The following is a 72,089-nucleotide window of genomic DNA, read 5'->3' as shown; positions in this document are numbered from 1 at the left end:
GCAGTACACAGTGGTCCCTCGCTATAACACGGTTCACCTTTCGCAGTCTCGCTGTTTCGCGGATTTTTTTGTGTGCAATTTTGCATGTTTTTTTTCTACAGCGCATTGTGTTCTGCGTCCTCATTGGCTGGAGACCATTGTCAGTCAATCTCGTGCCGTGTCTGCTGTACAGTATAGAATGTGTGCAGCTTGTCATATTTACTTAAATCTTCGATTGCTAGCAGTGTGACTCTGAAGTGCTGTACTGTATGTTTGCAAGTTTTCTCCACAATAAACAACAATGTTGATGAAACGAGAGACCACTGTAAAATGTTTTGAGTGCTCAACTTGCATAGAAAGGCATAATTTAAGTACCAGATGATTAACATTTACCTGCCATTCATTCAGAGTGACAGAGGGCCCACAGAATTTGGCTGAACTAATCTTTCAGATGCAATCCCACCCTTTCATATTAGACAGAAACATATTAAAAGTGTAAAAGCATTACAGTACATAACCAGAATTACAGCTTTTGTTTTGTAGGGTTTTTTTTTACCAGTGCATTCAGGGTTTTTAACCTGAAGCCATTAAATCCTAGAACAATTTTATCCTTATAAAGCACATGTGCAAACTGTTAAACACCAAGCATACTCATTACGATTATGATTATGATAGGATGGTGACTATAGACGCATCTACTCATGTGCCATACAGCCAGTTAATTTCCTTTGTTCCACATCTCTCGGAAAATCTCTACATGCATTCCTGTCATGTTCGCTGCCAACAAGAGTAATTTTTTCCTAGTCAACCAGCAATTTTGTACAAGCTCGAAATGTTGATTACAAGCTCAAAGATAAGATCAGACGAAAGGACAACCTTGTATCTCGATTCAGCGCCACCATACATCATTTGGCTTAGTGCTTTAGCTATATCGCATTTTGATGGAAAATAAATCGTTACAGCAAGATTAAAGGTGTCATTTTTTTCACAGGACACGACTGACTCATAAGTAGAACTACGCAAGCAAAACCAATAAGAAGTAACACGGGGGGTGTTTCACTGATAACAATGTCTCCTGTCTGTGAAGGTTGCTCCCACTGTGAGCTTAAATTGCCGTAGTTATCACTAAAGAAACAGTGGCTGATCTGAACTCTACATGGTGGCTCTGTGTGTGTGTGTGTGTCTGTTTGTGTGCATTAGTGTGTATGTGTGCCTGTGTGTATAAGCTAAGCCAAACAATGCTGTAACATAGCTGATTGAAATCAGTCTCACACCTGAAACCCAGAGCTCTTGGAAACATGGGAGCCCTTGGACCACACACACACACACACACACACACACACACACACACACACACACACACAGAACAAGAGCGAGGAACCACAATCAGAAAAACACACTTTAGGGGCCTTAAAAACACACAAACCCCTCTGCACACGTGATTCCATCACATGAAAATGACAGCACACATTAATGACACATACTCTTACTCTCACACACACAGGCACACACACACACACACACACACACACACAGTGCCACATCCCATCAAGTCATTTCAGAGAGCGTGTTTAACCTAATCACACTCAACCATGCGTGATCCTCAGAGGGAGAGTCAGGTCTGTTATGACAGCCGATGTGCTGTGTGACAGCCACAGGGTTTAGAGAGCACCGACCAGCAGCCTGTCTTCAATACACACACTGGCACAGTGGCTTTACATACACATGGCAAAGGCCTGTGCGGGATGGCAGCAGAGGCGGACATGTGGACGGACAAAGAAGAAAGCCGAACAGACAGGACTGCAAGGCAACACTGAGTGACTAATTGTACGCTTCATTTCAATATCACTAACCTGCGAGCAGACAGACATCAGGGCAGCAGCTCTTACGTCTGATCAGATTTGTCCCGTGGAACCTCACAGGGTTTCAGTGGATTCTGTGTGTTTACCTGTGGGGGAGATAATGGGAATGAGACAGGAGCGTGCATGAGCAGAAGTCACATTTATAGTCACATCAGACTCTGACTGAGTATAACAATGCACCAAAAAATAGCAGTTTTATTTATATAGCACCAAATCACAGCAACAGTCGCCTGAAGGCGCTTGATATTGTAAGGTAGAGACCCCACAGTAATACGGAGAAACCCCAACAATCAGATGACCCCCCCAGCCACGAGCAAGCACTTGGCAACAGTGGGAAGGAAAAACTCCCCTTTAACAGGAAGAAACCTCCGGCAGCCATCTGCCACGCCCGGTTGGGGATTTAGCTCTTTATTACATTGTAGTCTGTCTGATGTGCTCTTTCCTGATGATTTCAATCACTAAAACAAGTCCTGAGATGAACAATAGAAAAAATAGAAACAATAGATAAATACCCAGTGATTCTGCTGTAGATGAGAGCGAAGCATATACAGAATGTGTCCAGACCACTTTTAGATCAATCAGTTGCATTATTAACGACAGCCTGTGATGATATGTGAGTGACGATTGATGTCATCAGAGGGCCACACAACCTCCACTCAAAGCCAAATGACACTCATTTCAAAAATACTTTAAAAAACCCATTCATACCACTGATGTATGTCTGTCGTGTAAGTTATGTCCCCGTCACATCATGAGCTTGTCTGTATGGGCCTCTGGTCTGTCACAGTGCATAACAATCATCCCGCTGACGGTTCAATAGAAGCACTATAATGCTGGGCTGAATATGTTTAATGCAACAGCTGGTTCACCTTGTTAGGAAGCTTGTTAAGGTCAAACGTACAATCACTGCATGGTACATTCTGTTATTGTTCACTCTGTATTTAAACATTTAGCCGTTAAAACAACAGCCTGGTGTCATCTGGACATCTACTACACTTAAACTTTCGAATAAAGTCTAACCCTGTCATGCCAAGTGCTTCATATTTGATGCTTAATTTTTTGTGATCACTACATCATCAGTGATTTTTTTCTCTTTTTTTCCTGAAAAACCTGATGTGTATTCAGACTGATGCGGCGCTACTGCGAGCAATAAATGTCAGAGGTAGAAAAATGATACGAATTAAACCTCATAAAAGCAAGTTTTATTTTTCTCCTAAATTTTCTCAGCAGGTTCAATAAACACTCTATTTTTTTATTTTTTTTTAATAGAATTTTCTACCAATTATTTCATGGATCAGGCGTTAGAGGGTTAACATGATTTAAACCAGACGTCTAAGAAAACAGCTCTTTGGCTCTTTGTTAAACTTACAGAAAATCTATGTTTTGTCAGGATGTTTTTTTCCTCGAGCAATGATAGTACATTGTTCTAGAAGCATGCAGCTGCTGCACATCCTTATTTTATTAAACTTGTGTAACGTCAGTAATATTGATTTATTAAACTAGCATTAAGTTATTTTTTGGTCACTTGAGAGCAGCAGAGACATGAACAAAACACCTACACATGATTCTCTTCTGAGATGATATAGCGATACAGCAGCACAAGCAGTCATTCCAGGCGATCGCGTCACAATATTCATTAATTTTCTATTTTCTTAGTCATTTTTTGTCTGTTTATTTATGAGCACCTTTTTTGAAGCCTGTTTCCTTTCTACTGCTGCGATGTGTTGTTGTTTTTGTTTGGGGGTTTTTTTCCAGGGAGTCCTCTCTGTCTCTATAAAGCCGTATTGACTAGTTGGGTTCAGTAGTGTCACAGATACTACAATAGTTACATCAATCACTGGATTGAACCTTCACAGTACACATGCGTGTCTGTGTATAACAACCAAGGTGAGACTGTCATATAACAAAGTGAAGCCATACAGCACTGCCAGTATACTGCTGTGTAAATGACAGATATCATTTATCTCCCAGCAGCCGACGGCGAGATGTTCGCTCTCTCGCGTTCTCTCTCCCTGTCACAAACACGGACTCGTAAACACTCATATTTTCATATCCTTATTAAAATTACATCTCTCTCTTAATGGATATGCTAATTAACTACCATTAACTTAAAGCAACATTCTCATCCCAACACAATCACCATATGTCAGAGTACACTGCTGCAATCCCAGCCTGCCAGTTACAGACCAAGGACAAATCACTACATTGCTTATTTTATGCCCCAAACAGAAAAGTTTCCTACATCTGGGTGCAATTTTGATAATTAGCTATTAAAAAGTCATCCTTGTGTTCACACCTGGAAATTATATGCAGATGATACCTGCTACCCTGTGTTTGCTGTTTTTGCTTGAATCCAGATGACAGTATGGTAAAACTAACGCTGTTGAGATAAGAATGTTACTTTATTGCTGCAGCAATTACTGATCAGCCATCTGCTCCAAAACAAAGATATAGTTGTCCTTCTATTAGCACCACACTGTCACTGTCACTGTAATTCCTGTTATCAGTCATCAGGTCTGTTTTGTTGGCTTCAGTCAGAGAAATTTCTTAGCAGTGTTTAAACACTCATGGTATTTGGTGCCACGGTTACAAATGGCACCAAAATACTTTTTTGCCACGTTCACAAAACTAGTGCAGCTACTTCAAAGATGAGGTGACGCACTCCTACAGTCTGTTTCTAGAAAAATGTGGCATTTTTACTGTGTGTGCAGCCTTTAAACTGTATTGGACTGAGATGGACACGAAAGTCACTATGACATTAAGTGTTATGTGTTACTGTAACACTTTACTGTAATTGTGTTGATTTTTTTTCTGTAATGCAATACAATAAGATCAATCATAGAGTCACAGAGTAATCATGTATAGAGAAATGGATATGGATAAAGTTTTTCTGCCCACTTGCACTACTACTAGCTTACTTTGATCAGGTATGAACAGTACTTTAATTTTTATTGCACAAGAACAGGAACATCTATATATAATTTGACAGGCATAAAATGGTATTTTTGCACCAACAAGCTCATTCAAAAACAGCTGTTAGCTGAAATTTAGCCTTGGTGTGCAGTGTGTGCTGAAAATATTTGAGGAAAATGGAAAAGTAGAGGACAAAAGAAGGATCTGCCTTTCAGATGAACAATATCTGAAAGACACATCATTAAGATAGGTCTTTGATGGCTTTTTTCCCCTAACACTCGACTTTAGAGATGTATCTGGCCCTTCAGCTGATTCATCTTCTGTTTACTGAAGCCTGATCAGAACTAGTATCAGTGGAAGGGTGGCTGTCACAAAGCAATTATTTATGAAGAGTAACAAGGAGCAAAGGCTGAGGGATGCTAAATTACACACGAACTTGACTGAAAATCAGTGGCAACAGGTCTGATGGAGTGTACAGAGAAGGTCAGAAGAGAGCTACAACAGTGAGTGTCTACAGGTATCGGTAAAGCACATTGGAGGCTCTGTATACCATTTCCATCTGTCACCTACCAAGCCAGCATTTTGCTAACATTTGCATTAGCACATGCAGTAGAGATGGAAGCACTCTTTCAAAGTCTTAAAACATGACTTACTCTGTTCTATTAGCATGTCATATATTTTCTGAATATATATTATATTAAGTTAAATAGTAAACCATTCATAACCAGTGAAATTACTGCTCACAGTTCAAACCAAACTGGTGTGTTGTGGGATTTGTTCATACATTGCTCACTTGAATTTTGTTTACTTGTTTTGGTCTGTTTCTGTATGCATAGACATGCAAATATGGTAAGATTTTAGAATATCGACTTACTACATTGCCAAATATTTATATCTGCACTCTTTGTAACAGCATTGCTTTTGTCATCGGCTGTCAAAAAATTTTGTTCACGTCAGCTTGGCCTTTCTGTGGACACAAAATCAATTTTTAGAAGTGCTTCACTCCGGCAAAGAAATTACCACTTTCCCAATATCGAGAGTATTTTGGAGCTTTTTCTCCCCTTTTTGTAAAATAGAAGCGAACAATCTGCACTAACCCAATCCAGTCACACAGAAGAAAACCGCAGTGGATATTTAATGTGCACTGAGGCGCTCCTGCTTGGGAGTGTGTGTCGGGAAAGAGTGGGAAGCAAAAAGAAAAAGACAATAAATAAATCACAGAAGAGCTGATGACAAGATAGCAAGAGAAGGCACAGTGTGGGGTTGAGAAGGTTGTTAAAAGTGACAGAAAGATAACACAGATATAGACAGAAAGAACAATGACGGCGAGGAATAGTGAGAGAATGAGATAATCGGACAGGCAGAGAAAGCAGAAAGACCAACAGAGGAAACGGTTCCCTGGTGACACCTCACAATTGATCTTAGCTTGTTGCTCTGAAAGAGAGGCTTCTCTGACATCAGGCTGAGTACTGACACAGCCATCAGAGTGCATTATGGGGGATCAGACAGAGGCCAGCGTTGGCCACTGTGCATGAGCTGATGCTTGAGGGGGGCAGAGAAAGCGGGAAAAAGAGAGGCGGAGAGAAAAGGGGTGCGAAAGCGAGGAGGGGGCAACACTCTCTGCTAAAGCCTGTCATTTGCTTGGCATCTCAGTCGTTACCATGTTAAAGGAGAGAGATGGAAGGGAAGAAGGGTAAGGTAAAAAACAACAACATGGAAGCAGCGAGTAAAGGAGTGGTCACAAGGAACCTGAAATTAAAAAAACATATGGAAGAGAGCGTGTAAAATAGCAACATGGTGTGTATCTGTTGGTGATGATGACGTGAGTGTGTGCATCTGTGTGTGACAGTTGGAGGCAATAGGGTGACAATGAGGTGAGAAACATGATGGGGCTCAGGGAGTGAGACTTAAAAGAGGAGAGATGGAAAAGGCTGCAGTTACGAGGATACGAGCGTTTATGTGTGGCAGTAAAACTACTTTAGACCTGTCCATTTCTGCTTTCATTTGTTTTATTCCACTATCTGTGCCATGTGCGTCCCTCCAACTGCTGTGTGAAATGTCACTGGACAGCTCACACTGGCTGCAGAGTGAGAGAAATGTCAAGCATTGTAAAAGCCACTGACTTGTTTGACTACATGAGAGTGCGCTATATAAAGTCGTGCTGCAGAATCGCACAAGCAATGTTGCATGTAGCATGTGGGCAAAATTATAAAATCATTACAACAGCATACGGCATTAATGTAATCTTTAATTTTCCTGTGTCATTGGTTATCTTGGACAAGTGGTTAGTGGTGGTTATGAGCCATGGAGGAGAAAGTATGGTTATAGTAACATTAGATCATATCTTTGTGCTCAGATATCTATGAATCCAGTGAAAAACACTAAGCTTAGTGCAGCTATGTGGCCCTCCGTGAGTGTGTTTTATAATGTACCCTGAGGTGGTACACTTCACCCAGCCCGTCTCCATCAATAACAGGCTGAATCACATGTTACAAATGTCAAACTCCTGACCTTGGCATATGAAGTCACGATTCTTCCTTATAGAGTCTGTTTTCGTTTTTTTAAAACATATGTTTCATGTTAAATTAAAACTGGAAAAATATGCACAGAAAAGGAAACTGGAAATAGTCCAACATCTAATCTTAGACCAGTGGAGAAAGTCCATGAAAGTACAGTGTGGAAAACTTGACCTCTGCTTGTTCCAGTGGAGCTGATCTCTGACCACACAGTTTGTGCATCTCTCAGGAGTGGCTGGAGAATAAAAATGAGCAAAACGCTAGTAAAGTTACTGCAGTTACAGTCGATGTGTTAGAAAGTCCTGGTTCGTTGGTGTCAGTGTGGATCGACATGGAAGCTGTAAGTTAGATGACCATTTTATGTTATGCACGCACTGCATCTATTGAGTGAGTGGGACACAGCCGTCATTATTACTACAAATTACACCAGTTCTTTTTTTTTCTGTGATGAGAACCATAATGTCTGCTGTAAAGAGGTTTACTTTATCCCTTTGAATGAATTGGGCATGACATTGATGAAAGGCAGTAAAATTACATTATATTACTAAGTGTTTAACAGTGTAGCTTAAAGGCTCTACACACCCACACCTTTATGTGGGTGTGATTGTCTGATTTGCTCTCTAACCCAAACTGAACTGACCTCTGCACAGGATTTTTAGGAAACTCCTTTCAGTATAAACAAGTACTAAGAGGTCTAATTAGATGCATCTGTAATTTTAACTGGTGTAAAGACAGGATAAGGTTAATTACTAATTAAGAGAGCTGGCATTTGCTCACCTTTAGATATAACCTGACAGGATGAGAGGTCACAAAGAGAATCTTTTTATAGTAGACATTTTAGCACATCATCTGAAGTGTTCATTAACTTTTTTTTTTCAGAAAGTGTTTTAAAAATCCTCTAATGCCAGGGCCATTCACACTACCTTGCATTCTGCTAACATTAAGTGTTTGCCTGCTGTAATTCTGAAGTCTACGCTAAAGTATTTTGACAGGATTCAGCTTGTGTTGTTGTAGCTTGCTAACATAGCTAAGCATAGCTAACATTGCTAACTAGGCTGTAGGTGCTAAAATAATCATGTGGTATAGCAAGCTAATGTTTAAGCTAGGTGTAATAATTTTAGTAGTTTTAATAGTTTCCATCCTTAGTTGCTATTTTAGTGCTAACTGATTTTACCTGTAGAGATTTCTCATGTGATGTCATGGACAGTTTACCATATTGGACATTCGAAGTGAAAAATGCATATTCCCTAGCTAGTTTGCCATGGGTTCGTGGATATTGTTGGAAACCATTTGCAAAGATTGTCATACTGTAAATCTTGTTTTTATTGCTTTACCTGCTAGCAGATTGCTACAGGCATCCCTAAGTTTGCAACGAAGACGCCAACTTGTCTGCAAACAGTTTACAAAGTGGCAGTGAAACTGAAAAAGTGCAACACAAACCAGCGAATGTTTGTCTCAGCACTGCAGTCAACACATTTCAACAGCTGCAACTTGTACACTGAAGGTGAACTGTCTGTGTTAGCAGTTTGCGTTGCATTTTTCCATTTTCCTACTCCTCTGAGAGTAGCTGGCAAGTGTTCTGAAACAAGTCCATGTGTCCTATGCCAACTATGGGTGCTTGTGGCAATCTGCTAGCAACCGAGCAATTACAATTAGATTTTTTGCCAAACTGTAGGTGAATACAAATTTTGCTTTAGCAAACGGTGACTGTCCTTGGGCTTTCTAGCCCTGTTTGACTGAGGCTTTAGCAATTGATTTCAAAGCAACTGCACTCAGCCACTCACCAACCAATCTGGGAATAGACTGGGAATACCCTGTTTTTCCCTTTTGATGCCAGAAGGTGTATAGGCCTGTGTGACTGGAAATATTGACCACACTGTGACCTAGGCAGAGAGAATATGCTCTCTCTCAAAGTCCTTCTAGAAACAAGTCTTGCTAAATGAAATCCAAGTGCTTTATCCCTTCCTACTAATGCATAATGTTATAATGGAAAAGATTTTTCTGATGTATCAAAATGTCTTTGCTTTGGCAATCTAGATTTCAATTTTGCATTTGCAAGTTCAACACGACCTGCCAAATTGACCCGCTTGGATTCAAACCGTCAATCGCATTTGAAAAAGTATTTCAATTAAACACTGGAATCATAAAAGGATTGAAGCATTCCTTGAATATGACCATGGTTTCATAGAAAAGAACAGCCCGATCTTTTTAACAATTGCAAAGTCATTCATAAAAGTGAGAGCAAATCATCTCAACACTTTGTATTATTTTTAGTATGGTGGCCTACATTTCACACTACCTAAAGGATGACAGCACATGGACAGAGGGGATGTGTAATTATTCAGAGCCAGACCCTTTAAGTCCCTTTTATACCCTCTCTCTTTCTCTTTCCCTATCTCTGCCTCGGTCTCCTTCTCCCCTCTCTTAGGGGGACAGAAAAAGGATCCAGCTGCCAGAGTATGACAGAATCCACAAATCACTGCCTTGGGGGCAAAAAAGGGGGGGAGAGTAGAAATAGATAGAGTGGAGGAGGAGGAACATGCAGGATGAGGAACTGACGGCCAACATTGGCAGATTAGTAAATAACAGGATTAAAATTATTGATTTTAAATGTGAACATTTTCGAAACATTTGATTTTCATCTTTATAACATGATACGAGGACTTAAGGACAATGTGGCAATACTGAAAACATGAGAAGAACATTAAAACAGACTGCTTCACTGCGAGACAAGACAGCATCTGGATGCAGTGATGTCGTTTCCTGTTCTTTTGTCACCCTCATGTCATCCGTTCCTCATTCGAAGCCATCTGCTCCCTCTGTTTCTCTTCATGTGGTGCTACTCTCTCTTTATCTTTCCATCTCTTTGCTGTCACACCTCCATCCCAGGATAAATCGCAGTCTTTCTCTCTTTCTTTCCCTCGGGCTTCTCTATACTTCCCATTGTATAGCCCAAATCCCAACTCTAGCCAATTAAGTCTGTGCAGAACCCACTAATAACCTTCTACATCCATCCCCAACACAACAACCCCAACTCCCTCCCAGGTGACTTTTGCTGCACCAACCCATTGCACCGTGTCAACTGGGTGTTGGTCAGAGCATACCAAGACAGAGACGCAAATAGGGAGGTTGGGAGACGGTGGTGTTGGTGGTAATACTGGGATGGAGGGGGACTTGAAGGTCGAACGCAGGCATGGACACACGTGCACTCAGACTCACCCAAATGTACAGAGTGTGTCTGGGGGTGCGTCTATGGAGCATCAATCACTGTTAGACATGGTGGGTGAGCACACTGGCAAGAGATTCATGCTTTAGGAAACACAGAGTAGCTGATCCAACAAGACAAAGGGACAGAGGAAGGAGTGGCTTAGTGTGTGTGTGTCTCTGTGTGTGAATGTAGGACCATATAAATGTGTGTGTACATATATAGCTTCTGCATGTTGTGCATTTGTATGCAGTCCGCACAGGCAGTCAGTGTGACCAAGTGGGAAGCATGTTTGTTTGCCTTGCTTCTAAAGCAGTCTGTATGCCCGACGAGTAAAAGAGGAGCTCAGGCAGGTTTCAAACATTTTCACAGAGAGTAACTGGTCACTCGCTGTCTGCCTCCTCAGCCACATGTCACATGTTGTTATGTCAGTTTTTTTTAATGTAATGTGACATATTGCATTAAAAATCTAGTGTCTGTATATGTATAATTCGTATATATGTATCCATGGACAAAACAACACTATGATATTCAATTTAGTTTAATATCGCAGAGACAAATAAACACAACGTGTTCGGTTTTGGAGAAATCTTTGGAAACTGGCCTGAGCACTACAAATACCCATTTTGAAGTATTGGTGTCGCATTAAAAATGGCATCTCAAATTAACACGACTTCATTCAAACAAACTAAAAAGCACATCGTGTGATGCTGTCAACCAGCGATTAAATAATGAGTGGGGCTAATTAAATAATTGCTTTGTTCAAATTATGAAAGAAGACACTTTTAAAGAAATGGTCTGACCTTAGGAGAAATGTGCCTAATTGGTTTCTATCTAAAAGTTAGTGGGGGAATGGATGCCGCTTTCATGTCCTGCTTTTTGAAAAAAGAAAAAAGGATTCTCCGGCCAGCAACACTAAAGCCTGGTTATCTCTTGGTTGAGAGAAATGTCTGTCTCAACTAGTCACAATAGTGAAACCAGTAGTGAAGTTACACCAACAGTCATATAGAGGAAAGACAGAGGGTATCAGAGTAGCTGTTTAGCTAGTTAGCCAGGTCTTTGAGCTAGGCTAGGCTGTGGCCTTATGTACTCATAACAGGGAGCTCTGCTTAGCCAATTCCTGGCAAAAAAAAATTGCTTTTTATTATTATTAGCTGGCACGATGGTGTGCTGGTTACTGGTACTGGAAGAGAAGATGAACGGATGCTTTAAGTATGTTTGGAAATGCTTTGAGCACCACAAATAAAATCCCTTTTACCTGTTTTAGTTATTATTAATCTCTGGCTCTCTTACACAGTGTCTGTTTTGTCCCATCTCCCTCCCCTAAATTCAGTCATGGCAAATGATCACCTCTCACTGAGCCTAGTTCCTGTTCTGGAGGTTTTTTCCTGTTAAAAGGGAGTTTTTCCTTCCCACTGTCACCAAGTGCTTACTCATAGTGGGTTGTCTGATTGTTGCGATTTTCTCTGGTTGATTCATTGTCTTTACATTACAATATAGACAACCTCAAGACGACTGTTGTTGTGATTTGGCGTGATATAAATAAAATTGAAATTAAATTGAATTTACTATTTTGTAGCAGAGTAGAGATCACTGTGTCTCCAAGTCCACACCCAATTCAACTAAGATGCCACTCTGTGATATTTAGACTGAAGCAGTCTGTGACAGTATCAAGATTTAAATGAACAGGTGTCATTAACATGGTTGGCACAGATCTGATGTTAAGTTCTCAAAGTTTCTTTTACCGCTGCGTTTACATTAAACAGGATAAGTGTCACCTTGAGAGTTAAAACGAAAAGAGGAGACAGAATCTGTTTCTCGTGTTTGAGGTTTTTGGATCTGTGCTAGAGTCATTATTCACCCTTACTTCCATCAATCCACGTCCCCATCCGAGGATACAAGCTGCCCGGGGAAGATACATATTAGCGCCTATCCACAAAATATAGAGATATTACAGAAGCTTCATCACTCCTTACTAGCTGTCAAATACATGCGTTATACGTTATATGCTTGCAGAAACTGCTGCTTCAGGTGTCCTGCCTTCCTAAGAGTAAATAAAAGTGAAACGTGTATCAGAATCAGGGTAAATGCTGGTTGCATGGCTTCAATCTAATGGCTGCCTGTGTGGAAGATTTAAGGAGAGATTCATGTGATTTAGCAGTGAAGAGAGGAGAGTGTATGCAGATGCTGCGCATTTTTCATCCTTTTGTTACTGGCTTGGGTGTAATTTTAAGAGGCTGGATGAGTGTTTTTCCCCCACTAAAGGTTTGCATTTAATATTCTTAAACAGCCACTCCTTGCCGAGTGTTGTAATGGGAGCTGTTTAGTGAAGGACGACGCTGGCTGCTGAGTTTTTATGGTGCTGCATGAAGTCAGTGAGCTGAGTGATCTCAGTGCTGCTGCTGCTGCCTGGAGAATATGGATGAGATCATTCCTACTCCTGCACACACACAGACAGTACACACGAGACCCGGCCGCACAAACAAATGGCCTCAGACGCACCTGTATATATAAATGTCTCCATATACACACCCAGAGAGAAAAGGGCTTGGGCTTGACACAAATGCAAATGCACAATCAAGCACAAGCACACACAAGGGAATTAACATGATGAAGTATGTGGCTGAGTGGTTAGAGAGAGTAGCAAGGCATATCGCCTCTACAATCACATTACAGGCCTGCCACAATTAGTCAGGAAGCACCAGCACTCCACGGAGCCGAGGGGAGGCAGAGCCAGCAGGACGAGACACATCCTCACATATATGCCCACACGCTCTTTGACAAGCAACTGAAGCAGCTAACCAGTTATCAGAATGGATGAAATATTCGTATGTTTGTCAACAACTGATCAATCAGCTGGTAAGTCTCCATTTTTGGAGGTGTTCCCAAAATGACACAGGAGTGTTTCCACTTTCAAAGAGCAAAATGAATCTGTGTTCGGGCACAGGAGATGAGCAGAGGAGGCACAAACACAATTACACTGTTGCATAATGACTTAAGTCTAAACCTAGTTTGATGTTTACTTTAGTTTTTGGTTTGCAATTTGCTTAAGATTAGGGCAAACAACTACTTGTTTGGTAGGTGTTTGGATTGGCTTTTATCATGTTGAACACACGTTTTCTACGTTACCAAGCTGCTATCATCAGTCTGATGGGGGTCACGTGATTTTTAACCACAGGAAAGAACAACAGCTTGTGCTTGGGAGCACAGTTTTACTTTTCTTTCCTCTGATTTTATCATCAATTTCCATTAAATCGCAGAACATTTTGGCTTTATTGCTGTCAGACTCACATTCATTCTAAACCTAAATATCTTAGACGTGCAAATTAGAAAATGTCTGGTTGTTAATTTCCCCACATGTCAGTGTAAGTGTGTATTTTTGCACTGGGTGCCGGAGCATGACTGGGTCATGGAGTCATTTGTGTGTGTAGTTGCACACGCTCAAATCTCTACGTGTACGAACTTATTTGACGGCCGTCCACTAAACGAGCAGCAGAACAAACAGGAGCTCACTCGGCTCTCTGTAACAGGCTCACCCACAGACACCCTGAGAGAAAAGCACACACGAACACACGCGTTTGTGTGTCTCTGTCATCAACCATTATATATCAAATTAGATCAAACAAGAGATTGTGCCCATTTCAGTAGCCAGAGTTATCAAAGTGACAGAGAGAACTGAGCTCTTGTGTAATAATGGTCTTGCAGCATGGACAACAAACTACTGTATACACACAAACTCTTACAGGCACACACGTATAAATATAAGTGCAGTGCATGCTCTTTCATCAAACCTGCATGTGACTCTCACGTCAGTCTTTAGCTCTTAACCAACCTTTGAAGTCAGCTAATGTATGAATCTTCCCTCTGCTTTCTTTTATGTTCTTGCTGTTGTTGTTTTTAACTTTTTCTTTGCACTTTATTTAAGCTGAGCAGCAAACTTATTAAACATCATATCACTCTCTTTTACTCCCTCTTCTCCATGCTCTCGCTCTCTCTTAGCGCTCCCTCTTTTCCTGTGTATCTCTTTATTGCCTTCCTTTGGCTGCATCAAAGGTCTATTCGGTAATATTTCATAGAGAAACTAATATGCATAGCCCATGCCCTTTCTTCCTGTCTGGATGCATACATAAATAATGAAGTCCACGTGTGATGCGCAGGACCTTTCAATGAGTCTTCTCACTGACCTTGATAGTTGCTTTTTATGCTAAATAACCAAGAAAAGAAAAGCATTCTTTAAATCGAGCCTGATGATCTCACAAGTATTTAAAATGAGCCTACTGTGGTCACTAATGATACTTCTTTTTCTTTTATTAATCTCACAAACCTCAGCGTTCCATTTTAAATCCAGACTGGTCACGCATGTCTGTAATAACAATAACAATTTCCAGCCTGCAGCTAGCAAACCAAACCTGCGAGCATTTAAATCACTCATAGATGTGCTTCCCCCATGGTGAGTAAAACCTGTAAAAAAACTAAAAAAACATTCAATTTATTGACTATATGTCCTAATTAATTTTCTTCCTCCCCTCTTTTTATTGCTACAACATTAGCCCCTGGCTGCCATGGACAAGTTGAAATGCACTAAGTCTCTCGTATCCACGCTGGCAATGGTTGTGATTTATATTGCTGGACAAAATATGACAGAACAGTAAATTACAAAGCAGATCCTTTTTAACAACAGTGACAATTAAGTCAAAATTACCACTGGCGCTCTTGTTACTTGTGTTTCTGGAAAATTATGAGTTCAGAGACACTCTGTGCTCTGTGTTATTACTCTGTAAGTGCAGACGCAGGATACTCTAATAAAGCGGTGTGAAACATAAGGCCTGGTGGCCAGAATTGGCCTGGCAAAGACTCCAATCTGGCCCACTGGACAGATGCATTGTGGGTTTACAATTTTAAAAAAAGGATATTTTTCTGTAATTTCACACATTTATTTCTTACTCTTGAAATCATGCTGACACTTTTCTTTCATTTTCTACAGCAGCATTTCTTTATCATGTAGAAAACTAAGAAATGCTGCTCCCCATCTTTTTCTGTTTTTTAAATGTGTAGTTAAACTTCTTTATGCTGAAAGAAAGGGACTGGACTGGGTGCATTTTACATGCTGGGGGTTATGTGCCCCACCATGTACAGTGAGTTTGACATCCCTTCTCTAATAAAACTCTGACTGTTGAAGATGCTTTCAGGTTCTCTTATTGTAGGAAGGTTAAATCAAATAGTATTTATATATGAGAGAGTTGATCTTTTATATTATTTTAATCAAAAAGAAACACAAAAAATAAATTTACACTAGACCTGCAAGCAGGTGTGCAAGGATTCAGCCCCAAGATGCAACTGAACTACAAACTCAGGTCAACGAGGAGGAAGCCAGTGCTAAATAGGACATAAAAACAGCTGAAAGTAACACATCTGAGGTGAAGAGGAGAGAAACCCAGGTGGTCTTATAAGGATCCTCCCCGAGGAGCACTGTACATGGAAGCAGTAAGGAGGAAAAAACAAGTAACAGGAAAGCACAAAAAGAAAGGAAAGCACCACAACAAATGCAGTAGCATTGCAATCTGTATGCCTTTTTTTGGTTTATGGCGGCCTCGTGAAGTATAGCTGCAATGTGGCAATCGTGCAACCTTATTGACAGTAGATTGAAAGATGCTAAGCAAGAAGAACAGCATGTGTAACAATAACAAGTCTTTCAATACTTTAGAGATCCCTGAGTTTAAAGTGGGAGCATGCAGCGTACTTCCATATATGCAGATCTGTTAGACTGGTTATTTGTAATTCATTACTTTATGATGACTTTAACATCTTTGTCTTGTGTGGAATTGTTGATAATGAAGTGATAGAAAGTATCTTAAGGTTTATAAAGTCCTGATTTTTGACTCGAGAAGAAAACACAAGTTATATTTACAGTTAAACGAATGATTTTCCCCAGCCGGACTTTGTCCTCCACACTAAGTTGTGTAGCATGTACACATCATGTACCTTTGCAGTGGTAATAAGTAGTGGTGCAATGGATCACGGTTGATCCGTAATCCGAATCCATCCCACTCCACGGTTCGGGACGCACGTGATCTGAAGATTCGAAAAAGAAGGAAAAAAAGTGTGTGTATGGTGCGCGTGGTCAGTCTGTCAAGCGATAGTTATGGCCAGCGCTAGTGGTCCAAGGGGAGGAGCAGAGGAGTTTGCGGCATTTAAGCAGCCCTTTGCTCCCCATTCTGATCGGGCTAAAGCTATTACAAAAGCTACTGGGGTGTTTAGCTGAAGACGGGAGGCCGTATTCCCTTGTGCAAAACAAGGGGTTTAAACTATGATGAACGTGCTTGAGCCACGCTATGATATCCCATTGCACGTCCACTTCAGTGACAAGAACCCAGGCATGTATGAGCAGGAAAAGTTTGAAGTTATGGCTGAACTGTCCCAGGCATCTTCTGTTGCCCAACCACAAATGGGTGGACCTCCAGGGCAACGGAAAGCTACATGACCGTGACCGCTCGTTATATCACAGCGGAGTATTAGATACAAAGCCCTGTACTGCCCTATACTGCACCTTAATTTGTTTTTATATAATAATAATAATAATAATAATAATAATAATAATAATAATAATAATAATATGTATATATAGTAATGAGTCTTGAGTTGAATGTTTTTAATAGGCAAAAAATACTTCAATAAGTAAATAAGTAAATGTTAAAATTTAGTCTTTTTTTCTGTTTTTTGCTGATCCGAAAATTGATCCGATCCGTGACTTAAAACCGTGATCCAGTCCGAACCGTGAGATTTTTGATCCGTTGCACCACTAGTAATAAGTATTACCTTTTGCCTATACTGGCCCCTTCAGTAGTTAAATCTTGCTATTATTGAGATGAACATTTTATTTTTCCAATTTCCTTTTGGTAGCTGACAGCAGTAGTGCACCCAGTGTGGTCCTTTGCTGCTACTGCACATCTTCTTTAAGGTTCAACATGTGCGTTCAGAGATGACCTTCAGCATACCTTGGTTGTAACAAGTGGTTATTCAAGTTACTGTTGAGTTCCTATCGGGTCAAAGCAGTCTATCGTTCTCCCAAAAACAAAAAAGCATTTTTAGAAAACTGCTGCTCAGTGGATATTTTCTCTTTTTTGGACCATTCTCTGTAAACCCTGTGGTTATGTGGGAAAATCCCAGCAGTTTTAAAATACTGAGACCAGCCAGTCTGGCAACAGCTGCCATGCTACATTCAAGCTCTTTGGGGCACTATTAAAATGCTAAAAAGTTGCCTATAAAGACTTTCAGTCAGTCTCACTTTTGAGACAAAGATGACCTGATTTTGGGAGTCATATTTAAAGTATGTCTTTAAGTTACAAAGGAGTGAGCTAGGTTGTCGAATGCTTGTCTTTCATTAATCAACATAAAGTCAGAAAGGATGCTGAACAACCTCTGTCCTGCAATATATTTTTAAAAGACTGAAACTGGGAAATTATCTCTGTGTATGAGACCCAAATTGTGAGCCCTGTTGCATAACAAGGGTTTGTCTACCTCTCTTAATTTCTGCAGAAGAAGCTGCAGGTGATTATGCAACACACTTATACTGGCACACACACATGAATCACATTTTATAAATGCAGATATAAGATGAGAGAATAAGGCTACAACATCACATTTCTGTGGGTAATCGACTTAGTTTTAGATAACAGTTCAGTACAATTACCTCTTCTGAATAATTGAATCTTCTGAAGTTAAGAAGTGGTGACAAGGGGGTTTGGTTTGTTGTTCCTTGAAGAACAATTAGAGAGAGAGAGAAGGCGTGAGGGAGAGCAAAAATGAGTCATGGTGACTTTGGGCGTGAAGGGGCTGGGGGGAGTAGTCGGACTTCAGACGCTTGAGTTGAAGCGCTTCTTTGTAGATAATGAATAAAAAATAATGGAATAAAGAGATTCACTCTCACTGTTTGTTTCAGTGTTACATAATGCACAAATGCAACCAAAAAAATAAGGAAAAAAATACACATACCCCCTCTTGCATGCATACAAGCACTAATTATCATGCCCAGAAACCGTCACAGCAACTGCAAGGAAAAGCAAAGTATAAATGCTTTAATAAAAGGCTTTTAATTAATATTCAGCTGTTTTCCCCTTTGTTGCTGCACAACTTTTAATGTTTTGCTTGACAGGTTAGCCAGCCAGACTGAATTAATAACATTTACATAAAATGAAAATCTGGACTGTTTTCATGAGTAAATGAAGGGAAAAGGAAAATGAAAGGGGGGGGGGGGGTTAAATCAAAACAAGATGAGAAGTCTGACTTCAGTTAAATCAGTGTCTTTCCCCCTGTGCTGATCTTTACTGCCAAAACTCTCCAACAAAGTCAAGCAGTGATGGGTTAGATTGAGGCTTGTTCTGTATGGATAATGATGCTGTCCATGGTGCTGAAAAGACAAATCCCGATCTCAGTGGGATATTTAATGGCTCTGTCCAGCTGAAAAACAGTCTGGGAGAGATGCTGCAAACCAAGAGGGACGTTCACAGCCCTCGTCTGTTCTCTTTCCTGTATCCTGTTTGCCATCTGTTCATCTCTCCTTTCCTCTCCCTGTCAATCGTTCCCATTTACCTTCCGCCAGCTTTTTTCATTCCTGCTGTCTTTTTATTTGCTTTTTTCTGTACATGTAGAGCTTCATAAGTTAATAATAGAATTTTAAAGTGGATTCTGAATTTGACTGGAAGCCGGTGGAGGGAAGTATCGGTGATCTGACCTCTTTGTCCAAGTATTCAGCTAACTGAAAGTTAATCATTGGAGGTGAATCTCAAACCTACCAGTCAAACTGTGATTGCGTATTTACTGTTGTTTTGGTTGCCATGATTTGTTCTTTGATTCATACATTTTTCATACATTCAGCCATTTCTTATATAATTTCTGCTATACTGCTGTTTGGAAAGCAGTGTTGCTGTGAGTATGTCTGGAAGTGGATGGTTGCAGCACCAGCTGACACGAGGAAGACTTTTCTGGGCTCAGCTTTTAGTTTGGAGTGCTTTTGAATAAAGGCTGACTGGGAACTGGATTTAATGTGATTAAAAACTTGAAATGCTCTATCCTGTTAATTATCAGTCTTATTTGCCTGTGTTGGCTCTGCATGTCTGTTTTATGTGAATATGTTTTATATCTGCAGAATTCTGCATGTAAAACTTCTGTTGGGCTTTATGTTTTGGGGGGGGTTTTTACATTTTTGCAGCATGTACTGCAAAAGGCTCAATAAAATTTTTATTTATACAGTGCCAAATCACAACAACAGTCACCTCAAGGCGCTTTATATTGTAAGATAGACCCTACAATAATACATACAGAGAAAAATCCAACAACCACATGACCCCCCCTATGAGCAAGTACTTTGGCAACAGTGGGAAAGAAAAACTCCCTTTTAATAGGAAGAAACCTCCGGCAGAACCAGGCTCAGGGAGGGGTGGGGCCATCTGCCCCTCCCTGAGAGAGAAGGAAGACAGGATAAAAGACATGTGCAGAGAGGTCTATTAACACATACTGAGGCTGGATGACACTATCAAATCTTGTAAGAGGCATTTAATTTGGAATTAACAGTGTTAGTTATCATGTTATATATATATCAAAGTACTTCTGACATCTGCAGCTGTTACAGTAGTGATGTGAACTGCTGACACGTGTTTCTTGTAGTTTTAATGAACCTTACATGATTGAAGACTGCATTTCAAGTGTTGTTTAAGTGATGTGACATCATCGTTTGTCAACACACATTACATAATCTTTACCTCACCTCTAATTTACCTCCATTTCTTTCATCCTTTCATCCTTTCTTCTTCCACTTAGCTACCTCTATTTATTTGGACTACATCAACATGCTTTCCATAGTTAATTCTATTTATTTAGATAAACTGCTCTGTCCATGCATGAGCATGTCTGTGTGTGTGTGTGTTATGCATAGATGTGTTCACTGCATTATGTAAAGCAATGAGCAGCAACGTTCAGCACATTCATTGTCTGTGCTAAAGGCAGAAAATAATGGTGTTATTCTGGGATAAGCCCTCATTTATCCTGCAAATAGAGTGTGAGGGGTAGAAAGGGAAGGGGGGTGAGTTGGTGTGCGGAGCAGTTTTTGAAGAGACCTCAACATTGATATTAGTGTGCTGAAATGACTCCATTTACTCTATTTAACACAGAGGAACAAGAATAAAAGTACAACAAGTACAACCAAATGAAAGAGAAAAGCAGTGATTTGCTGAGCAAAGCAGGGCGCGGGTACTTCTAGTCATTCATCAGTCTCTCTTCACATTCCTCTTAGTATTACCACAATTTAGAAGTATGACCACTGGACAGTCAGCAGGTCAGTGAGGCAAAAATTATTTCATCATTGAATATTCACTGAAGTGAAATGAAGAGAAACACTGAGCACCCACTTCACTAAAACTTACGGCAGAGAAAAAGAGGCAGGAAAATCAAAAAGAAAACATAGAGGTAGATGAGTCTTTCTCACATATTGGTTTCGCTGTTTCCATCGCAACAGATGGCCTACCGTCACAACAAAAGAGTTAGACAAGACAGGGTTACGGAGAAAAGAAGGTATATGAGGAAGGAAGGAGGAAGGATAGGCGGGAAGAGGCAGGTGCAGAAGTAGAAAGAGGCGCCTGAAAAGAAATGTAACAGAGGAAAAGTGACAGAAAAAGATTAAAAAAAAGATAAAAGTGTCAGAGACTTTGAGAATCAGAGGAAGAAAGAGAGGACACGCAGAAAGCTTTGCTAAGCAACAACAAAGTAATGCTTGCGTGTATTTTTTACAACACAGAGACAGGAAGAGATATTAATGAAGGAGGCCCATATGCTGCACACATGGTACCCACTCAAAGCTTTAACATGTAAACAGCATCCAGTTATCTAACCTATTCTTGCCTAGAGTTACTGAAGAAGACTATAAATACCATGAAATATTTTTTCGGAAGTTTGCAGTATACGTTGAAGGTTATCTGACGTTCTGCAGCACAGAATAAAGTAAAATGCTACCAGTCCAGCACATAACCCACATTACTCACTGATAAAACAACAATTATAGTTTCTACATATTTTTGTACTGATTAAACAGAATATAATAATGTATATAGTACATATATGTAACATAATATGACAGACATAATATGTATGCCCATAAAATAAGTCTGCAGTCATGGCATACATCTTCTTACTTCTATGTCAGAGAAAATATTTCAAAAAAACCAATTAATTTAAAAAATATATATATAAGCAGATGATCGGGTTAGCTTAAAACAAGCTTTCAGACAAAAGCAGGTGGATGACATAAAATCAGAAATTGCCAAAAAAAACTGAAAACAACAACTGATGATTTCGATGTGTGTGACAGTCTGTGTTTGGAAGGATCTGTGGATTGAGAGAGACGTGGCTCGAAAAAGGGGAAAAAATGAGAAAACCTCTGTCTAAAAAGCTACAACTGCAGCAGGAGCTCAAGAAGGACAGTGCACATAATTATACAGATAAACAGTTAAACTCATACAGCGGGCTGAGTCACTCACTGGAACAAAAATGTATATAAATGAGGACTTCACAGATGCAAAAGAAGGAAAAGGAAGGAGCTGATGCAGAGTTTAATCCGGAGCTGATAGCTGCGACGGCGAGGGGGAAATTTCATATGTTGAAACTGATTACAACAACAAAAAAACGTATAGACTTATAATGACCAATCTACAATCTACAAAAGTTTGCTGTACAATATGATCTAGAGCTGAGCACTTTGCATTACACTGAACATCATCCACATGAACTGGAAAATCACACTGATAACAGCTTATTCCTCAGCACCACTAGCTGTCACACTGATGAGCGGTTTAACAGTATTATAGATAAATATAAAGAAGTTATAGATGGTGTTAATAAATGTAAAAAGAAAACATTAAGTGACTGTAATGACACAGATTGTAAAATGTGTATTTCAGGTATTTCCAAACCACTAACTCAAAACTTCAACTTATCATACCAAACTGGACAATTTCCTGACAGCATGAAAACAGCAACACTCAAACCTGGTGACAAAAACCACCTCACAAATTACAGGCCTGGTTCTCTTCTCACACTCATAGAATTTCAGCTCAATTCAATTCAGTTATATTTATATAGCTCCAAATCACAGCAACAGTCAGCTCAAGGCGCTTTATATTAAAAGGTCAAGACCCTACAATAATACAGAGAAACCCCAACCATCACTCAATCCTGTATGAGTAAACTTGTTGGTGACGGTGAGAAGGAAAAACTCCCTTTTAACAGGAAGAAACCTCCAGCAGAGCCAGAACCAGTGACGGGCAGCCATGGCCCCAACCTGTTGGGTTGAAGGAAGGGTGACAGGACAAAAGACATAGAACAAAATACTAACGCCACAAAGAATTAAAAAAAAATTGCAGTTGGGATATTCCTTTGAACTAAAAACAATAAATCAAAAAATGAATCAAACACCATGAAAACATTCTGCAAATGTGCAGATCACAACTGATGTTAGCAGAGTGAAGCCAGCAGCATCTTGTCTGCCATGCTAAACTTCCATGAGTTTCCCATCAAACACCAGAGGTTTATCCGGTCATTAACAAGACACGGCCATGAAATCGAGACACACTATAGATTTCAGTGGAATCAAAGTAAAGTGTGCACTGTTGTCCTGTGACAACAGCTATCTTTCATGACCACAAGGTGGCAGTAACACTTGGAAACAGCCTTAATGACACACCGCTGTTTGAGATGAAAGGAGAGGAATCGCATTCACTTTAGTTTTAATTGATGTTTATTTTCAGATTTCATTAAGCAACTGCTAATCACTGCTCACCGTCTTTGTCCTGACAGAAGGCCACTGATCCAGGTGGCCTACAGTATGTGAGGCCACATATATGATTCTGTGCCTTCTGCTCTAATAAACTAATATGCACATCAGCATACATACAAACCAGTCCCTTGAACAGCTGGTGCGTTACATTAGAAACATGTGCTGTACACAAAGTATAAGAGACAAAACTTTGAGCCTGCTCTGCCCTGTCCTACCTCTGAATCCTCATTTTTGTCTTTCGTTCTCTCACATAAAATGAAACAACCACAAACACATCCAGAGTGCTCTACAGTTCCACAGATGATCTTATATCACCCTGCACATCACTCAAACTGCGCCCTGCTAGTGTTCTGCACAGTGAAACATCAGACAATAAATTTAACATAAATATATTTATACACATTGTATTTTCAAGTTATGGTATAAAGGTTGAAGTTGAGACAACGGCTGCTGTTTCATGACGAGTCTTTGCCATTAAACAACACCGAGCTCTCCTCGTCTCTCTCCATCCCACTCTGCTGTTCTTACATTTATTCCCCTTCCTTCCTCCCTCCCTCTCTCGCTCTCTGTCTCTCATTAGCTGTGTGTGTGTGTGTGTGTGTGTGACAGTAGTCATTTCAGAGTAAGACTGGCTGAAGCCCTTGCAGCAGTCAACCTCTTTGATGTTGAGCCCTGCTGAATTAGGCCATCACCCAGCGGTGCTCTCCTGCCTGCCTGCCTGGCTGCACACACACACTCTAGTCACAAACACAAACAAGGTATGCTTCAAAGTACACACATACAAATCAAAACAAATACACGCTGGAGGGAAGCGTGCACATGCCAAACAGACATTATTTGCTGTAGCTGCTCACAAAGGTATTGGACACACACACACACACACACAGGTCCACAAACATTTCGTCACTTTCAGTTTTCGCCTCTACACATTGTGAATTACATTCATGTATGGTAAAGTCCTCATTTTCTTCTCTGCTTCCATTTAATAAACATAAATTTGAATTCTTATCAGCGCTTTTCCTCCGAGGCCTCCATACTACAGTACATCAAAAACCGCGCGCAGCCTCGTGAACACACATGCAGAGGAAATGTGGGACATTCAGAGAGAATTTATTCACGAATACAAACTGCAGGAAATAATTTGTTCCTTTTCAATCTCTCTCACACTTTTTTTTGCGGCGGTATGAATCGTATTGCGACGGCTGAGGGGTAACATTTCCTAAATCATTAATGAAAACAGACTAGAAACCTGATATTTCATAAATGTGAAAATGAAAGGATAGCAGAAATATTTTTGTTTGAAAAAAGGTGAATAAAGAGGGATGATGCAAACACAGGACACTTACAGAAACAGACAGATTATAGAGAGAGAGGGGAAAAACCCTCAAAAGCAACTCAGTTTAAAAATGTGTCAGGTGGATCCCAGGAACTGGATGGAGCAAGTGATGTCCAAAAAATATTTTAAAATGCAGTGACTGAGAAAAAACAAGAAATATGCCCTAGGGCCACATAACCTAACAGGAAGAACACAAGCAAACACCAAGAGAAAGGGAGAACACGGGGGTTGCAGATGAATAATCAAAAAAAAAGAAAATCCTCCTGTGACTTCTCTTAAAATCTCTCTCTTTACCTCCGTGGAAAAACATAAACTCAAAGAAACATGTGAAGGAGGATCTGTAAGGAGTTATATGCTCAGAGAACTGAGCTGCACTACATGTTGACAACATGTTTGATCAAATCAAACAGCTGATGAAATCAATTCAAGTTTATTTATCAAGCACATTTTAGAACAACCAACATGCCGTGCATATTACAGGATAGAAAATATTAAAAAACGACTGAAAAAATACAAAATGCGTAATTTTTCTTAAAAGTAAAACAAAATAGGACAAAAGAGACCATAGAGACCAGTTGGTGATCGCCTGGTAACCACCAATTATTGAAAAAAAACAGGTATTTGCTGACCGGTTATCGAGCAGTCGTGGGAGTTTTTACTCTGAAGGTGTTGCAGTTTTTCAAGTTTCGCTGCCACTCTGTGGTTTGTTACTGGGTGTTAGCAGACAACAGTTGTTGTCTTCAATGTAAACAACTACTCACAACAAGGATTTGGGAGCAACGACCTCTGCGAATGGTTTCACTTAGTTAACAACTCAGGAAATACATATTTTTCCCTCATAACAACTCATATACGTGGCGATCGGACAATGTGGGCACAACATCATGCGAGAAATCTTTTTGGGCAGCAAGTTATGCAACTGAGGGTGGAAACTACATCAAGGTGGATGCAGCTAGCTAAAGCATGAGCTTTTGCTATGTCACATGATTATTTTAGCACCTAAAGTCTAGTTAGCCACTAGAACATCTGCTATATTTTACCATGCTACAACAACAGCTATGACCAGTGTCCAAAGTATGTGGTACAGCCTGTCTGTGGGCTACTCTTGTTTGTGCTGTTGTTTGTGTATCAGCCATGAAAAGTGTGCACTGCAGCCACTGACTGTACTTTTCATGCTGCCTGTCACGCCCTCCCCTTTTTGTCAGCCAATCAGCATTACCCACAAACTTACCCACAGCTGAGCTGTGAGTTAGGTTGTTTGAGGGCTGCACAATAGCATGAACAGACATAACAAGAGTAGCATAAAACAAGCATTAGATACTTTTCTTTGTTTGTTTTTTTGTCTTTTTTACTGTGCTGCTTCCTGTGTGCTATGTAAATGTCGACAACCTTGATTTCCAAGGCTGGGTTTTAAAAAATTACCAGTGATTGTCAGACTGAAAATGATGTTCACCCTCCTGCGACTGCCCCCTCATATTTTTTCTTCCTGTTCAATTAACCAGTTTAACTCCTGCTTTTAGTAAGGTATTAAGCATCTGCGACTGATGCAAAATTAATTAACAATTATTCTAAAGGCCAACAATGAAGCAATGCTTAAAATGAGGACACAGCTAATCCAAAGTGAGTTAAGCTACAATGTTAGATTCGCTTTAATCATTTTAATAAGGCTAATAATGTTTATTTATAGACCACTTCTGTAAACCCTTTTATTACAAGAAGATTTTTACTATAGCAGTGTGACACTGTTTGGCTGTGGGTTTTAACATATTGTTAAAGTTATGACATAAAACTGGAGGCGTGATAGAAAAGGTGTGGCACTGTGGATAATATGGACCCGGCTTTTACAGCCTTTAAAAGGCTCTGCTGCTTTTGCTTTTGCTCACTATTACTTATTACTTATCTTCACTGTTTCTTTTGGTGAAAAATGTGCAAGAGAGAAAAAAAGAAAGGAAAGAAATCCACTGCATTGCACGGATGCAGATACACTGAAAAATTGTATAAACTCTGTATATGGGTCTAATAGTTAAGCAATGGCAACGCTCCTGAAGTGCTTTTTGAAATGTCATTTGTAATGTGCGACATGTTGTTTTCGTGCCCTTCCTTATCACTGAAGGGCAAATGGCTTTTCACTCCAGTCAGGGCAGCAGCTATTCACCATCTCTAAGGACCAACATGTTCATAAATCTCGCTCTAAATATAAACACATGTATCAAAAACTATTTGAGAATACTAACACTAACGCTAAGCTAAACTCGTCTTACCCGTATCCCACATTTCGCGCTCTGTCCTGTGCCTCAGTATATTACCATGTCTGTCATAACGTTGCCGAAGGAGGATGCTAAAAACTCACTGAGCAGAAAAAGGACAAAACTAGTATGCGCACTGTTACATGTTATGCAGGGGTAACACAACAAAATCTTTCAAAAAAAACTCTTTGTCTCACTCTTTCACTCTCTTTCTGGTGGCCGGGAACAGCCCTGTGGTCAAACTGGAGAGTGGCCAGGGATCTTTCCATCAATTAGCTGTGTCTGCCTTCAACTCCCTGTCTTTCTGTCTGACCCTCTCATTATTTCCACTGTTGTTGGTTCACAAAAGGAGTGCTTGAGAACAAGGGATCCAAATGTAGGGCACTTAAAGAGCAGGAGCTATTGCTTTGAATGTTGTGCAATCGCTCACAATTCCTGCATAAATTAAATAAGTAAAGGAGTTTTAACTGTAGGTGGGTATTTGTTTATCGGTTGATTGATGGCTGCGCTCCTTTTAACTCTAGGTAGGCGAATGAGTGATGAGAGAGGCGGCATATGTGGTTCACACAAGACATTTTACATACACACACAGCTACACACGCATACACACGACTGGGCTTCCCTGCACTCCGTGCTACACAGCGTGTCATTACTGCATATCAATTACAAGGGGAAGTGAAGATCTATTTCTAATTCAATCAGTCAGCGCTGGTGTCACATCCCTCGCTCTCTGGTTTCTCTCCCTGCGTCTCCCGCGCTCTCCGGCTCGCTCTCCTGTTTCCCCCTCGCTTGATTCCCATCGATGCGTTTCAGCTATTGTGGGGCTGGTGGATGCGGGAGTCAGGTGTGTGTGTGCGTGTGTGTGTGTGCGTCATCCTCTTCGGGAAACAGTTTTAGCTAAGTTTTGTACTTCTGGAAAGATGACACTTTCGAAGAAGGGAGGTAATCCTGGCCTGACCTTGTTTCTCCAGAAGGCTTGCAGAGTCTTTGAGATGCTGTGTTGTTATTGTCAAAGATGAGTGCAGTTGCTTGAATCAATGTATTCCATTGATTCCAGTGATTAATTGCAGAAACAAGTACTTTTGGTGATTAGAGTTGGGATTCTGTAACTCATTTTCCTCTAAGATTATTTTTTAATAACAAGAAATGTCAAAACCCAGGATAACTCGGGAACAGGAGGAATTAATGACAAAGACCTGATATAGAATGAATAGTCACAGAGTGAACACTGGAGAGATGAGGGTCACAAGGTACAGGTGGATTCAATCAGACACTAACACAGGAAGCAAAAACACCAAAAACCACATGAGAAACTAACCTTCAACATAAAACAAGAAGTCAATTTTCTACCTTTAAATTCAGACTTATTCAGGTTATTGTACGTGGCTGTAAAATCATACGAAACATGATATCTAAACAATATTTACCCTGGATGCCATTAGCTTGGCCTCCAGTGAAACTGTGAGAAATGACCAGAATATGTCCTTCAACATGCACATATCATGGACTGCATCCTTTCTTCTGTGTAGCATCACTATAATTAGAAATAGAGTCTCAGAGTGATGCCAAATTACTAGTTTGTGCCTTTGTTACTTACAGGCTGAAGTATTGTAATTTCTTGCTATCAGCCATTTCTAAAAGCTCCCTGAGAAGTTAATCTAAAATGCTGCAGCAAGAGTACAACAGGGACCCGGGAGATCATATTTCTCTCATCTTAGCTTCTCTTTAGTGGCTTCCTGCTAAATCCAGAATTGAATTTAAAAATCCTTCTCATATACGAGGTCTTGAATAATCAGGTGCCAACATATCTTAAAGACCTAATAGTATTATATTATCCTAACAGAGGGCTCTGATTGCTGGTTTAATTGTGGTTCACAACGTTTTGTTTTTTTTTTTTATAAAGTTTATAGTTAGAGCAAGATCAGGTGATGCTGAACCATCTCTTAATTATGCTGCTGATCTTTTCTCCTCCACTTCCCTCCTTGCACTCCCATAATGCAAAGGGGGGATAAGACTAATAAGACGAATGGTTTATACTGCAGTTGTCTAGAGATTAAAACATGTGGTTTCAGTGGAAGTGAATGAGGCATTTCTGGCCATGAAGGTGTCAGGAGGGAGTATCTGGCACTACACAAAAAAAACTACTAATTCAATCAAATCAGTTTTTGCTGATATTTGACATGTCCAAGACTCTAATCACCACCGATGCCCCATCCCCCGACTATTTATAATATGGGAAATCATTTTTTCTGTTTTGTTGTTTTTTAAAATAATGAGTAATTAAACTTGCATTTAAAGAGTTAAAATCCTGAATGTTTTGATCATTTTATAAGAGCTCAAGTTCATTAAGTAAAAAAAGAAGAAAAGAATGATTTTTTATGGCAGATTTTGTGCGTGTTGAAAGGGTGAAAATTTGAAGCAGCCATAAGGGTTAAATGAAAATATACACGACCATTCAATCGTCATAAAAAATACCAAAAATAAATAATATGGAGGTTGTGGTTGGGTGATGAGTGTCTCAGCTGAGTAGCTGTCAAGTTACAGTTGAATGCTTAGCTGTACGCCTGCAGGACTGTGAGCGGGCATTTTCAGTTAGCCGATAGCGATGCAGCTGTGAATGTGCAAGTTCATATGATTTTCAGCGCTGTAAACAAATCTGTCAACTTTTCTGCAAGGTGTGTTTGTGTAATTCAGCTTGAGTTTTGAGTGCTCAATTTCCTTGTCAGCTGTCCATGTTTTCACTCAAACAGGAGGCCTATGATAAGTAGGTTTTCTCGTGTCTTGTGGTCAAAGGAGTTTGCAAAGAAAAGCGTCTGGACTTCTTTAAGTTGCTTGAAGACGTTTCACCTCTCATCCGAGAAGCTTCTTCAGTTCTAAGGTCAAATGGCCGAGAGTCCCAGATTTAAACCCAGTGGGAGTATCCCCCCAAGGAGGGACAAAGGACCCCCTGGTGATCAACCGGCAGATGTAAAAATAACAAAAAATAAATAAAATTAAAAAACAGCTTTTTGAATATATTTGTTATTTTGAGCAGAAAAAGGACATTTTGTAATGTGGGCTGAAAGAAATGCACAAATCATGCCCGCAGCTAATCACTTCTTGCATTCCCGACTAAAGAGCTTAAAGAGCTTTTGCATCACTTTCTGGAAATGGAAACACAAAAAAACATTTAAAAATCATCCCCATCCATTCATAAAAAACAAAGTCAGCCAAATAAGGCCAGCGTTATAGAGAGGAGAGCTGCTTTTCTCTCTTTGTATGGTTTAAAGCTCTTATTCCTCTTGAGAATATTCTCCCAATTAGCATTTTCTTTGATCAACTTTTAGATATTTGTTTGATATTTGCTTCTCTCTCTGTCTTTCATAGATCACAACCATTTAAACAATGCAGCTTTATCTCCTCTGGGTCCAGCCATGGCTTTGTCTCACCCTCACAACAACCTGGGAATTGGCTTCAACAAGTACGCCTCACTCAAGGCTGTGGGTGAGTAACACATACCTACCCTGACTACATGCATACATGTTTACAGCTGTATGTTTGCATGTTTGCATGCTTACTCATGGATGCAGCTACTGGTGGGCACATAACAAGTCACTTGCAGAACACAGACTTACTGTACAAAGGTCATCGAAGCCAAATGTGTACGGCAGTAGATCAAGTAACTCTTAAAAATAATGGGAGGTTTTGTATGAGTCTGACTCTTATCCAGATATTCTGAGTTATGAATCATGTTTGAGTGCTGTGGTAGAGTCTAAATTTACCCTGTTACACCAGATTACAGCAGCTGTGATGTAAATATTATGAACATATGAGCCCACCACCATGATTTAAATAATCACCCGTTCTCAGATATTGTTCTACCAGTTTGATATTACAAGGATTTAATGTTGGAAACATACTGCAGGCACTTACACAAGAGAAGAAAATTGGCTAAAAAAAATGAAAAAAATTACCACAATATCCTCACCACCATGATGCATAAATCAGAGCTGCAACAGAAATTGAAGAAGCTACTTTCTTCTATTGAGTTTTTGAGGAAAACAATGTTAGCAAGGCTCTTTCATGCACCATAGCATCATCCAGTTTAAACTTTCATTTTGGTCTCTGCAGCTAAATATTAGACACATTATGCCGAGAAGCTGTCACTGCCGAGCAGGAGATTAGAAGCAAGGTGCACAGATGCGCACACAAGGCTGATAGCAAAGCTTGGGTTGGTTTGCGTTGTCATCAATAATACACACATAACGCACATAACTTGTCCAAATATACAGCAAAAACCAGTGGAAAACCCATCAATATGCATGCTGGATGTACAGAGACAAAACATAAAAGTCAGTTAAATTAAAGAAGACAGCAAGCGCGCTGTGTGCAATGGGTGAGTTCAACCAGTATAATACTGGCAGGTCCTTCCTGGAAATACTGATCATAACTCAGCAGTGTGAGACTGGTAAAACCAGTAATGATGATGTACTTGTACTTGTAGTGGAATGGTAACTCAGCTGGTTCACATTATAAAACCAAAGCTGTAACATACGCGTGCACACACGACAGAGACTGGCTGAGTGACAGTAGAGTGTGGCCAGCAGCAGGGTGAAGCATCTAGTTCACGCCTCAAGCTTGCCCTGTGAAAAAGCATGAATAAACCAAGATATCGCACACTCGTACACACGCAGGATGTTGTTCATCCAAATGCAAATGCACACTTGAGGGAGGGAAGTGTAAACGTGTAGATGCAAACACGAACCCGCACACAAACGTGCACAAACGCACCTTCTTCATGTGATCACTTCAGACAGATAAGGACACTGTGACAAAGATGAGGAACAGCAGCTTGGCACATGTGCATGCATTGTTTATTGACATGTAAACGCAGATGTTATTGCAGTAGTTAATGTGTGGATTAAAGTAACTAAAAAATGTGGCAACGGATTGACTGGTATCATTATGCAAGTTTTCAGTGTTTAGGAAATCAAAATAAACGAATTAAATGATTTTGCCATCACTGGCTGCAGATTTGAACTGATTATTACTTATAAAACATTTGGAATAATGCCTCTTCCACAGAGGCAAACCTCATTCCGCCTCACACTGCTGGTTCTAGATTGGATCAGCTGGTGGGAGGATCTACTGTGATTGGTTGTTGTGTTGTTTAGATACATATACTGGGAGTGATTTGAATTGACGTGGGCGGGACCTGCAATAAACTTTCAAGTGAGTGACTGAAGAGACTACCAATCAGAATTAAGAATACCATTAATTGACATATGACCTTCTAGTAAATATATTAGAGGGTCACCTAGGCAACTGAAGCCCTGCAACTTGATCAACTGTTAGCTTTGAAGTCATGTGTGACTTCCAGCATGTACGCGATTTTAGGCATCATGGCAGCCACACTGCTCTGTTGTTAGCCATATCTGGCTACGCAGTCACCTAATCCCCAGACAAAAGCAAACTAGAAACGCAGACCTTTCACTCTACATGCACTATTCATACAAAATAACTTCAACAGTGTTGCACTCTTTGAGTCAGGGCAACACTGTTGAAGTTTATTCTTGGGATAACCAATAGTCCAACGTTAGGCTACCTGTTAGCAACAAATAGGCAGATTGATAAAACATTAAACGAACAACTAAGCCAGGTTCACAACTGCAGCTTTTAGCGTCATCACTTGCTGAACAGAAGACAATTAAACCCTTCGGACTAGATCTAATCTAATCAGTCCAACCTTGGAAACTTACACAACTAATGTTCAAAGTGAAGTCTGAACATTTGTTCAGTAAAGGTAATTCTGTCTCGGGTAACACTACAAGAGTGTCGAAAATGTGAATAATACATAGTGGCTGTAGTCTTGCCAACATATGCATATACACAGACAGTAGTTGTCTGTAATAATGTGTCTGTTGGTAAGGCTGAAATAAGACACCTGACTCCAAACTTTCACACAGAATTCCCAAAACTGGGCCTGCTGTTAAACTAAGGTACATTTATTTGTCAGTTCAGTCAACAGCAATTTTAGGAGCTAAAATGTTGCTTTCAAAAAGAGAGAAATATTTAATTTCTTTACTTAACATTACAAGATTTGTATTGCAGCCATCAAGTAATTTAAGTGATTCCTTGCAGCAGAGGCCACGTGGTGCTGACTATTGTTTTCAAGAATGAAGAAAAAGTTGATAGTTTATATTAAACACATAGAATTAGGACACTAAGCTGGCAAAAACTGAGGCCAGCAAAATGTGGTGTGACTGTGGAAAATGACTGAAGAGAAAAAGAGCAAGAATGAGACAATCTCATCTCATTATTCTGCTCAGTGACTGGGAAACAAAGGCCGACTGCAGCAGCAGCAATCCCCTATCCACTCGTCAATGAGCGTCGGCCACATTTCCCTGAAAAATACTTCAAAGTATCACATCCTTCACAGACGGAGGTGCAATAACCTCCTCTCTCACTCGATGTCTAGGTATTGAGTTAAGACTCTGTTTGATGACCCATAGGCTCTTCTCTGTTTTGTAACTGCTTTATTTCTGTCTCACACACACACACACACACACACACACACACACACGCACAGTTTTAGAGTGCTCTGCTTTTTGTCATCAGCGATGCTGATCATCTACGCTCTGTAACTATGTACCTAAAAGCTTGCACAACACACGAACAACCTATGACCTCTGACAATGCCCTCTATATCTTCTCCAAAAGCTCTGTGAGCACATCTGCTTTAAAAATAAATCTGTTTCTGTGACAGCACTCATGTGAGATATGAAAACTGTGTGTGAAAGACTTGCATATGTTATAATGCTCTCATCATCACATTGTGTCAGAACATTTCGAGCAATTTGTTTCTTTTCAAATCATTCCTCTACAATCACTGGATGTGGCGCATAATTTGTGAATGAATAATTTGACAAATATGGAAATATGATTTTTTGTTTTCTTGCAACAATCTAATGAGATTCATGTCTTTCAGCGAAGCTCAACTTAAGAGCTGCTGGTCAGCAGATTGTGTTTTATTCGGACAAAGCCAGGCTAACTGTTTCCTCCTTATTTTATTCTTCATACCGCACAAAAAACAATCCTATCAGCTTGTGCTGTTTCACTTTCAGAAGCTTGTTCTCTTAGAGTTCTCTATTTCTTGTCATTTCTTTAAGTAGTCTTCAGGAATAGTTCTCCAGACTTCTTGAAGGACTTTCAAAGCTCTTCTTTGGATTTTGCTTCCTTTTCATTCTGTTCTTTTTAAAATGATCCCACACTGCTTCAGTGATGTTGATGTCCGGGCTCTGGGGAGGCCAATCCATGACTGACAGTGTAACATTGTGTGTTTTTCTATCCAGGTATGTTTTTACTGCATTGGCAGTGTGTTTGGGATCAGTGCTAAAAAATGAAGCCTATGCCAATCAGAAGCTTTCCAGATGGTATTGCATAGTGGATCAAAATCTGATGGTGCTTTTCTGTGTTTACACGTTCTGTCGCCCCAACATGACTGCCTGAGATGCAGCCCCAAACCACGACAGAGCCTCCCCCGTGTTTTATTTATGGCTCTAGACACTCGCTGCCTCTTTCCTGACCTCCTCTATATGTACTGACAAAGATTTGAACCAAAAATTTCAAATTTAGATTCGTCACCCCATCAGACCTGTAACCACTGATGTTCTGACCACTGACAGTTCTTGCGTAATTTGGCATACCTCATCTTTTCTGTTTTCCTTCCTTAAGGATCGCTTCTTGACAGCCACACATCCACTGAGATCATTTTTGATGAGGCTACAGTGAACAATAAACTCCATCTCTCAGGTCTGGTGTCAGGTCTTTGCTCATTTTTTTCCTATTTCCTAAGCACATGATTTTCAAATCCATCTGCTGTAGATACTTTTTAAAGACCTGCAACTATTTATTTTGTCTTCCAATGATTCAATTCCCTCAGTTGTTTTAAGGACACACTGCCACCAGGCCAAGATCTGCCAAGTTCTGCCTAATAGCTGTGTGGGTATCACCTTGTTGGTATAAAGATACTTATTTATGCCTGTCAAACTGTTATCTTTGGTGTTTTTCATAGACCAACCAAAGAAATGGGAACTATAGCCTCTGTTGCTGCTAGTGACAAAGTGGCTTGAGATACAAGCTCGAGACTTTTGCACAGTGCTATGCAGTACATGTACTCAGACCAATCATCTTTTCACACATGCTTATCACTTCTCTTACTGTGCAATAAACAAGCCAGTGGGTCCAGAGATCCTTCCTGTGTGGACAAAGTCATAGCTAGGACACCCAACAATTTGGACGGGACAGCTGACCATCAGCCAGGTGAAACAGCATGTATCTGAACTAAGCTGCTTTGAAATCTTTATTAACACACTAGGACTTACTGCAGCAGGGAAAACCTCACTTTTGCTTTTTAAAATTTCTCCTGCAAAGCAAGACACAAAGGATGATGTAAAAAAAAAAAAAAAAAAGGGAAAAATTTAGATTTTAAAATTTGTGTGAAAGAGTGAAACATGTCAAAGAGGTCAGGAAACTCTATGACGTCAAACCGTTGCCAGGTGTAGCAGCAGGACTGAGGATCAAGCAGCTCTGATAACTTAATTAAAGTACTGGAGGAAGTAAGGGTGGACTGGCAGTGAGAGCATGGGACAAAGATGCTAAAGGTGAGAGAGGGAGAACATGATTGGACACAGACCAGATGAACATGTAGAGGAGATGCTCAGAATCGAGTGTGAAGGCAAGGATTTTTTTGTTTTGAATTAATAACCTCAGTAAGCAGTCTGAAAATATAAACAATTACAAACCTATGTGTGACTGACAGAGCTAAATCCAAGTCAGTGACCAGTGAGAGTCAGGTTTACAGCAAGGGAAAAAAACACAAGACAGAAGGTGGAGGGATTTTCTCAAAGAGGCTGTGAAGGACTGTTTGCCAAACCACTCGGTCTCCAAACTGCAGGCCAAGACTGCCTGAAGTTTTTAATTACATTTTAACAATCCTGCAGCTCTAAAGGGGAGTACAGACAAAATGCTGTCAATCTGAATTTTGTTTTGATATGCAAGTTACAACACTTGTATAAACTGGAATGAATTTATTATCCAGTGAATGCAGAATTAGGGTGGAAACAGGAAAATCTGCTTTCTGAGAAGAACAGCATAAGATTACAATTTGGATTTTTTTTTGTCTCTTTGTGGTTGTTGAAATTTTCAGTATATGCTTCAGGATACATAATGTAAATAATAATGAAAAAAAGTTTTTGTGAATTTTTAGACACATGAACTGGAGGGATCTCAAAGTATGACTTTGAAGATGAATCAGCTCCTCTGGTTTAGCTTTTTTTTTTACATTTTGCACTTCAGGATGCAATTTCTCTACAGGCAGCGATTAGTGAACAACCTGTAGAGACTAATGAGGAAAAGCATAGCAATCGAGTTATTAACATTTTCTTCAGCAATTTTTCTATGAAGGTGAAACCTTCTGATTAAAAACAAATGGAACTTCTGAGCTATGATGTTCTGCAGGGGGATTTTTTCTTTCTTGTAGCTTAGTCAGTTTTACCACCTCAGCTCTGCTGGACTTTCCTGGTGTTAAATAATTAAAAGCTGAATACTCTTAAGGAAAGTATTGCTTAAAATCTACAGAACACTGCTTTGGACAGCCAGAATTACCAACTCTGTCAGTGAACTGAAATGTAACTTACATGGTGAAAAGGGACAAGCATAATATTTCCATTTGACGTTATGTTATTAAAAAACTATTAAAAAAAATATGAGCGTTTAAATAGTTACATTGTTTAAATAGTTCATTTAATGCAAGGCAACTCATCAAACCATGAAGCAGATTGGCTAGAGCAGCAGAAGACCACAGGCTCTACTGAGGCTACAGTTTGGATGGGCACAACAAAATTTTTGTTCTTGCTGTAACACTTAGATGGGCAGAAGCATGAATCCATCCAACCATCTGTGAACAGTTCAGGGTGGTGGTGGTTTAATGGTGAAGGGGGATATTTTCTTGGCACGCTTTGGGCCTCTTAATACTAACTGAACTTGTATAAGTGCCACAGACTACCTGAGCATTGTTGCTGACCGTGTCCATCCCTTTATATTGACAGTGTACCCATCTTCTTCCACCAGGATAGCACACCATGTCACAAAGTTCAAATAATCTCAAACTGTTTTCTTGAACATGACACTGAGTTCTCTGTACTCAAATGGCCTCCACAGTCACCAGATCTCAATCCAACAAAGCATCTTTGGAATGTGTTGGGAATTAAGATTAACATCATGGATGTGCAGCCGACAAATCTCCAGGGAAATGTCACCCCAAAATGAAACTGTGGCATTTTTCAATACACTTGTATTACTATTTATCCAGGTAGATTATTTTGGTGTGAGTTGCCTAATTTTGCAGATACCTACCATATCTGCCCCTTTTTCTGTGTAACTGATCTAAATGGCACTTGCTTTGTAGTGCTTGGAGTATTTACTCCACAGGTAAGCTTATAAACTTAGCAGCATTGTAATATGATGTCATAACCCTCACAAACCTTGTGGTGAGAAGTTTCATGCAGAAACTCCATCATGTCTCTTTTACCCTGCCAACCACACCACACAATAATTATCTGAATCATCCATCTGACTTTGACAAGAGGTTTGTGCTACAGGTAGCAAAACACCCCCATCCTAAACCTCACCCTATGCAAAAATGCTCACAATAACATTTCTAGGTTTAGGTTTTAGATAAGTTTGGTTGGTTTGTTGGTTGGTTGTGTTATGGGGTCATCCCTACTGGATAAAGACAGCACTGCAGAGTTGTTTTATATATATATATATAAAGGTTATCTTATCTTATCTTATCTTATATATATATATATATATATATATATATATATATATATATATATATATATATATATATATATATATATATATATATATATATATATATATATATATATATTATTTGTTTTAGTAACAAAAAGCAAACACAATTGAGCTCTATTATATCAGAGAGAAGACATCTCTAAAGCTTATATCTCCAAAAACTAGGCAAAGCTCTCTATATTCATGAATAGAACCACAAGCTAGAGGAAAACTAGATGCATGTGACTTTAGGGTGAAATATCCCTTTATTCTGGCATGTGTGCTTAGTGGGGTTCTTTTAAAATGAGCTTTAAAATTATGAATTGCATAGTGGAAATATGTGTGTGTGTCTAGAAATAACTGGATCTCAGATCTTTCATTCCCACAATGTCAATATGTTAATAAGCCCTTTATGAAGCAGAAATAACTGTGTAAACATAATGAAACGACATTGAAATAGACCTCACAAAATGCAGCACATTGTCAAACTGAAATCATTTGGAGGCTCCAATTTATGCAGTTATAATGCAGTGGCCCAGATTGGGCCCATGGGCATCACTTCAAGCTGCCACTGGATAGAGAGCAAAAGCTTATGTTGTTGGAGAGTGTGGAATAAATGAAACAGAGAACGGGAAACAAGCGGATGAGAAAGAGAGAGAGAGCAGATGGAGAGAGTGTGGAACGGACAAGATAGTGGGTAATACTGCCACAGAGGACCCTGCTGTCAGGTGCTTCTTCTGGCAACATGTGTGGAAACACTCAAATGGACAGTAACAGCAGTTGTTGTGAGAAGCAAGGGTGTGTTTAATTCATTGTGTGCCAGTATTTTCCCCTTTGTGTGCAACATTTGAATCAGTGTATCTGTCAAATTCTGCTAGCCTCATGCTGAAGTGTTTTATACCAAGGGCAGGGATACTGTGATTATAATCAAGAATCAAGAAATGGAGTATTCAAGGAGGCGTGTCATTTTTAAAATCTACAATCAAGAGACGCCCTCGTGAATGTAAATACAGAGGGTTTATAACTGGTTACATTCAAACAGGAAGACAAGATTAGACTTCTAAAAGAGCCTGCATAGTCCTGGAATAATTTTCTTTGGACAGGTGAAACCAAGATGAATGATGAGTAGGGAAAAGTCTGGATAAGGAAAGAAACGGCTAATTATCCAATCACATCACCTGTCTAGCGTGGTGGAGGTAGTGTTATGGCATGGGTATGTATGGCTGCCAGTGGAACCGCGTCAGCAGCGTTTATGTAAGATATGACTGCTGATAGAAGCACCAGAAGCTTCGTCAAAGGGCGTGGCCGTGGCACCAGAGCAAATTTTGGTCATTTGCCAAAATTGTTTTACTTGTTCTTATTAACACATACATGGTCCAATCTGGACCACACTTCTCTTTAACTGCAATATTTGACAATGGTCACAGCGCCACTTAGTGGGAACAGGAAATGTCATGTTTTACACTTTGAGATGCTGTTTCAAGGCGGATGACCACAACAACCTCAAATTTGTCCTGGAAAGCCGTAATCAATCATTCGCCATGAAGCAGGAAACTGTTATAATTCAAAGACAAACTGTTCATACTCTACCAGACTTGACAGACATGATCAGAGTCTGGACCTGAACAGGTTGACATGCCATTTGTCAGCAATAGTTAGAATGCCACCTAGTGGAAGGAGGAAATATTCAGTAGGCTATAATCATCCAATCTAGATGAAAGTTTAATAGGTTGTTCCACACATGACATATATCAGTGTGACATATGGTTAACTGGGATACTCAATTCCCAAACAGTGGGCATAGGAGATGTTCGGCATGGCTGGACCGCACCATGGTGCAAGGGCCCTCTCGTGGCTGCCTGCAGCTTTAATTAATTATGAAATTGAATATAGATAGACCTACAAACAGGCAGTAACTGAAGGTGGCTTCAGTAAAAGTCTGGCAGAGCATCTCAGGGGAACCTCTGGAAATATGGGACTGTGTATAAAAGTGGCTGCAGTTTCTAAAGAGTTAACTGCAACATTTTTTTGAAAAAAAACTTCTGAATTAAAGCTGAAAGTCTTCACTTCAAAGAAATATTTGACTTATTTAAAATGCCCTGGTGGCTTGCACAGGCAAAACTATAGAAAATTTTTCTTGGTCCAACAAATTATTGAGCTAAGTGTGTGAATCCACACATACAATCCTCACTTGTGCATATTTGCAGACAGAGACACAGAAATCCAGACTAATCCTCATCTGTATCATGCCAGAGTTAAATAAAAGCAGAAATCTTCTGCTAATCATTTGTTATAAATACCCCCCAGTGCCTGTCCTTTACTCATTTCTTTTTCCTGAAGTATTTTCTGTGCCTCTACAGAATTAACAGACTGAAAATGGCTGTAGTGCTGTTGGAATACTTGATGGTGCACTGAGAAATGCTAGAACCTGCTTAAATCCTTGAGCCAGCATGGAGAATTTTTCTGAGGGAGTAGATAATTTCCTGTAACTCTGTCTCCATCGCCAACAGCTGCTGTTGAAGTGCCCTAGAGTTACACAATGGACGCACAAAAGTGTTCAATAAGCAATTACAGCACTGTGATAGTGCTGGACAGCTTCCTGACATGTGTGAATGTGAGACTCGCCCTCTAGGTGTTTTTCTGGAAAGGCAAACATAAGGAAATGGTTTTAGTCATCTTGGCTAGAATATATTATTGAAATTGACAGATTTAGCTATGGAGCAGAAAAGTGGCCCTTGGCTAAACTCTTCATACAGTAAATAAATCAATAAATTTGGGGTCTGCAGCCACAAACGCCCACACACAGCCATCCACTGTCAAATTCAACTCGTCACACATGCTCTAACTGGACTGTTGACATTATCCTGTTTCTTTTTGGAACAGGATAACGAGAAAAACAGATGCACAAGACTAACTTGGTACAACAGGGGCTGAAAGCATGATGTTACGTCACGAGGAAGAGAAATGTAAATTTAAGAGACAGGCTGATTTACAGCAATGAAGTCAGAAAAGGTGAAGGGGCAAGGAAAAATCATAAAAATCATACAGCAGAATATTTTTCAAATATTTTCTTCTCTCCAGGAAAAGGGACCAATAAAATAGGGCCAAGCAAACAAGGTTGTAAGTGTCTTTAGGGCAGAGCATGTATGAGGGAAGTGGTGGTGGTGGTGGTGGTGTTGGGGGCGGTGGTGATGACCAAACAGCAGAGTCGAGTTCCACTCAGAGAGCTCACACTAATCTGACTCGACATGCTGAACCCGGTCTATTTTTATTCCTTACAAATCACTCCTTTTGCTCGGCACTCGCTCATGCCACTTTTTCCCCGTAGTTTGTTGCTTGTATTTTTATTTGTTTCTTCTGCCTTACATCTATGGTCAGCAGGCACACGGATCAAAGAGCAAATAGCAATCATACAAATGCTCACAAATTCTCTCTTTTTATTGGCTTACCTGTTAATTTATCTGGAATTTGGTGACTGATAATAAAAAGATATTCTCTGACATTTCAAACCATAGCTTCTTTAAAAAAAATTGCAAAAAATGAATAAATATTTGAATGCTCAAAATATAAAAATATATGGGGTGGTTGGTGGTGGTGGGGGTCCACATTCATATATCAAACTAAAAACAGTCTATATTTGACAATTAGAATCAAAAGATGTATGAAGTTCATTGTTAGGACCAACTTTGAATTATCTATATCAACACATGTATAATCACTATATTTACTGGAGAATTATATGTTGTTACATTGGCACAGTTACATAGTGATGATCACCTTGCAAAGAGTCTAAAGAGAAACTTGATGACAATCAGGTTTAATTTTATCATTTCCATATCTCCATGTTCACTCTTGCACACAGTGAAGTGACTGTAATAAAGCGCCTTGTAAACAGTATAGATCAGTAATGAATGTATCCGTCTTTGATTTACTTTTGTTGCCGTTACTGATCAATTGGACAGCCTGATACAAATGTTTAGGATAGCTTAAGTACAACACTATCCGGTCTTTAAGTCTGATGTCATTACCCGTGTCTGGGCCCAAACTCCGCTGCAGGTCCCAAAGTCAAACAATCACTGCAGCATCACTGAGTATTGAAGAACTGTCTAAATTCTAACATCTGTAATAAAATGTGGCTTGTCTACCAAGTGTAACAATTAAGTTTAACATCCAGGCATCCATGAAAACAGAATTTATTAAATTTAACAGATTTAGAAGTTAGCAGGAAACTAGCTCACTCGTTTTCACCTAAACATGATATACCATGTTCTGACTGAGAGATTTCAGAAAAAAAATCAAGACATACAGCTTTGCTATCACACTTCTGACATAAATGAAGACAGAAAACTAAACAGCAATGACGTTTTGTAGGATTACTAAAACCAAGAGAGGCCGACAGTGATGACTGTTTTTAGGGGCTTGTTGAGATTAAATAGAACAAGATACAAAACACAACAGCCTTATTAAACGCAGAGTTGGTTGCACCCGGAAGCAGGATTCATCACGTCATCAGTTAAAGACCGGATAGAACTGATTATGGTAACATTGTAATGATATAATATCAAAATATAACCATCTCTTTGTCTTGTACTGTTCTTTTCATCTAGACACAACTCCAAGAGACTACTACAAGAGCTACCCAATGGTAGACTACACCCACCGCCAGTCTCCTCCCACCTTCCAGCCTATCAACTTCCACCCCAAAGACAAGCCCTTCCTCCCACCACCAGATGTCCATGCACCTTTAGCGATTACCATCAACGCCTCCCAGATCCCCAAACCTAAGATCTCCAAGACCAACACTCACCCACTCACCTCCAGCTCAGCCTTCAAAGCTTGGGACCCAAGTAAGAGCCACATTCAGCACCCGGCAGCCTCCCACATGGGCCTTGGCGGGCAGCAGCATCACCCTATCCAACAGCAGCAGCACCAGACACTGCACCAACAGAACAGCCGGCGCCAGGCCTACTCCAACAAGAGGCAGTTCAGCATTGAAACGCTACCCGAGCTCTTCTCGCAGCCGCTGGGCTACGGTCATTCGCCGCATATGCACCCCAAGCACAAGGGACTGGCCACTAACAGCAAAACAGAGGTCACTGTGTGAACATGGGGCAGGATTGATGAACAGACAGAAGACAAAAATGGAGCAGTTGAGGGGAAACGTTCTAATATCTTTTATATCCTCAGTTATAATGGTGTGCTGGAGCAAGCAAATATCGTATCTGGAATTTTTTTAACTCTGCATTTTCCTTGTCATTGTTACCAAGAATAACAATAATGTGAGTGATATTTGTGTACTTTTACGACCACTGGAGCAAAACAGATAAGTTGCAGATAAGCTGTGAAGGTGGTGGATTAGTGGATTATTTGCTGTGACTCTTTGAACCCAGCAGCACCTCTAAATAATTGAGTGGCAGTTGGCACAGCTCTCTCCTCTCAAGCCCCTTGTACCTCGGTGACATTTGCTCAGGTGCGGAGTGCCCTTCCATTATGTACAAATGTCCAAATTCTACTCATACATGCTATTTACCCCTCAAACTAGCCCAGACTCTGACACTGTCAGGAGAGGAGGGCAGACGAGTGTGTCCTCCAAGATTCTAGCTTCTCATCAGTAGACACAATGCCATTGTGTTGTCAGCACTCATTGCCCTCCAGCCCTCCAAAGAATGAGATATCAGCCTCGCAATTCATACTAGAGTGGAGGGCAGGGTAGTGTGGGAGGGTGCAAGTGAGATGAGAAAGATGAGAAAATCTGAGGCATGCACACACATGCACATACTACACACTTGTCAAAAATTATAGAAGGTTCCCAGCAGTGTCAAGAGACCACAGAAAACCCCACCTCCATCCGAAAAACTGGGCAAATGAACAAGCCAGCCCTTTAGTTATTCGTGGCAGCATGTTGAACAGCAAATTTCAGTCACAGTCTCTTGTGACGTGGTGGATATTTTTACCTCTACATGAAGCCGAGGATGTGTTACAATACCTAGAAAAGGGGCAAAGGGATCATCCAGAAATGTCATTGCAAAGTCAGTGAATTCTTTCCATTTCACAAATGCATCACAGAAAAGTCAGCTAATCCTGCACATTAGTACAGACATGGATTTTCTCTGACCCCAGAAATCCGCTTTGTTATTTTTGGTGCCGTACATTTGCAAAGATGCATTTTCATAATTAGACACTAATGATTAGCATAATTCTGGATGTAGGAAGAGAGTGATGTGATGCATTCAGGAATCTTTTTCCTGCTGTTTGATGCATGGAGATATTTCTGCAAAACTAACATATTCTGAAAGGCTGAAACCAATTGTACATGGTACACTGCAGTGTACTTCACTCCCTCCTAATGAAGTGCTCAAACACTAAGTTAATAACTGCTTCCACGTGCATACACAGCAGCGTAAATCGGTGGATTTCTGGGAGATAACGCTTCAAACTGTTGAATACTGACATAAAAAATTAGCCAGGTCTCGATTTATACCAAGGACTAAAAGTGGAAAATAATACCCATTGATAATCATACGTGGTAACGTAAACAACCCGTCGATGCTCATTCTACATTTTAATAAATAAATTATATCTTTTCATCTTAGAAAAAATCCCTTTTTGTTTCAATTTGGTTTGCTGTCTCTCCATGTTTGGTGAACACAGGAGTTCTGCACCAGCTAATCGTTAATTTGTCTTATTTATAGGTGGTGTCTTCTTAGCTAGCTTGCTAGCCACGAAAAATAGCATTTAAAATAAAATAATACATTAAACAAAACAAATGTTATTTATCAGCTTTATCATGAGTGCAGTTAGCCATTAACTCTTATTTTCACTTTTAGTTAATCTTAGAAAAACCTTTATGAAGATTTCACCAAATTCTTGCCACAATGTCAGCTAGCATAAATGTGGCATGACCCTTACAGGCACAATAGCTAAACACAAGGAAATAATGGAAATTTGCCCATGTTAAAAGTTCCAACCATAAAAGGCACCTTTTGTACCTTTACCTAATTGCTATTCCAGAGGAGTAACTAGAAATGCTGTTTTTTAAAGTAGAATTCCTTGAGTAGTTTGCCAAATAGCAATTTTTTGAAAGCTTAAGTATTAAAAAAAAATGCATTAATGCTTTGAGCCTTCAGAATCCCTTACCGCCGCACCACTTATTTCCAATTCCTCCTCCTCAATATAGACCAATCCAGCAGCCAGTCTGACTCACTGATTGAATTCACTTTCATTTGTTATCATTGGGACACCAGCTATTCCGCAGTGCATATGCCTGGCTCATGCTACAGCGCATCCGGCAGGTGGTGGAACCTCATCAAACAGCACCGCTTAACAGAGTCGCACATTATTTGGCATTTATTCTCTCTTTCCCTCCCTTTCTGTCTCTCCATCCATCTCTCTTCTTTCACTCTGTATCTCACTTGCTTTCTCTTACTTGTAGTGTCCTAGCAGACTTTCTTCTACTGCCCGACCTCCCTTTGTGCATCCATATCCAGGAAGGGTTGAGCTGTGGGTACGAAGCACTCTCCCTGATGTTTGGTACCCACTGCTGCAAGCTGTTGTAAACCGTGATAGCCTCACTGGGTCTTCATAGTGTGTTTGAGCATGTACAAGGAGAAAACTATAATTAATGACATAGCCAGTCAAAGCATGGCAGGCTCCAGATTCATCCTCACTACACCACACCGCACAAGCACTCACACAAAAACGATTACATTCATACGCACATGCACAAGCTAGCATCCACAAACACAAGCTGTGGCATCAATGACCAAATGCTTTGCAATATATTATTCATATCTGGAGATTTGCTGATGCCAAGCTTAAAGAAGTAAAGTGGATTTTATGTAAGACAGATTTAAATTTTTGAGAAGATTTTGTTTGTTTGTTTTACTTGCCAGCAGAAATGTCAGTCAGCCAAATTCCCCAATTTGCATCTCAATTTTATTGGAGCTGTGAATGTGCACAAGCAAATAAAATGAGCAGCAGGGTAAAACTTTAACGAGCGAGAATCAAGTAGCAGCATAACGCTCGCTTGTAATGCTGCAATGGCTTCTCCACTTTACCTCTCCAAGATGTGAAAAACCTGTTAGGCAAGCTGTTGGAGTGGTGCTAGGGGCTGCTGGCATGCTTTTGTAATAGGGGATCAGCAGAGAATGGGGATCATGAATACAAAAGCATCAATGGGATATGCATGCTGTGAATATGCATCAAACACATCTGTGCTTATGCTTTCGCCAGCGCTGCACAGTATTCAGTATTGCAGCTTCTCTTGCGTGGCTTCACCATCTCTTTGACTTTTATTTTCTCGAGGTGCCACATTTTTTAGTGGGTCACTTCATATGAAAAGCTTTCTGGCCTCTAAAATCCCTACCAAACCGTTCTGTGGGCTCTCTCCCTAATCAGTCAGAATGCATAAGGGGTTGAGAACAAATAAGGAATGACAGCAAGTAAACAAGCAATATGCATCAGTGAAGCAATAAGCGCTAAACCTCCCTCGCCCTATCCTTATCTCTCTCTTTCTGTTTGCCTATTTAGAGCCCTCCTCAGAGTTTAAGGATGGGTGCTAATAAGGGCACGAGTATTAAAAACGACGCAGAGCTGAGCGAAAGAATGAGCTGTGCAGAGGGCTTGAGACAAAAAATGAAGGAGATGAGATGAGAAAAGAGAAACGTGGCTGTACGGACACAGCCGATATCGCGATGGTTGTTTTTCATTCTGACTTGTCTGGGTGGTCTAAAAACATTCATTCTGGGTCTTATCTCTGTGCATTCAAGCAACCAGCTATCAAAAACGCTTTGTGACTGTAGCTGGGAGTCAAAGATGGTGTTTACTCTGATTTGCACAACAACAAAATCAGGAACTGGACCTTGTACTCACTGGCTGACCTCAGAGGGCGTGAAGCTTGTGCTACCCAACAACACGGAGGTTGAACAGAATGCCAACACAGGCTCCAGGATTTGCAATTAAGGAGCAGAGTTAGTCCTTCAGGACAAGCAAAGCCTGAGGACAGGCTACCAGCAAAGTGAAAGAGACTGGCAACTTGAAAGCTTTGCTCGGATTTTGTTAGCTGTCATGTCTCGCAGAGATTGGCTGACAGCGAGCGCTGTGAACGGCTGCTTCTTGAATTGTTCATTTTGTGAGATCCGCATCACAGCCGCAATCTTGCTGATGTGCTGGAAAACAATGACACCTTTCAGTGTTAATTTCCCGATGGACAGCAAGCAGTGAAGGATGGGTTTTTTCATCAACGCTGGATGGACCTTAATGACTCCCTTCAAGCAAATGACTTAACTAGACGGAAAAATCCTCTAATGAGCCACAATTTTGCCTCTGTTGTGGACAACAGAAACATACATGTACCAACATCCACACACACCTGAAACAAGACACAAGAGCCACAGAGGTATAACGCTACTTATATCCTAAACACAAAGTCTCCAACTTTGTGTTATGAAGCAGGACCAAAAGCCTTGAATCAGGAGAAACTGAGTACACCTAACTGATGCTTAAACATCCAAAACGGTGAGAATCCTGCGACTGCTTTGGATCATCAGCTTAGAGTGAATTTACTCAATCTCTCCTGATTACGACAGACTGTGGCATTGCTCGCTCGAGTCAGAGCTAACTGACTGTTGTTTGTAAAACTTCCTCTCTATAAAAGAATCATCAAGTATTCTACGGCAGGTTATCTGAATGCAACCTGGTAGACATACTTGGGCTCCACGATCCCGAGCAATATATAGATTATGTTGTATGGTTCAATTGTTTCTTTGTTTTCTGTCCGTTTTTGTACGGTGTTTTTCAATAATTGACCAACAGAAAAATTTTGAAGTGCTTCCAGATTTCATGGCCGCACCCCTTGCCCCCGCCCCTCGCAATCACCTAGCACATGCCATACAATGTAACGTCAAGCAGCTGAATTACATTATATGCCATGTGTTTGAAGCTTGTACGGTACACATGCACTCATATATTTAATGTTAAATGATATTGCATTGTATCCAAGTGCTTTGCCAACACATTCGCTGAAAGTGAAAGGAAGACTCGGCAGTTTCTTGTACAGCTTTTGCATCTGCAAAAAAAAAAAGAAAAAGAAAAAAAAAGAAAAAGACAAAAAAAAAGTAATGCGTTGTCTCATAATAATTTGTAATAGGCAGCAATAGGCTGCCTTGGATTGCTATGTAATACTTGTGTTTATATGTATCCTATACCATTTGTCTGCTGTGAAATTCGTTGACTACTCAGCTTACATAAGGGCTTTTTATAGATATATAAAAGCAGACTGGGCAATCTGACGTCACTCTCTGTAACTCAAGACAAATTTCTCCAGATTTTTTGTTTTTATGTTTGTTTTTTTAGGGATGAAGGGATATGAACAGAATTTTCACGCATACAAAATGCTATATAATAAAGTTTTGACTGCCGAACTACAATGTCTATAGGCACTCATACTGCATTGGCCCATGTGTCTTGTTTGACTAAATCTTTCAAGAAATATAGCATTTGTTAATCGTACCTGTGTCTGCTGGCTGTTTCTTTCTAAGAGTCATGTTGCTTTAGGAAACTGTTTATCTCACACCTTTTAGCACCATTATTCACCTAAATGATATAACAGGCATGGTAGACAGACAGTTAATTCTAAAGTTTTACCTATTGGGATGTAATAAAAATCATCTGGTCCTTAAAAAAGTACAACCTTTAATGAATGATGGACTTTCTAATACTTGGAAATGCCCATTTAACCTTTCCCAGATTGATGGGTAGTAGACTGCCTCACTAAGATCATTGCTAATTTCTTCCCTCCTTGGCATAAAGCTCAATGCTCCAGCAAACTGCCAAAACTTCTGCTTTTATAGACATGCTCACACTTGCTGATGATCAATTAATCAAGTGCACTTCACTAGCAGCATCTGGCTGCTACTTATCCTCTAAATTCCTATGGAAGTAGTGAGGATATTCTTGGTTCTGCACACTGATTCTACATCTTGATGACACAGTGGAATATGTTTTGTATTTACCTAATTTAGATGATTTCTTTTCTGTCCTTATACATAAAACTGAAAGGGCATGTAGTTTTCTTTTTTTTTAACTTTGACATATGGAGTATATACACTACAGTATAAAAAACTCAATTTAGCTTAACTTTGCATGAAGACAGGAAAAAGTCTGCTTCTGCACAAAAGTTAGAAAATCTAATATCTACCACTGACCCTTAAGCTTGTTTATTAGCAGTTATAGCATGTTTGTTTACTTGTACACACTTGTATGTTTGTAACACATAAAATCCTCAGTTTTTACATTTCTTTTGGTACTGCAAATGATTGCACAGATAAAGAGTCCATGAAAGACACTGCAATGCCATCAAATGTTTGGTAGATTCCCATATTGTATCCTTGAGTTCGACATTTTGGCTGTCAGCACCTTGGGTTTTTGAAACCTGATGTATGAGGGGTGGATCCACTGCATATTCATCAGGCAGGCACTGCTGACTCATCAGTATCAAAGCAGCCACACAAATTAAGTATACTTTTAGTAAGTAATTTTGCCGAAATTTTGACCACAATTTACGAAATTAGGTAAGTAAATTAAGCAATTAACTAAGAACACAGATTTATTAGGAATGTGTTTACTTAATTCACAGTGAGCAACACTGTTTTTTTTCTCATCAGCAAGAATGAAGATTTAAGATACATCCACATTTTTCACAACCAGAGGCTACATCCATCTTTTGTTTGGTCAGAATAGAGCAGGAGCTTTCAAAAACTAAAACCTAGTCTAACACTATCTAAGGTAGCCCAGGCACAACAATCCATAAGGACACAGAGTGTGCCAAAGACCAAAGACTTCTAGTACCTGTCAATTGACAGGATGAAGCATTTCACTAACATCACACCTCAAACAGATCAGTAGCTGTGACCTTACTCCCCAGTTTAAGCTGGACAAGATAGATTGATTTGTGACTGTGATCTTGGAATTCTTGATAGAATCCAACCGCTTTGTGATCAGTACACTCATCAGGCAGCTCAAACTGACCAGCATCAGAGTCTTGGTGTATAGCTTACTGTAACTATCCATCCATTTTCTTAACCACTTATGCGATTCAAATAACAGGGTGGGCTAGAAGCTATCCCATCTGTCATAGGGCAAGAGATGGGCTACATCCTTGACTTGTTGCCAGCCTACAGTCTATTGCAACTGCTGCAGCTAATCTATCAGAAAACTGAACAAGGTCATGCTTGGTGCAGGTTGTCAGAAAACATCCTGGGATTTGCAAAAACTAAGTCACTTAAAGGAGAAGGGAGGGAAATGGGTTCAAGAGCAGGGTAAATTATAGCACTTCATCACCAGCGTAACCCTTATAAGCACTGAGTGTCATAAACTGATGATGGAAATAAGTACAGGATTACACAAGAATTAAGGTTTCCCCCAAAATTTCCTGCTTAATTAGTTATGACAACAACACTCATGGCAGCTCTAGCAAGGAAACTGCCAAAAGATCTGCTTCAAGCTTTCATATGACCCAGTTTAGAGTTCCCAAGCATGAATCCCTGCAGAATATTCTCTCAGGTTTATTGGTAAATGACACACATCCAAACCTCCAAATACAGAAAGTCAGAAAATCTAACAAAAATACGTACCAGCAGGACAGAATGTAAAAAAAAGAGTAAAAAATCTTTACCCCATCCTTTCACATATCTGTATTTTCTGCCTCTCTTCTCTGTTTTCTTGTCACACACAACCTAAAGTCTGGGTCTCCCAAAGAAGCGTGTTGCCCTTTAATTTGTACTGACATTGTTTGGGATCTGACTATGTTTGCCGTGGGTTATAACCGAGCTGGCAGTGCTGTGTTTTAAGTGTGCGATGTCATCTGACTGCATGTAAAACCGTTTGCGTTGCCTCGTCTCTTTAAGACTGTCAAAAGATCAATTCTTTTTGAGAGCAAATCTTGATTTTTAATACAAGCTACTTACTTAGACCATTATCTTCAATTACTAAAAGCTACGTATGGCAGTATGGGAAAAGTAAAAGGTGAAAAGCAGCTATTCAAGGTTGTGCCAGTGCTTTGGCTCACCTGGAGGTAATATCAATGTCTTTACCACATCAGGTCCTATTTCAGTTAGAGCAACCTGGATAAGATGACCTGTCACAGGGTTTAACACAAAAACAAACAGAACAAAAGAGACTTGCTGTCAAAACAGGAAAGCAACGCTGTTTCTGAGAAGAAGACAACAAAAAACAAATCTGTCACAGCAGGGGTGTCATGCAAACGGTTACAAACTAAGGAGTTGTAGAAATATCCCAGGCAGGGCAAAAAAAGGGGCATTACTAAATGAAGGGTTTATCTTTCCTTTAATTTATGGATTTCAATAAGGCTGACTCCTGAGGAGTAGTGAACCCTTTGTTTTTAAACTGCTCTGTGATTTTTTTGTATCTTTACATCAAGCAACAACCTGTTAAACATACAGTGTTTCCATTAAATGTGGAAGACGCCAACAAATTTAAAGCATTCCTGAAATTCACGTTTTCATTTTCAATATTTAATTGGAAATATTCATAAAAGAAGGTGTTTAATGCAAGTGAGGTGAACAGAAAATAATCCATATATGCAAAAATAATCCAAGTCTGCACTTTGATCAACGATTCAAGATATTTTATTGTCATTATGCAGTCGCATTACGAAATTCTGTGCAATAGTTCTCAACTTAAAATATCAACAAAACACAGTAAAAAAAATAGACACAATAAGGAAATCGATTAAAAAGTTTGTATTGCATTAAGCATTGTAGAGTGAAGCTCTCAGCATACGCTGAGTCCACTCCTGGAAGAGGACTTCCCACAATCCCCTGTGCTGTGACCGGCTCATTTAAGCCTCCTGTGGGAACGAGCCTTTGCTGGGCCTTCTTTACCAGGTGAGATTAGCTGTGATGTGCCTGCCCAAGAACTTAATGTTCAGCTTTTGCAGCTTCAGTGCTAGTTTATCTACTATTACACTAAAGGACTACTGTAGACTCTGCCTACAGTAGTCCTTTATGGCGTTATTTTTGTGCCACTATTCTGAGTGCATGTAAAAAAAAATTTGAGCGCGCGTAAAAAACATTTGCAGGTGCAAGTGTCACATTTTGAGGAAAAATTTATTTTGAGCGAAGAAAAGCTAAATTTGAGTGAACAAAATTCATTGCTGCGTGCAAAAAAATGTATTTCAGTGTTTGCTATTATCCATACACACACACACAATAGCAGCCCCTCTCGCTCAGTTTTTGCATTTGCGCTTGCTCGCAATGTGTTGCTTGCGCTCTCAACATTTCTGCCCGTGCGCGCTCAACTCTTTCTGTACGCCGTTATATATGTGCCACAAAACCAGCCAATCACAGACTTGGATGCAAAAAAATCTGATTGGCTGTTTTGGTCTCCAATCAGATCGAAATGACGAAATGCAATATCCCAGAATCCATTTCGTCCAAAACTCAAACGAGGCAGTAGCGGAGGAACACAGAGTGGCGGAGTTTGAAATATTACTCTTTCTGGGTCACAAAATAAAGTTTTAAGATATTTTCATGCGAGAATGCTGCTGTGTAAACTTCAAATGTCTGCTCGATTTATCAAGACATCACATATTTGCAAAAGTGCTCTAACGTTCTCGAAGATGCCTGTTACCCACCAGCTGACCGCATAGCTGGACTGGCCATTGGGCATACCGGGCATTTGCCCAGTGAGCCAATAATGATTTTTCATTTTTATGTTTGTTTGTTTGTTTTTGTAACGGTATAAACAATGAAAGGTGGTAGATCAGCCAATTGGTCATGATCAACTCTGGGCTGGACCAATTACAATACATCCGTATTGAGGGGAAAAGGAACGCGTTTCGTCCTGTACTTCAGCTAGAATGAAAAAAAGACACAAAGCTGGATTTATTCTGTCTTTACGCTGTCAGCTGCCTCTTCTTCTCTCATTCTCTCCCCTCCCTCTCCTGTTGCTACTTCAATCATGAAACTGATCAATGATCAGCTGATCGTCTCTCGTTTGTTTATCGCCCACTTTGCGCCAGAAAGAGGAAACCAGCGGATGTTGCGCTAAACAACAGCAGCACGTTTAAGCTTGATCAGCTGTTGTTAGAATTTATTTAATATTAATTTCTAGTATCAGCTGTTTGCTGGAGTGTACATCACTGTCACAACAGCAGCAATGAATTGTGTTCACTCAAATTTTGCTTTTCTTCGCTCAAAATAAATTTTTCCTCAAAATGCGACACTTGCACCTGCAAATGTTTTTTACGTGCGCTCAAATTTTTTTTACATGCGCTCAGAATAGTGGCACAAAAATAACGCCATAAAGGACTACTGTAGGCAGAGTCTACAGTAGGAAAATATCTTCCTAACATATGTGTTAGGAAGCTGCAGGTGAGACAGGGCTGTGTGAAGACCTGTCCTTAAAGTGTTTAAGAATGATCCTCTCAAAGCCCTTCATAATGTTCTGGGTCAGTGCGACAGGGCGAGAGTCACTGAGGCAGGCGACAGCCGACTTCTTAGGCACAGAAACAAAAATGGATCTGAGGTAGACAGAGACTGTGGCACACTGAAGGCTCTAAAATGTTCAGAAAAACTCCTGACGGTTGACTTCAGAGCCAGATCTAGCCCAACATTTCTCTGGTCCTGCAGCCTTTTTGTTGTTGATTTTCCTCTCTGTACAGCAGGGGCACTGCCAGAATTTTTTCATAAGGGTGGCAATATAGGGGCCACAGTAAATATTGGGGTGGTATCCAGTAAAATTTCCAGTTTTATTAAGCTGTTGTGAAATACAGGTTACTTAAAAAATATAGGAGGGAAAAGAGAGCGAGAGAAAATATCTATTTGCATAGTTAATTTCCTGCTATTGAAGTCGATATCACTGAAAACAGGTACATATGAAAACCTAATAAATTTTAAACAGGAAGACATAACAAGATAATGTTTGAGCTCATTGTCGGGTGTCTTCCTGTCTCATTTTTATTAAAATTATTACCAACACAGGTCAGCCGTGTCAGGGAGGGGCCACTGAGAGGGACAGCAAATTTTGGCGGATGACCAGTGCCCCCTCTGGCCACCCCTTGGTGGTGCCCCTGCTGTAGAGGTCACCTGGTGAAACTCCAGGGCGAGAGGTCGCTGCTACTCCTCAAGCTGGGTTTGGTGGATCGACTCGCTGGTGACAGATGTGTCGAAGCATGCAAAGAAATGGCTTAACTGTTTGTCACACTTGTAGTCACTTATTGTTATTGTTATTATTCATTGAGCTGCTGTTGTCAGTGTTCCTGAATGTGCTGTTTGTACTGGTGTTTAAATGAATAATTCAGTAGGAATAACTGATGAGAGGAAACATAAAATTAGGAAAAGAGCAAATATTTATTTAACTAATGACCACTGAAGACGGTTTTCCCTGGACAAGACAGTGTGTGTGTGTGTGTGTGTGTGTGTGTGTGTGTGTGTGTGTGTGTGTGTGTGTGTGTGTGTGTGTGTGTGTGTGTGTGTGTGTGTGTGTGTGTGTGTGATGAAGGCTCTAACAGGAAAGGTCAAAACCCTGTGTTCTTCGCATCTGCCACCCACCTACTACCCCTGTTGCCTCGGCATCTCTGCCTGCTCCCTGAGCCACTGGACCAAAGGTAATAAACAGGTCAACACAAATACACTGAAAGGTTTTGTTTTCACTGTTACTTATTGAATTTTGGTTTGAGTGTTTGTAAGTAATACACATTTTGGTGTACAGAGCCGATACTCTTTGTTTATTTTTAGATTAGGCAATGTCTTGAAATCAGAATGACACAAAACTGTTACTTTGACAGTTTCGCATGGTTCGACTGTTTGGTGGGCAGCGTAAAGAAGCAGGGGAGGACAAGCCAGTCATGGTAACAGACAATCACTGTAATGAAATAATGAAGTGTGAAGGAACCAGAGCTACACACTAATATTTATAATGTCGTCATTTAATGCAATGCCATTAAATACAGTACTTCATACGGGGTTATTAAATTATCACTTGTAAGAATTCAGTGTTTGAAATGGGTCCATTACATTGACACGTGTAAACCTTATGTCCCTTGTAATAGATTTTTCACATCAAAGCAACTGCTTTGTATCACTAATAACACTAATGCTATAATATCCATACAATATAGGATCTGCTTTCTGGGCGTAGCATGCCAGGAAAATGAATGTCATGCCAGAGGAACAGCTCCAAAGGCGACGAGGGAGTAAGACAAGGAGAGAAAGGTTGCTTACTGTAGCTGCCTGGTTGTGGAACTAGTGCCTTAAGCGCAGAGCTGTGACCTTTAACAGTGGATCAATCACTGACAGTATGATACATTATTTCAAAGAATATCACTTTAATTATTCCATGTTTTATTTGTTTTACCTTTTTATTTTTGGGGGGTAAAAAGGTATTATTATGTCTTATAATATGAGTGAAAAGGTTTTTATTCCTATTAGAGTGTCCTGGATTACTCTCTGAGGCCTGTTCTCTAACACTTCTGTAACTCAGAAATGGCAAACCAGATTTAGTTGAAAAAATACATGTTCGTTACATAATTATATTAATTAGAATGATTCTGTTCTTTCTAATTGCTAATAGTTGGGAGTATTAGCAAGTAAAAACAAAATTACCTTTTCTGATTGTCTGGGGTTAGAGTTTGGTTAAGGCTGAGGCTGACACTAATGATGACTTACAGCTCAGGGGGTGCTAATATATTCTAGCATACCTGTGTTTATGTGACCACCATTTATAAATGTCCAAATTGCATTAATGGAATATGGTGGCGATTAATTCTTATGATGTTATAGCCATGTCAAAATTGAGCAACTGTATAAGCTGCCTTTATTTATTAGTGGTACCTGTGGTATATTATGACTTTACACATTTTCAGTAGCATGCATGCATTCTATCAGATATGGATCAAAACACTAGACACACGCTGCAGCTCTGTCACATTCAGCAGGCACGTTAGGGAGGATTCAACCTTTCATGGTAGGCTGGGTGGTGCTTCTGCGAGGAATGGTTTGTCCGTCACAGTGACAACAACCAATCACTCACAGGACGAGCTAACCGAATTTCAATTAGCAATTTGCATGAACTGTCTGTTAGCTATGGTCAAATAAAACAGAATGATTCTGCACTCCAATAACCAAATTTTTCTTCATTTTGAAGAACTCCGAAAGTGACCAACTCACTCTCTTTTATATATACCATATTTTTCGCACCATAAGGCGCACCGGATTATAAGGCGCATTAAGCGAAACAAAACAGTCAGATAAGTCAAACTTTACTCAGTTCATTCTTCTTGCTTCCTCCACTTCCGTACCATTGATTCATTAATGTTGAATTCTCTCACAGCTGCTCTATTCCCATGTTCTTGCAGTATATTAATGATTAACCTCGTATTGTGGATGGATTATCTCTGTTGTTCTCCTGACTGAAGTTCGGTCCGTTTACAGCATCCTGCCATGCGACTGCATTTGTCCCTAACCATCGGGAACCCTTACGTTAACTTTTATCCAGTGGAAAAATGTTAGCATTCATCCTCCAGCTTCACTGTGTTTATGTTATGCTAACATAGCTGTGTCCCTAGCGATCACGTAGCACATCATTATAAACCAGCTAGTCCAACTTCAGTAACCCTACAAACATCACTGCTGTTTAGTTTTCTGTCTTCATTTATGTTGGAAGTGACAGCAGAGCTGTACGTTTTAATTTTTTCAGAAATCTCTCAGTCAGAACATGCTATATCATGTTTAGGTGGAAACTAGCGAGCTAACTTAAATTTAATAAATTCTGTTTTCATGGATGCCTGGATGTTAAACTTAATTGTTACACCTGGTAAAGCAGCAACGCTGGTCATTTTATTAAAGATGAAAGAATTTAGACAGTTTTTAACTCTCAGTGATGCTGCAGCGTTCGTTTGACTTTGGGACCTGAAGCGGACGGAGTTTTGGAACCAGATTACTCCGTGAGCCATAATGTTCCAACAATCCATCAAGCGGTGCGACTTAGTAGCTTACCAAAGTCGTAGTAAAACATTTTATGACAGATTTTTGAGCGCCGTGTACCACATAAAATCAGTTCGAGGTCAGTAAGCACAACCAGAATTCATACATATGGCACACCGGATTATAAGGCACACTGTCGATTGTTGAGAAAAAGGATTTTAAGTGCGCCTTATAGTGCGGAAAATACGGTATTTTCACAACTTGGTTTGACCGCTCCGTGAATCGCTACTTTATTGTGGTGGAGGGGTTTGTGTGTCCCGGAGATCCCAGGGGCTATGTTGTCGGGGGACTTCCACCCCCTGGTAGGGTCTCCCATGGAAAATTGGTACCTGGGTGAAGGACCCAGGGACCTTGGGTGGGGAAGGAGCCAGAGCTAGTGCGTGAGATTAAGAGGTACAACAGAACAAAAAACATAATTACAGATTCAACAGCACTTCTTCCTATACTTACTTGGATCCAGTCCTCACTATATTTAACTGACAAACTGTAACTAATTGCTTCTACAGTAGGTTATGTCCTTACATCCTCAAATCCAGTTAAGAATGTCTGATTCAATTTATTTTCAACCCAAAGCACCCACTGGACATCTTTTAAATGAACAACTTAATTAATTTTGACAGTGATAATACGATCGCACATTTATCCTGGGAAAAAGGACATAATGTAGATTAAACCTTTCATTATTTTCGACCTGAAGAAATGTGTTACAGTACATAAAGAGGATTAAAGTGACTTAGAGAAAAACAAGATTATGACAACATATGGTGGGCAATACTCTAACAAGATTTTGTACTCATAATGTTCCCCCTGTGTGCATACAAACATTCAGCTAATGTGGTCCTTTATGTACAAGGCCAAAAGAAATGGAGGAAAATAAGCATATCAAATGCGCAAGTAGCAAAACAAGCAATCAATTCCTGCACCAAGTAACCCAGCCGAGAGGTACAGCAGGATGTAGATGAGTTACTGAGGTACAGCTAGTCTTATAAAATAAATGAAGTTTTAACAAAGCACTCTCCACAGAGATAAATGACTTCCTCCTCCTGCTATTCCAAAAGGCTTAAAAAAATTTAGTCATAGTTTATTTACATTAAGTGCTGTTAACCCTTGTGTGGTGTTTGGGTGCAATGAACTCTTTGGTTAGTTAGTAAGCAAAAATGGCTGGTTTGTTCAGATACACAAACCAAACATACCTAATTAGCTAAATTCCAATAAAGGCAAATATTTGGTGCACTTGGGAAAAGTCAAGTGTTTGATGTGTGCATTTTTTTCTGTGGAGCCCTCAGTCTTGGCGTGTGAAACTGGAACCCAGTCCTCAAAACTGAGACACCCTGTTTAAATCTTCATTTGCTGAATCATTTTTTAATGTTTCTCCCTGTATGTATATAATCACGTAAACTCAATCTCCTTTTTTACGTGTTTTTTTCCCCTATAAATATAACAAATCAAAAAATTTGACTTTTATTTATAAATGTGAAAAAGTGGAAGTTATAGGAAATTTTCATATGAATGAAATCACAGACACCACATCTGTGAATATGACAACACAATAATAACTCTATACAACTGTAATCCCAAATAATAATTCACATACAATATAAGCCCTCAGTGGATGTCTTTCATTGATATTGCTACTAAATAAAGATAAAAATTAGAAACATTAAAAAATTCCCCTACATGGCCAAGTTAAACTCGGGGCTTTGAATTAGTCTTAGAAATTGGAAACAGCTGTCCAGAGATAAAATATAGTGTGTGTGTGTGTGTGTGTGTGTGTGTGTGTGTGTGAGCTGGCAGGGCAGTGGGCATCATCTCCAGCTGTCATAGGTGTCACAGTTCATTTGTGTGTCTCAAGGGTTTGGACCAAATCCATCACAGAGAGCAAAAAGCCAAATGCCACAAACCATGTCCACAATCTTTCTCTCTCTCTCTCTCACCTCTCCTGCTCTTTCTTTCAGCCTCTCTTGCCCCTGGCAGTCATCCTGGGGCTCAGTACCAGTGTATAAATGTTCTTATTCAGGTCAGAGGATGCTGGAATATTACATTACCATTACTTATTCAGCCACACTGCTAATGCTAATGCAGGGACTCTGCACTCTAGCAGCAAAAGCGAAACTGTGCAGCGACCCTTTTCCCACAGCAGACGTTCAGAGCGGTCACAGTCGGTAAAAGTACAGGTGTTACAAATATTCTGCTCAGTTCAAGTGTCCCATGTAAGCCACAGTGAGGCAGCATGCACAGCGTAAGGACAGTAAAACAGAAGCTATCGTTAATTTTATCGTTGAAAGCTTTGCTTTTCCTGGTGTGACGTGTCAGTTTGTTTTCTGTGAAAAAGGACACTTATTTTAAGTTTAGTTACAGAATTTGTTGGGTACGTTTGTAAAGAAAGGTGCATTGGACTTGCTACCGGGTGCTCCAAAAGCAAAGATTGCTAGTTCAACACCAAGCAACCATAAGTAGCTCAGTAACATGGTGAACTGTCATCAATTAGCAGGCAATAAGCAAAATGTTAGCAACAACATGATGATTATCTTTGAACATTTGGAGACCAAACTGTCCGGGGCTTACATTTGTCTTATATTTACCAGAGACATGGCTGAAAAGCAATGCAAATATTCTTAAGACCCAGTAAAACTATATGAATGTTTTGTTAACCTTGCATTTTCTCAACAAACTATTAGTTCGTGCTGGTTAGCTGTTGTAGAGCGTTCACACTGATTGAAGTTTTATTTAGGAAAGCCAATGTAGCATTCATATTTTTACCTTTATGGGTAATCTTAAAGTAAAGGAATGCCTAAGAGCACATCAGCAGGAATACAGTAACACTCTACGAATTGATAATAATAAAAGACTTAAAGTGAAACAGAAAAAATAAAGGCACATTTAGTGCAGTATGTCCAGCCAAAATAGTCTTCCCATTGCAATATGGAGGCGGCACATGGCATTTTACCAGCTCACCTTTGTGCATCCCACCAGAGAATGGATTTTAACCAGCACCTGAAAGAACCTGATAAGACAGGAACTGTCACTCACCACAGCTGATAATGACTGGACAGAAAACCAAATGAATGAAGGAGGGAAAAAAACATCAAAAGGGCAGAAGAGGAGGAGAGAAGGGCGGGAGGAGGAAGTAGAATTGATGGAAATACTCCCTCTCTGGAGAAATATTGTCAAAGAAGAGAATGATCTCAGGAATGAAACTGCGTCAGATAATAGCAGGAGACGAAAGGAAGGACAAAAGAAATGTGAGAGAAAAGGGAGATGACATTTCCAGCTCTGTAGAGGCAGAAAAGGCAAAGAGGCATGCAGAACTAACAGAATGTAACATTAGAAAGGCAGAAAGAGGCAGACATGAGAAGAACCAGAGGAAAGATTTAAGTCTGGTGCTGCAGGAGAGAGACAGACAGCAGGAGTGTGTAGGTTAATCCAGCTAATGCTGTGGTTTAGTGGGGAGTACGCAGCTGGAAATAGGGCCATGGAGATCTGAGGAAGTGCTGAGCCTGGTGATTCAGTAGGCTAAGTGAGAGCCAAAAGCATGTGGGTTTTAGTGCCTTTCATTTCCAATCAGTGGGCAGTCAACAAAGCTGTTTCATAACACCTTCAGACCCATACTACTTATTTCATTTTTTCTACTCCCACTATTCTGTGTTTTCATTAGGAGGATAATTATGATAATTTTGCCTTTTTTGTTTTGACTGGTCTTCACTGTTTTGTAAGTTTAGGTTTGAATGAATGCATATTGGCAACTGCTTTATCAAAGCAAATGTATGCAGTGCGGGGCCCTATAATCAGATGAGCAGCAGTGCGATACTGTGTATCATCATCTGTCAATTCATGTGCACAAACAAAAAGAGAGACACTCAGGGCAGAAACGGGGGCATTTCACACATACATACACACATTTCCAGCTCTTTTATTCATGCAATATGCACTCATTAGCATTCATTTTTCCTCTTTCTGGCCCAAACATACATTTCTTTTTCCTTCTTTTTCTTAAGTCAATCCATTTTTCTCTTGTAAAAGCCCACACACAGCCCAATCAGTCACACACACACACACACACACACAAGCATCTGCAGCTCTGCAGGCCTGTCCAGTAAGTGCTCCATCAATCTGGTGTGTCTGCAACCAGCTGTCAACACACAGTCTGGAGGGTAACAAGCTGACAAAACAAGTTCAAGTGTGCGTGGGTGTTGCATGGATTTGTAATATTACTGCAAAACAATACAGAATAAAATATGGCAGTTATTCAGTACATGTGTTAAACAATACAATAATGAAAATACCTAATGGAGACCTATACCGAAAAAAGAAAGAGGAGGCATTTATGTATTTAAAAATTACTTTGAAATTTCCCTGTAAGTGCACTGTTAATTATTGACTAGCTATTTTATAATTACTATAATTAAGTATAGTAAGACCAGATCAGAAAATATTGAAATGGGTTAAAATAGCTAATTATGCTTTGGAGCAATTAAAAAAAATTAAATATATTTCTGATTTCTGAGCAGACGTAATGGCACAGCATTTTAGTGAGAACCTAAACCTAAAGAGACAAATTAGTACAGCTTCAGCTTTACTGAATCATTGTTATAAGGTTGTTTTTTTGTTTTAAAACTCTTATTAATGGTTTTGAATAACATAAGAATGTCTGTTTGATAGTACTTAAGGAAGGGAAGGAGGGAGAAAATGCTGACATATGCTAAATTACACGAGAACTGAAGTGAAAATCAGTGGCAACAGATGAAACCAAATGTAAAAAGTTTTAAACAAATTAATGTCGATTTAGGTTCAAATCATCATCAGCATGTATGGGAGAGGTCGGGAGAGAGGTACAAGAGTAAGGTGCTACAGCCATCTGTGTAGACGGAGGCTTATCGTGACAGAGAACAAAACAAAATGTAATTACAAATATGGAATATGTAGCTCTGGTTAATCTGCTGTATTTACACTGATGTAAGTATCATCATTTTATGATTATACAAGTTTCACAGCACATCATGGTTAAAAAAAATCATTTTTTATTCATTTAATCCTGAAATCTAACCAGAATAGGCATTTTTTGTTTGGAAATTATTTTGCCATGTCTTGGCGATCAGGTAACACGGGGGAAATTCTGATTTTTTTATAAAAATCTTTTTAGCCTTTCTCTAAACTATACGCTTTGCTTCAGTATTAGGAATAAGGTTTCCAGCTATGATGACTGAGACCTGAGTGTCATTATACGTGATAATAAAAATGGTAAAATTCTGTAATATCATGTGTAAAATCAAATACTAAGACTGTTACTTTACCATAAAAATTGTGTACCTATAAAAAAGATTACTTTTATTATAGATTATAAAGAGAGGACCTTTAATAGTCAAGAGTGCAGCTGATTGCCAAAGTATAAAAGTGTAATGCACTGTTATTTGTGGACTGTGGACTTTAAAGCATTGTTGTATATCTGAATCCATACAAAGGACACGAATAAAGCTTGACAGATATACACAAAACTTCAAAATCTGCACTAAAAAAAGGCAGGACAGTAAATGAGATGAATAGTGCTAGAAAAGGGAAAGTTAGCAAAAAAAGATCAAGTGAAGGATGGAAAGTGAGAGATCAGAGGTCTCTTAGATAGATGTCCCCCATCAATCTGCTCCATCCACTGCTTCTTAAACTCAATTAAACTGCAGGCCTCCTGAGGTGGAACGATCTCTTACTCCATCTATCTATCTAAATCTCACTCTCCAGCCATCGCTCCGCTCTAACGGGGAAATCTACCGTGCTTTGCCACTAATTCGCTGCTCTATCCCTCTTCAACGCCACACCATGCTTACATTGTCAGAGGAACTATAAGATAGGAGATTAAAAACATCACTAAATCATCTGTTTGATACTAATTATCAAATATTAGATTCTGTTTGTGCAGCAGTTCAGTTCTGATGTATGACCGTTTCATGTCTTCAATTGTCATATTAAGAAGTTTATATTAATGAAGCTGGATTTTTATTTCCACTATGAAAGGTCAGATTAAATTTGTATTCAGGAGCTGATTAAAAGCAATATAAAAGAAAAATAGAGACAAGCTCTCCTGACGACTGCATAAAAGGTTAAAAAAAAGAAGAAGCTAGAATCTATACATGTCCTTTAAAGGAGAAATGATAGGAGATGGAGAGGTGGGCAAAGGCAGCACATAAAACCTGATGGATTGATAGAGTCAAGACTTACTGCACAAAATTAATTAAACTTACAGAAATTCATGGCGATTGGACACATCCACAATTGCTCTGGCTGGATCAGCGCATGAGCCAGCAATGGTGGAGGCTTTATCACAGATACAGTGTAAGAGGGTTTGTGTGTGTGTTTGTGTGTGTCGCTGATGGATGCTCTTTTAAATCAGCTCTCCAAAGTGCTTTATTTCCAGTCAGTCAGTGAGTAACCCACCAGGGAACAGCCCACTCTCTGTGACCTGATTGTCAGCTGGAGAGGTTCTTCCCATATGTTACCGGTTATTCTTCCAGTAAAGGTTTTCTCAGCATCTTTTTTGCTAGCCACTCTTACTTCACACTCATATTGTGCGACTTCCTGCTGACTAGCTGGAAGTTCTGTCCTGGCATCCTTGAAGTTGCTGGTAAATCTCCAGCTTCTGACTTCTACTTGACCTTCATGACTTGAAGCTTTGTCGGCAGCGTGGTTTTAGGGATGTGAGTCTGGTCCCAGAGGATGAATCCTATTCATTTCTGATTCTTCTAGTATCCGCATTATGTCCACTTTTTTTCCTCTAGATGAAGCTGCCCAGACAGAATTTTATTTTGCCGTATGTACCCAACTACCTGCCATGCCTCATTATATGCCAGTGTGCATAAGTACAGCATCAGCCACTAAAACAGCCGTATTCTCATGTATTCTCTTATTTCTTCATCTAAACACTTGCCTCGGTACAAAAGGTACAGCATAAAAATTTATTTGATACATCTCATTTACTTTACTGCTAATCATTAAGTAATGAAAAAATAAGGAAAAGGTGGGAAATGAGCTCATTATGACATCACTGCCTGACTGCAGAGGTTCCTATTACTAATGTTAGCAAAAACTGGAAACTGGAAACAGAAAGAATCTCTCAGATTTAATCTGAAGATTTGATCTAAATGTCTTACTTCCTTAGATCTAATTTAAAGAGAGACCCAGTGCTCTTACTCTCATCTAACCGACAGAGCAATTCAATACATTCAACAACGAGTAAACACAATGCAATCATAATTGAATCCTGCCACTCTCTGCAGTCTCTTTGTATATTAGTCTCCTGGTGAACTGATATACCACCACTACAGTTCCTCAGTATTGCAGGAGCAGTGATTTTTCCACTCAATTGCCACCATTTATCAGCCTGATCTGAAGCTTTTATGTTCCTTCTCCACAATAGCTAACCTGTCTCCTATAGTGATTAGTTAAAACTGCCCTTTTTAAAGAGTAAAGTGCAAATTACAATTGACTGAATAAATACATTTAAAAAACAAGTCAGTTTACAAGTCAGGGGTCAAATACACCCACAGTTTTCTTTTTTTCCCCCCCCTCTTTTTCTTTTCTCTCACTAATGATTTGCTGAGACCACCAATTTCAGCATATCAAGGTTGTAATTAAATGAAATGAAAAATAAGTGTGTGTATATAATATTAATTATCTTTTTAACTACCAATGAAATGTACAATATCATACATTTACCTTCTTTTCCTTTGATCTTAAAAGGTATTTAACGAATACAGCGATTAAATGTGTTCTTCACATTTGTCCAAAATGTGTAAGTTATAGAAAAACAAATAAAGGTATTAAAAATAATCCTGATCATAATTAAGTGTTTTTGCTTTATTCCATATGTCATCATTTAGTGTCACATTTAGAGACATAGCCATATTCTCTATTCCTATTTGTACTTTAAAGATAACTAAAATTCAACTTATACAAATCAATATTTCCATAAACACTAATTCTATCACTGTTTATTACATTTGTGTTAACACAAAAAAAACTTACTTTTGTACATGTAAAAAACATATATTTATTAATATTCTTCACAATGTTAGTTATTTCCATTTATGTCCAATAAAGAAAACATAGAAAAATAAACACCATCTACTTTCTGCAAGTTTTTAAAAAACAACATACGTTATCAAAAAATAGTTTCTTTAACTTTATCAGCTAAAGAAACTGATCAAGACAAAACACAGTTTTAAGAGTTTATACTTTTGACATCAAGTGGCCAAAAACCTCAACTGGAATAAGTTTACCTTCATATTTTGTCTTGAAGCATGTCTCTTTCATGGTCTTGTGTTTGTATACTGCACAGATTTGGTTTCTGCTTTGATTTTATCGTTTTACCTTCTTGTGTTTCTAGTACTGTCAGTGTTTCGAGTCACTCAGTTTAAGATTAGAGCTATGAAATCACAGACGACTGTCATCATTCCTGGAACACTCACTTTCTTTCTGCACTTCACACATTACAATAACTTGTGAATTGGAATTGATTGTGAGCCAGATGAACATTCAGGCTCTCAACTTGACTCTGTGCCTAAGTCCTTGCATTAGACTTCATGAGGGTCTCCACCAAACAATGGTCTAAAGCAGCAACTACAACACACTGCAACAAGTTTCATAAGGCAACAGGGAAGTCAGAAAAGCTAAGGGTCATCCATATTGGCTCAAATAGTCGAGGAAAAAGGCCTGCTTGATAAATGGAAAGGCCGAAGTATGTGGAGGCGGACTCAGCGAGTTCCTAAACCGTCCCATGCATTTCTAGTGCTTTTATTTTAACAGTTAGCAAATAAGTTAACTATAAAATCATTTGAAAACTTGGTATTTAGCAATACAAATACCACACTCAAAGCATTATTGGAAAGGCATTTCCCAGAATGACATTACAATTGCTTCATATCTACTCTTCCCTACTACACCAGCACAAGCATGCAATAAAAACGTCTGCATGAACATCAGAAATCAGTAACTTCAGTAAAGAAAAAAAATCACCTAATCAAGAGTTCTGAACACTGGGATGAGAGACTCATAATAAACCATCTGTCACGTTTCTTCCACACATTTTTCATTCAGAGCGCTATCTGTTTTTAATGGTACGCCAGATTAGATTTACATTTAGATTTACAAAGTGCCGTTGCTCTGATTTCCCATGCAGGTCCCACCTTTTAATCAGCCACACTTGACAATACATTTGGCACCTGTGAACAGCTGAATTAATTTATTACACTCAGCGTTGCCATTAGTTGGCCTGCCGCCCCCTCTGTGACACAATGAACAATCCAATCCAATTCACCAGACTTTAAATCAATTCAGGCCAACTGTCTTTGTGATTGCTAAATGGGAAACAATATTGCCAAGGCTTTCGAGCACATAATTATCATTGTTTTAGAAAATAAATGAATGCCATCCCCTCTCATAGTTGTGGATTGCAGGTTCAGAACACTTTAATACTTGATGCTTTAGAAAATGGATGGATGAATGGATGGAACATGCCATTATAGAAGTCGAAGCCGGGCCAATACTATTGGAGCAGTCATCTAAAACACGGAGAGCTAGCAGTGAGTGGAGTGGAGGTAATGAATTACTGCCATCAAATGTAGCCATCATCTTATCAGCTGGTAAATCCTGCTATACGTTTGATTTTTTTCCAACTTTCTCTCTTCGTCTCCATCTTTCTTGACTTCTCCGCCTGTCTTCTGGAGCGCGTGAGTGCAGGAGTGTGGGGGCGGCTACGTGTACAGGCTGAGAGAGTGAGTGTCTGCTGTTTTGGGGTCAGATTGAGAAGAGCCGGCTGCTGCGTTCGGCTGAGTTCAGTTCCAATTAAAACAGCAGCATTTGACAGCAGCAGAATACAAAGTCAGAGATACTGCAGCTCACTGCCAGTCGTATTATCCCTGCCATCCGATTCTCTGTTTGTTTGTTTTTCTTCTCCACCCTCTGTCCCTGTAGGAAGATCGGTCTTTCATGATCTTGGCTTTGGCGAGGGGGGGAGAGAGAGAACGCCACAATGCAGCAACAATGAGGAAATGACTAATGCGACTAAAGCGTGAACGTTGTTAGAAACGTTTAAAGCAGGGAGCCACGTTGATTAAGGCTTTGGGAAGAATAGCAAAATGACAAAGACATGTGAAGACGTGCGGGGCGATGAAAGAGCCATGCAGCGTGCGGGAAGCCTTGCATAATTACAGACAGCCAAACATAGCATGAAGACTTGAGTCTGTGCAACACTGGCTGTGTTTTGTTACGTATGCATCTGCCCCCTCAAGTCTGTTTGTATGTGCGTCTCTCTTAAATTCTGTTTGTGTGTCCCCCTCTTCTTGTTCTCTTGACTCAGCTCCCTTTTTGCCTCCCTCTCTCTCACTCCCTGTGTGTGACTCTGTATCTTTTGCTTGCTGGGCTGACACTTAGTTGCTCAGGGCTACTTGTTACAGCTCATAAGGAAAGTCAACTGTACAGCACAGGCTCGCTCTCTGTGGCTCCCTGGCTCTTTGCTCACATTTGAGAAAACATCACACATCTCCATGGAGCCGCTTTAAAGTTTCATACATTCTGGGTAATCACACCACAGTTTCAATTACCTTGCTCAGCTGTCTAAAGTGATGGCTTTCAAATCCCTTCGCTTAACCAGTGATTCTGCAGTCATGGCTCAGTAATTTAGAGATGCTTTATTTTTACCAGTGCATAGTGCAGTGTGGTCTTGGATGCTTCTACAGGGACAATGTTCTGACCTTGCAAAATGTTCTCTGTAGCTTATCTAAAGGTGGCAGATATCTTGACCGTAACAAAACATTGGGGATATTCCTAAACGATCATATTTTGGTGATGAAACTGTTGGAAAAGAGTTTGAGAAGAATAATTAATGGAGGATTCAATAAAAGCATATGCAAATTGGTCTACATTGTTCATATAATGACATTCCTAATATGAGTTGTGAGAAAATTTTGAGTAAATACCCGATTTGCACTCCTCTTTCATTGGTAGTTTATGTGGGGAAAATGCTTTTTAGGCCATCGTACATCTTGAGACGAATGCAGTCAGCAGCCACTGCCCTTAAATCACTTCAAAGCCCAGTTTTATTCCTTGGGGCTTTGTTGTCATGCAAGAATGAGAAGCTAAAGATGCCAAACAGAGTAAGCAAAAGGTGGTTAGAACAGGGCCAGTTGTCTGACTGAAAATATATTTTGGCTTCATAACAAAACTTTCCTCTTGTCAGTTGAAAAGTGTCATAACGTTGACAGTGTGGAAATGCATTCGTCTTGACTAAAGGAGAATGTCTTCAAAAAGATCAAAGTGGTTGTGAGATCATCATCACTCATTCATGACTGCTGGAAGTTTGTCTGAGACTTTTTCAAATGATATACTTTGGTATACTTTGGATTAATGCCTGTGCGGTTTCCTGTGGTAAGACGATTGTGGCTTGTAGCACAAGAAGCTACATATGAGACTCCAACTTTTCTAACCATATTTTTTTTGGAGTTTATACTCAAGAAATTTAGGATTCAGAAGAATGTAGACTATCCACTGGGAACAGATGTTCTCAAAAGTTGTTTTTTTTTTAATATTACAACTTGTCTTTACACTATTTTGGGAACATACTTTGCCTCCAACAGCCAGAACTTCTCCTCCTGCTTCTCACTTTTGCTTTTTTGTGCATTCTGTTTTTTTCTTGTCATAAGGACATTTCTGTATCATGAATTGTTTTCAGATGATCTTTTTAATGTTCTTGTGATCAGTCTCTACTACTTTTTAGAATTAGTTGCCTGCCACTGCAACCCGTGTGGCACCCATTTTTGCTCATTTGCTCATCCTTTGCTTTTCAATTTTTCTTCCATATTGTTTAACCTTTCAACTCAACAGCAGGACTCGCTACTATAATCTTTTCTCAAAGGTCAGAAAACTCAGTTTGCTTGAGTAGTCAAATGCTGCACGTATAATCCTCATTCCACCTGCTGGAAATGCAGAGCACCAACCTAGCAGCCTCTCACCCTGACTCCAGGATGGGAGAGCTTTCCAGCAGTTCTTCTTTCAGTTCTCTGTTGACCCGGTGAAACGAATTCTGTCAGGATGTTGTTGCGTGTCATGCCCTCATCTCTCCAATGGACAGGCTCCAAAACGCTCCACTGCCCACCTGCCCATGCAAATGATTACCTTTGGTCCTAACTCGACCTACCTGTAACAGAAATTGTGTGTGTTAGCGCTGAGTGAGAGCGTGTTCAATGGCTATAACACTTCAGTTAGCAATGATGTTACTGTCTATGTCGGGTTGACACTTTCTCTGTGTGTATGTGTGTACTCGTACACTCTACTGACACTTTTTTAGGTACATGATGCTGGGGTTGGACCCCTATTTACCTTCAGTACTCCAGTAATTTAGTGTGGCATAGATTCAACAAGGTGCTGGAAACATTCCTACAAAAAGCGATGGACATGATCATCAGACCAGCCAACGTTTTTCCAGTCTTCTCTTCCAGCCCGTGTAAAGTGTAGCATTTTTCCTGTTCTTAGCTGACAGTGAAGATTACACAGTGTGGTCTTCTGCACCTGTAGTTCATCTCCTTAGAGGTGTTCGGAGATGCTCTTCAGCATACCTCGGTTTAATGACTGGTTATTTGACTAACATGTCTTCCTTCTTTTGTCCCATCTTCCTCTCCTCACCCTCAACCAAACACGGCAGATCTCTGCCTCTCCCTGAGCCTAGTTCTGTCTGAGGTTTCTTCCTGTTAAAAGGCAGTGTTTCTGTATTATTATAGGGTCTTTACCCTACAGAATAAAGTGCCTTAAGGAGACTTGTTGTGATTTGGCACTAGTCCATTCTCTAATGGATGTTTTCTCTTTTTTGGAGCATTCGACTCTAAAGATGGTTGTGTGGGTAGATTACATCTAATCACTCCATGATGTGATTGGCTGATTAGATTGAGAGGTTAAGACTTTGTAGGTCAAGGTGTCCACTGTACCAACAAGTGTGCCAACACAGACAGGAAAAAGTTGAAACACGGACAAGGTATTTTTATTAGCATTTATTGATGTACCAGCCTAATACTGATTCATGACATGACTGAGGCCACATTAGATCCAGCAGTGTTTGATCTATCAACATTATGAATGTAGTTTCAACACAGTTAGGTGTGCAGATTTTAAATAAAGTAAGCGTTCAGCATGAGCAGATACTCTGAGCTGAGGCATTAGGGTTGGCTCAGGATGTTCCCATTTGGGTTCATGATATGAATGACGCTACGGGTCATCAAGAGCAGTGAAGTCCCAGAATCAACCCCTCGAGAGTTAATTAGAAGACCGCTGGGTTGTGTCATGTTGTGACGTGGATGCAAAATCCTCTCAGCTAAATTTAATGGAGGGAAAACTTGTGATATCATCTTTTAATGTTTTACAGCCATAACATAGTGAGTCCCATGCATATATATATGCATGCATACACGCAAACAGTTGGTACAAAGTTTGTTTGAAAAGTTTCAATTACCCGTAGCCGTTTGTGTCTGATTGTTTTGACAGTTCAGCATGACAGTGATATCTTTTGTTACTGAGGCTGCAACTCACACTACCACTTACAGAAGAAAGAAGAGCAGCGAAAAAGTGTCAGCGTGGATGGTTTTTATTTGCTACTTTTCTGCTTTTTTTAGTTGGTGATGACAAGCACAATTACATATCTGAAGTCGCAGCGAATATGAAAAAAGTGTCTTTGTATTCTTCATAGAGGATCTGAAATGTAAATGCGCTCTATCACTGACAGCGACAGACAGTCTATCTTTCATTCTGTTTCCCAGTCTCGGTGCTGAGGTGTATTATGTGAGCTGTCAGATTCTGTGACCTCATTTTGGAATTAAAGCTTTATTGCCTCCAAAATATCTTTACAATCGTCACACACCGGCGAATCGACTCTGACGCAGCAATGCATAATTTATTCCTTAAAAGTGCGTGCTAATCCGTACGCCCGTGTTGGCACCTTCCACAAAGAGAGGTAATTAGAGGTTGGGGACTTCTACGCATTTGTAGGCAGTATTTATGTAGCGGATGCTGCAGGACAAAAGGAAGCACAGTGCAATTTTTCATCCTTATTCTATTTTCAGTGACAATTTTTTTCAACCCTGCTTAAGGTTTTTTCATATGCAGGGTTGCAAAGATTGTCCTCAAGAGGACTCCTACCCCACTGAACAGCTCATCATGTCTCCAAAATCTTGTAAAATCTGTCTTTTTGACTCTGGGATGTTCTTCCTGTCAGAGATTCACTTGTCTTCAGCTGTTTTTCAAACCTCAGGGCTCAGGGAACATTTTCTGCAGCTCCTTCACTGTATTTCATATATTTTTACCAGTCATTACAGGATGACTCATCAAACTCTCTACATATTTTTGTGGTAATCCAGCAGTCCACATCTAACTGTGGAGAGACAGCTGGATCAGGTGGCCAAGCATATAAAACCATGCTACTTAATGTCCTGCATTAGTTACTGGTTCTTATTTGCACATTATCCTTCCCTGTGTGGTATGATTCAGTTCAACTTTGCATGTTTTTGGTTGTAATGGCAGCAATTTTCTCTATATTCCTTCTGCTGCAGACACTACCCCCTCAGTGTAGGTGGGAATCTTAGCTGATCGTCACTGCAGCACTGTTTGAAAATGTCGTGACATAAACACAATCCAGACAGGAAAAATGAAGGTTATTGAACAGGTGGTGTTCCTGATTCCCGGTGTATGGCTGTTTATCACAGTAAACAAACAAGAAAGGGTAAAGGCAGGAAAACACAAACACTGGAGTTTGATTTCGCATATCACACATCCCACATTTAACAGCAGTCCACTTCTGAATGACGATTCTTTCTGTCCTGCCGATGGTCTGCAGCTGCACCTAAAAGCTGAACTATAGTGGTGCCAAAAAACAAGAACAAAAAAGAGGAAGCAAGCCAGCAAGTAGATATGAGGCAAAAAAGTGTAAACAATACTACAAATGTGATTATTTTATAGCAAAGTTACTGTCAAATTTCTTCTTTTTTGCCTTCTCTGGCCTCACCTAACATCACGTTTTACCAGGACTACTTCTACATTCAGAGTGCTGCTTCTACTTCTCCCAACAAATAAAGCATCTTCACAGCTGACTCTCCAGTGTGCATTCATCCGATGCATTCAAGTTGAGGGTACATGTGTCACATCTTTTCACAGGGTCTAAAATTTGTACTGACATCCCTAGTTACAGGTTGCATGAGTGCAAAGAGATCTTTCTCAGCCTCTCTGGCTGCGTCCACATCAGTGAGCACAAGGCATGAATGCTGTTGATGTGTCAGGTTATGGCGTTGCTTTAGAATGTAAATAAGAAAGGCAGCCGACTTAAATGAACTGTGCTCTTCCAAA

At 39.8% G+C, this 72,089-nt stretch overlaps 1 protein-coding gene across 1 annotated transcript; it reads left to right on the top strand.

Annotated features, from left to right (window-relative positions):
- The first annotated feature begins 25,530 nt into the window (after positions 1 to 25,530).
- LOC120439770 (protein shisa-8-like) lies at positions 25,531 to 48,203 on the top strand. Its single transcript, XM_039610787.1, has 3 exons — positions 25,531 to 25,576; positions 30,247 to 30,363; positions 42,327 to 48,203. The coding sequence occupies exons 2-3, from the start codon at positions 30,294 to 30,296 to the stop codon at positions 42,821 to 42,823; spliced, it is 567 nt and encodes a 188-aa protein (XP_039466721.1). The 5' UTR covers positions 25,531 to 25,576; positions 30,247 to 30,293; the 3' UTR covers positions 42,824 to 48,203.
- The last annotated feature ends 23,886 nt before the right edge of the window (positions 48,204 to 72,089 follow it).

Source organism: Oreochromis aureus, linkage group 4, assembly GCF_013358895.1.
Source record: "Oreochromis aureus strain Israel breed Guangdong linkage group 4, ZZ_aureus, whole genome shotgun sequence".
NCBI classification, from domain to species: Eukaryota; Metazoa; Chordata; class Actinopteri; order Cichliformes; family Cichlidae; genus Oreochromis; species Oreochromis aureus.
This window is presented reverse-complemented; position numbering and strand designations above follow the sequence as displayed.

What these genes read in the sequence shown, in the direction of transcription:
- LOC120439770 (XM_039610787.1), top strand. Translation starts at nt 30,294, where the DNA reads ATGGCTTTGTCTCACCCTCACAACAACCTGGGAATTGGCTTCAACAAG. An exon ending in CGCCTCACTCAAGGCTGTGG is followed by an intron (nt 30,364 to 42,326) that starts GTGAGTAACACA and finishes CTTTTCATCTAG; the next exon opens with ACACAACTCCAAGAGACTAC.